Source organism: Podarcis vaucheri, assembly GCF_965113315.1.
Source record: "Podarcis vaucheri genome assembly, chromosome: 6".
Taxonomy (NCBI): Eukaryota; Metazoa; Chordata; class Lepidosauria; order Squamata; family Lacertidae; genus Podarcis; species Podarcis vaucheri.
The window spans coordinates 8203926-8276014 of NC_138764.1; the positions used below are offsets into that span (position 1 = coordinate 8203926).

Genomic DNA, 72089 nt, shown 5'->3' on the forward strand with positions numbered 1-72089 from the left:
AAGGTGCCACCACAGTATGCTGATCTCAGCGACGTGTTCAGCGAGAAGGAAGCTGACCAACTACCCCCGCATAGGCCCTTTGATTGCCAGATCAATTTACTCCCTGGAGCACAGCTTCCTGTAGGCAAGTTGTATGCCATGTCAGACAGGGAAATGCAGGAGTTGCGAGAGTTCATTGACAAGAACCTGAAGAGAGGCTTCATCAGAGAGTCCAAGGCAGCGGGGGGTAGCCCAGTGTTTTTTGTGGATAAAAAGCACACGGACAAGCCGAGACTTGTATGTGATTTCAGGCGGTTAAATGCAGTGACAGAGCCGGCGGCTTTTCCTATGCCCAGGATTGATGATATTTTGACCAGGGTGCGGAAGGGAAAGATTTTTACAAAGCTGGACCTAAGGGGGGCGTACAACCTGATACGTATAAGGAAAGGGGATGAATGGAAAACCACCATGTTCACCCCTTTGGGGGCATTTGAATACCTCGTGATGCCTTTTGGATTACAAACAGGCTCCGCGTGTTTTCAATCATTCATGAACCACGTACTGGGGCCTTTGCTCTACAAGAATTGCGTGGCCTTCCTAGATGATGTGTTGGTGTATTCGGAGAATGAGGAGCAACATGTGAGAGACGTCAGAGAAGTGTTGAGCAGGCTGCAAGCCAACAGGCTGTGGGTGAAACTGGAGAAGTGTCAGTTTCATACCAAGGAGGTGGAATTCCTGGGGTACCGCTTGTCAGACAAGGGGTTGGCCATGGACCCCGGCAAGGTTCAAGCAGTGCTGGAATGGAAAACACCCAAAACCAAGAAGGATGTGCAGAGGTTCCTAGGGTTTGGAAACTTTTATCGTAAGTTCATCCGAAACTTCGCCCACCTGACGGCGCCCATCACGGACTGTCTCAGCAGTAAAAAGAAGTTTGTTTGGACGGCGGAGGCGGAGCGAGCGTTTGAGGAACTGAAAAGGGCCTTCGCCTCTGATGAACAACTTCTGCATGTGGATTTACAAAAAAAGCTGAGGGTCGAAACAGACGCATCTGACAGAGCCATAGGGGCGGTGCTTCTTCTGCAGCCGGGGAAGGAGGAGTCAGAGTGGCGACCGTGTGCATTCTTTTCGCGAAAGCTGAACAAATCCGAGAGGAACTACACGGTGTACGACCGGGAACTTCTTGCGATTCATGAGGCTTTCCGGAGATGGAGGCACCTGCTAATTGGTGCACAACATAAGGTGCAAGTGTGCACGGACCATAAGAATCTAGAGTATTGGAGAACTGCGCGAGTGCTCAACCAACGGCAGTTGAGATGGGCCCAGGAGTTCTCCAAATTTAACTTTGAGATTTGTTACGTGCCAGGCCCAGAGAACGTTAGGGCGGACGCTCTCTCACGCAAACCTGAATATTTGGAGGGGGAGGGAGCACCCGAAGAGACCCATGTCATTCCAGAGGACCGCTGGGTGTGTGGGGCGGCATTGGTGGGGCAAAGGGAACTGGTAGAGGGAACGGTGCAGGATGAATACGCCCAGGACAAACTCAGGGGTCTCAGGAGGGAGGGAGACAAACCCGGGGGTTTTGAGGAGAGAAACGGGGTGTTGTACTACAAGGGAGCGTTATATATACCTGAAGGGGAATTGAGGGAAAAGGTACTCAAGCAACTGCACGATAGCCCCACAGCAGGGCATTTTGGGCAACACAAAACCATGTGGCTGGTTACCAGGGAATTCTGGTGGCCCAAGGTCAGGGAAGATGTGCGGGAGTATGTGAGAGGGTGTGACCAATGCCAACGAGCCAAGGGGGAGAGGCGGGCACCGGCAGGTTTATTAGAACCACTACCCACGCCGGAAAGACCATGGGAGGCAGTGGCAATAGATTTCATGACTGATCTGCCAAGGTCCAGAGGGAAAACAGCCATCATGGTTGTGGTAGACCTGTTAACCAAGATGGCCCACTTTATAGCCTGCTCACATGCGGTCACAGCGGAAGAAACCGCTAAATTGTTTGTGGAAAATGTGTTTAGACTGCATGGCGCCCCCTTGAGGGTGGTTTCTGACCGAGGGAAACAATTTACTTCCAGGTTCTGGAGGAAGCTCATGAGCTTATTGCATGTAGAGGTGAATTTCTCAACTGCCCGTCATCCAGAAACCAACGGGCAGGCGGAAAGAGCTAATGGTGTCCTCCAGCAATATTTGAGGTGTTATGTGAATGACAGAGAGAATGATTGGGTGGAGAAGCTGGCGTTGGCAGAATTTGCCTACAACAATGCAGAGAACGTGTCCACGGGGATGAGCCCCTTTTTGGCTAATCACGGGTGTCATCCCCGAGCCTTCCCAGGGGGGGAAGGGGAGAACTGGAGCGTTCCAGCTGCAGAACAGTTCGTTGAAGAAATGGAAGCGATCCATCGCCAGCTCCAACTTAACTTAAACAGGGCTAAGGAGGAATATAAGAGGCAGGCAGACAAAACCAGAAGGGAAGGGGAAAGCATTAGGGTGGGGGACCAGGTGTGGCTGTCCACTCAAGGGTTACCATTCAAAGGGGGTTGTAAGAAGTTAAGACCCAAAAGGCTGGGCCCATTTGAAGTCACGCAGCAGGTCAACCCAGTGGCTTTCAGACTCCGGTTACCGAACCACATGAAGCTGCACCCAGTGTTCCACAGGTCGTTGCTGTCACCGTATAAAGGGGACAGAGAAGGGAGGGTCAATAGGGGACCAGCTATGGAGGAAAAAGAACACAGCTACCATGTAGCGGAGATTCTCGATTCCAGGTGGAAGGGAGATTAAGTAGAGTATTTGGTAGTGTGGGAAGGGGAGCCGGAGTCGGAAAACACCTGGGTCATGGCAGAGGATGTAGATGACGAGGTTTTGATAGAAACTTTTCATCAGAGATTCCCTCGTAAACCTCAGCCAGTGGCGAGGTTCCGGAGGGAATACTTCGCCACCACCGACGAAGAAGAAGAGTTGGAGGGGTTCTCTGATTCCGAGGCGGAGGAGGATTCAGCGAGCCGGAACGAAGACCGATGGAGGGAAATGTTCGAGACGTCTGAAGATGAAGAGGATTCTTTTCGGGGTTTTAGCTCCTCACCGCCCAGAGGAGAGAGTAGGGGCGGGGGGGAAGGGGGCCCTGGAGGGGAGGTGGATGTCAGGGAACTGACATCAGAGGAAAGGGAGGTGGTAGGGCTCCCAGAGGCTGGGAGAGAGTCAGCAGCTAAAGCAGGGACCAGCAGGGGGAGCGAGGGGTCTCTGGAGGAGGATCTCAGTAATGCTGCGAGAGACGCAGCAGCCAAGGCAGGAACTAGCAGGGGAGAGGGAGGGGTGAGAGACACGTCCAGCGAAAACAGCGGGGAGGTGTCAGAAGCAACCATAGGGAGACCCATGCTTCGCCGGAAGCTGCCACGTCGTGAGTCCAGGAGACGCGTTTCCGTTAAGGAGCTTCTTTGCTGGAAACGCTTCCGCAGGCAGCCACTGTCAGACTCTACTAGTGACTAGAGCAGACATGTCTGAGGAGCTCTGTCACACACAGAGGTTTGTGGAGCCGCACAAACTCTGAGGGGGCACAATTTTAAGCACAAGCAGCTAATCATCCCCTCACAGTATTGTATTGTATGTTTTTTCTTTTTTGGTTTTTTGTAGTGTTGTGTTTAATTTGTTGGAAATCTAATAAATATTATTTAAAAACAAAACAGAATTGGCCTCCACAGTCACCTACGGACTCACTGTTAAGACCGTGTTCGCGGAAGACAGTATTACTCAGCTACAAATGATCACCAAAGAAGAACAGTATTTGAAAGAATGGATTCCATATACAGTGGTACCTCAGGTTAAGAACTTAATTCGTTCTGGAGGTCTGTTCTTAACCTGAAAGTGTTGCAAGAGACTTAGTAGCTTTTTCTTCTAGATTCAATCGAAATTGCACGCAGAATAAATACTGACCTCTAGGGCTATGAAGTGGTGTTTGGGTAAGTTTATGGTTCTTCTGCTCCTGGTCACTCACCTGTCTGTGGTCCTCAAAGATTTCTTGGTCCCACAGCAGGGAGTAATCCAGAGCATTTGGAATTTATTCCCTGTTATCTATGTTCCTCAGAGATAATATGATAGATGGTAGCTATCGTTAATCACCACTTAATTATCTCTGTTGACAGAGTCTCAACAGAAATGACTAACCAGCCACAATGCCTTCCTGGAACTCTCAGTAATAATGCAATTGTCCAAATACTGGAAATCCCTATTCAATAGGAATTGTTGGGTGTGTTGTTGATGAGATCACTGCAGAACACGTGAGTAACATTTTGCTCTGTGCTACTCAAACCTTGGCTGCAAACCATGATGAGGCAACAAAACACTACCCCACATTTTCCAGTGCATTTTCTTTAAACTTTTCTTTTCACAAGAAGTCCATTTGGGGGGAAATAGGGTTGTTCTGCAGGACTAGGTACAACCTGAATATGCTGGTATGTGATTGAACATTCCCCCACCCTCCACACACAAAAATAGTGGCAGTATGTGTAATGAATATGGGTTGCTCGTGCGTAAGTTGCCGCCTCTCCAGGCTTTGTTGCCTTGCTAAACCTTTCAGTCTGGGCAGCCCTTCACTTCGTGGCTGCCTCAGTCGCTAGCAGAATCCGTCAGTGGGCGTTTCTTAAATCTTTTCCAACCTAAAAGTTGTTTGACACCCAGTCTCCTCCTACTCTCTCTGCGCGGAAGTCTTCTGCGCAGGGCGGGCGTGGGTAGCGGACCCATGCTCTCCCTGCTGGTGTCCGGTGAAGAGTCTGGGAGCCCTCTCGCCGATTCCCCCATCTGCCCCCCTTTATTCCTGGTGTTGCGCTGAATTGTTTCCCCATCTGCGGAGCTGCCTCTCTCCCGGCTGGGCCCTTCTCCAGCATCATTTGAGAGCCTTCCCTCCGCCTCTAGCTCCGATGTCAGTTCCCTGACAGTATGGAAACACCCCTTAGTCCTGCTTGTCAGACTCTGCAATTTCCACCTTCAATTACCTGTCTTTTCAACGCATAACACATATGTTTACATGTGCAGTGAACTGCCTGCTCCTCCCCTGCCCTGGCTCACTCATTCCATTTGCTGTTTTCATTTGTGTTCTTGAGCAACTGAACAACTTTAGAAAATGGATAAAGAGTTGGCTGCTCTTTGTCCACCACCACCAGTCTAGCTTTCGTAAGTCATAGAAACATAGAACTGTAGAGCTGAAAAGGACCAAGATGGTCATATAGTCCAACCCCCAGCAATGCAGGAATATTCTGCTCAGTGTGATGCTGGAACTCACGACCCTGCGCTTAAGGGTCTCCTGCTCTACCGACTGAGCTGTACCAGCTCCACTAAGCAATATAACCCCACCTCATGATCAAGACTAGGAATCCCAAGCACCTCTCCTCTGCCTTTGATGTCCTCTGCCTCTTCACTCTCTAGTCAAGATTTTGCCTCATTCAGTATGTATTCCATCCACTCAGACCTCTCTAGCTTTGTCTTCTCCCTCTTCCTTCTCTGGTACCTCCTTCGATCCTTTATTTCTTCTGCTCTATACCATGGTGAGGGGTTGATAACCCAGGTATCCTTTGGTGCCTTCCCTTTAATTCAGACATGCCACTGTTTCTCTTGTATGTGTGTTTTTTAATACAAACCCAAACATCTTCTCCAACGACTGCGCAATTTCCCTTCTACTCTCCTGCAGCATGTTGGCTGCTTACTTCCATTGTCTCAACTTCTTCTCCGCCAACTTCTCGTTTGCCCTACTCCAATCTGGCTTTTATTCCTTGCACTCTACTGAAATTGCCTTCCTGAAAATCAGTGAGGACCTTTACGCTGCCAAATCTATATGCCTCTACTCATTCCTCATCACCCACAACTTTTCCATTACCTTTAATATTCATGCCTTTATTCCTGTTACGTTGCAGGTCTCCCTGATTCTGTCCTCTGCTGGTTCATGTCCAACCTGTCTGATCACACCAAAGGGGGAACTTCGTCCTCTGGATATTTCCCTCTCACCACTGGGGTTCCTTGGAACTCTGTGCTTGACCGCTACTATTGCCTGCACAATTCTGTAAAGCAGGTCAGTGATATCCTTAAGAGCCAGTGTGGTGTAGTGGTTAAGAGCGGTAGTCTCGTAATCTGGTGAACCGGGTTCGCTTCTCCGCTCCTCCACATGCAGCTGCTGGGTGACCTTGGGCCAGTCACACTTCTCTGAAGTCTCTCAGCCCCACTCACCTCACAGAGTGTTTGTTGTGGGGGAGGAAGGGAAAGGAGAATGTTAGCCGCTTTGAGACTCCTTAAAGGGAGTGAAAGGCGGGATATCAAATCCAAACTCTTCTTCTTCTTAAATTAGAGATCGGCAGATCTTGAGGCTTCAAGGCTATGCTTATTATGAGATAGAAGAGAAATAATTATGACAAATGTGCTTACAAATATATTGAGGGAGCTTATTGGCGATTTAATGTTGGATTTCTCAAAGAATGTCATTTGAGAAAGAAAAAGGAGAGAATGGTGCCTAGGACATGAGAATGTACAGGCATGTTTTGCTGCATGTCCCGTTTCTACACTAAATTCCCATTTTACAGACAAGGAACTGAGGTTTGAAAGGGTGGCTTTCTCAATTCCATTTTCCAGAATGACCCCAATTACCAAGGTAAAGTGGGATCAGAGGCCTGCTCTCCTAAATTCATCCCCAGACTTCAGTATATTTATGCCTGCTTCTCTCTAATCTAACTCGGAAAGTATGCAAACCTTATAACTCTTCTTAGTTACATGTTAAATTCCACAGTAAACTATCATGTATTATGTACCCTTTACATATATAAATATGAGGACATTCCTTGAAGCATCTTCCAAGGGACAAGAATTTTTTAAAAATAAATCTATTATTGGATTACGACGTAGAGGGATTTCATCCCAGGGTTGATGTCAGTGTATAGAAATGTCCTTTGCAGTGGATTCAGCTGCAAGTAGCCCTTCAAAACCTTTGCGTAAGGGTTTCTGGAGACCACAAGGTTCTGGTGGTTGGGAGGGGAGCTCTCATTAAAAAAATCATGTGGGATGGAGTTCCAAGAGGAAAATATGATGCTAAGGAACGTCCAGAATAAAGCACATATGTGGTTACTTTTCTCTGAAGTATGTCTGCCTATCCTGCAGTTCTATAATTACTACACATTTGGTTTCTCTATCACCCTTTTCCTTCTGACTTATTCTGTATGCCTATGAATCAGTTTACAGATATAACATTCCACAGCTTCTCAACTACTTCCTGATCATGATTAAGTGTGTGCCTCTTACCCGGTATTAAAAATTATAATGAGCCTTGCACCACGAGATCAATGGCTGGAAAATCTGTATGCATGATCTTGCATAACTGCAGTACGTTCTTTTATTGTTCTGCGTGGGATCCCAGCTGAGCTATTTTCACTCCAGGAATCAATAGCCCTGTAACCTCGTATCATATATTCTGCTGGTTAAGGTCAAGTTTGGTAAGTGCGGGCTATTGACATTAACTAGTAGAGTGTAACATATGTTTACACTCTACAGTTCATCTACTAAGAATGTGTGTGAGGCATCCTGTTGTATCCTTGCACAAGTCCTCTTGAAATATACTAGACTGAAAGAGAGTGACTGTTCAAAGCTCACTCATTGAGCTTCATGGCTGCAGAAGATTTGAACTCGGCTCTCCCCAGTTCATGCCCAACTCTTCGGGAACTACATTACGTAGGGTCTCCATTAAAAGTACGCAATTTCCACATATACAAAATATGCCATTTGTAAGAGTTAGTTTGGAAAGAGGCAACACCCCACTAGTTAATCCACAAACCATCAGTTCCCCCAAATCTGTAACTCATACATGGACAATTGCATCAATGATATATTTGCACCTTGGACCCTTCCAGACAGCTGCTGCTATCGCATACTGGCCGATTCAGGTTACACAATTAAAGCGGATTCAGTGATCTCGCACAACAAACCAGCTCCCCCATCCCCAAATGAGACTTTTTGAGATAAAGACTTTGTGATAGGAGAAAGTGTGGGATAGCAATTGCTTGGCAGGATGTCATCTAACTTTCCCCAAAACAAATAATAAAAAAGTTCAATAAAGAACCAATGTCATCTAATTTCCTTTACAAACCTTGTTCTAACAAATCAGTAAGGTAAAGGTAAAGGTACCCCTGACCGTTAGGTCCAGTCGTGGACAACCCTGGGGTTGTGGCGCTCATCTTGCTTTACTGGCCGTGGGAGCCGACCTACAGCTTCTGGGTCATGTGGCCAGCATGACTAAGCCGCTTCTGGCAAACCAGAGCAGCACACGGAAATGCTGTTTACACAGCTGTCAACTTACAGATTTGAAAATAATGGACCAGCAGCCAAAACAAGAGATTTTGCTTAGCTTATGAGTTCCATCGGCCCTTCCCCACCCGAGAGTGAGGGAGAGAGACTCTTGCCCATGCTGCCTGCGAGCCCGGCATGAGGTGGTTGCGGCGCCACGGCGGCCGCTGAAGCACCGCCCTTCTGCGTCCCTCCCCATCCCCTCCTCTTCCTCCTCCCTCAGGCCGCCTCCTCAGCTGCCGCTGCCGCCTCCGGCTTCCCCTGGCAGTGCGGTGGAAGTCTCGCAAGAGAGGGGCTGCCTGCCCGCCCATTGCCACCCATCTCCTCATGACGCGCCCCTGAGGGGGAAAAGGGAGAGATGGAGACGCGGCAGCTCATGCACACGTTCTCTCTCGCTCTCTCACGGCGGAGGACCCCGAGCTGCTGCTTCCCTCCCCAGCCGGGCGAGCATGAAACCCAGGAAATGTAAGGGACATCATCAATCCGGGACAGCAGCGGGACACGGCGCTGGGATAAGGGAGTTTCCCGCCAAATAAGGGATGGTTGACAGCTATGCGTTTACCTTCCCGCCAGAGCGGTACCTATTTATCTACTTGCACTTTGATGTACTTTCAAACTGCTAGGTTGGCAGGAGCTGCGACCAAGTAACAGGAGCTCTGTCATATCCATGTCTAATGGTTGGAAACTAGCAACTCATCTCTCAGACCCCACATTAACAAGAGCCTTGTTTCTTGTCTCTAAGACTAAGTGTGCTAGAGCAATAGGGGCACGTATCTGTCAAAGAGGTAAAAGGTAAAGGGACCCCTGACCATTAGGTCCAGTCGTGGCCGACTCTGGGGTTGCGGCACTCATCTCGCTTTATTGGCCAAGGGAGCCGGCGTACAGCTTCCAGGTCATGTGGCCAGCAGGACTTAAGCCACTTCTGGCGAACCAGAGCAGTGCACGGAAACACTGTTTACCTTACCGTCAGAGTGGTACCTATTTATCTACTTGCACTTTGACATGCTTTTGAACCGCTAGGTTGGCAGAAGCAGGGACCGAGCAACAGGAGCTCACCCTGTTGCGGGGATTTGAACTTCTGACCTTCTGACCTGCAAGTCCTAGGCTCTGTGGTTTAACCCACAGCGCCACCCGCGTCCCTTCCAATTTTAGTAGTAGCCAGAAGCAAATTCTTTGCTATAGTTGGGCAATAGGGGCAGTGCAGGATTCCTATTGATGTACTGACCACCCCACTGCGCCAAGGATCCCCTGCTCAAGCTGCTTCAGGTCGTGGTGGATGTTCTCCTGGAGATACCTAGTGATCCTAGCAAATACTTTCAAAAAATTAAATCTTTGTTTAGAAAATGCCTTTGGGGCTCTGAGAATACCCATGCAAAAAATGCAAATGCAAATAATTGTATAATTATTGTAGTTACATGATAGGATAGGAGACTCCCACAATTCCCAGCACCCTTAACAAACTGTAGCTGCTGATATTCTTTGCAGAAAACCACAATTGTGAAAGTGGTATAAAACTAATACAAATGTATAGTGTGAATGAGGCCTGAAATTTTATTCTGCTCACATTTAAAGGCGAACCTACAGTACCTATTTTGCACTTTCTGAAACAATGCACAAACTGAAAGACAGCCATCCTTTGAAATTTGTGTAACTCTGAATTTTGCACCACAGCAATATGTACAAAAATGCATATGCTAGCGCAAACTGTGCATTAAATGTGTATATAGCTGAACGTAATATACAAAAATGCATCATATTAGGGGAAATTGTTTTGCAAAAATGTGCCTAGTAGGCAAAATGGCATACAATAATGTTTATAGTAGGAAAAAAATCACACTACAATGCAGATGGATTTTCATGGAGACTTAACAACAACAACTCAGACTGATGTGGATATGTGAACTGAACTTAAGGCTGGAAAAATGAGAGACTAAAATAAACCAGAACTGACAGGTTTGTCCATCCCTAATTTTAAAATAATGCAAATTCAAGAGGATGTATTTTAATTGCATTGGATCTGACTTTTACCCAGTCCCTATCGAAAAGCCAAGTGTGCGTGTCTCTGTGCCCATGTGCCTCCCCCTTTTCTGCTTGTGTGTGGTGAGTACGTCAGGGTGGGAAGTAACCAAATATTGCATGGAACCCATGGACAGAGTGGCTGGATTTGACCCGTGGGAGACCTGATTCCAATCTCAGCTAAGTCAGGTGCCTTCTGAGAGGCACACAACTCAAACTCCACTTCGTAACGTGTAAATTTGAAAGCAAGCTCTTGCTTTTAGCTCCCCGTTTGAATCCACCTTTGCACGACAGAACTTGGTTTCTCCAGCTAGAGTCAGAGACACAGACATGCCTTTCTTTTTCCATCCCTCTAGCCACATCCATCCTTCTGAGGAGGGAGAGAGAAAAACCTCAGAAGGGAACCACCCAAACATATCCATTGGTCCTTCCATCAGGTCCCAAAGAAATTTAAACCCCAAGAGGAGAGGAAAGGCATTCCCAGGCAAGTAAGAATAAGTCCATGGCCCTGCCTTTGCTTTTCCTTTCACTAGGTGCCAACTGCATCAGATTCGACTGCTTGCCTGAGACCAGAAGTGCATCTCCAAGGTAAGGAAGCCTTTTCTTAGGAAAGCTTATTGCCTTTTCAGTGTTACGGGTGGTGGGATAAAGCAGATAACATTACGTGGTCTCAATTCAAAGAGTAAAAAGTATTTGACCCTGCATGTTACAAGTACATTTCTCAGGCTACTACTCTTTTCTAAGCAGATGTGTTGCCTCAAAATGATTTTGCCATTAGTAATTTGAATGTCCCCAAATAAAACATGTGGCATTGGGGTATATTTCTCCATAAACTCCTGTCATCTTAATTACAAGACAATTACTGTATTAGATTCTAATGAAGGATAGCATTTACTTGTGGTGAATTCTAGAAGGGTAGCCAGTCTCCCCTTGAAACCTTAAAGATAAATAAATATTACAGCATAAGTTTTCATGGGCCACAGTCCATTTTATCAGATACAAATAATTTATTTGGTGACTGGAAGTTCCAATCTGAAGTATTTTCACCAGTATATTAATATAGCATTGACCTAATGTAAGAATACATGTTTAGCATTGAAGTGTTTCATATACATGAACTAAGTCATATTTACAACAGCCTTGTAAGGTGATCAATAGTACTCACCCCATGCTGTGGACTGGGTACTTTGACTAAGAGAATAGTGGTTTCTTTAAGGCAGGAGGTCTCTGGTTCACATCTTGCCTTTTTCACGAACTCAGTAGGGTTTGGGTTGCTTTTTATGTTTTGTTTTGCACAATTTTATTCTATAATTTCCCCCTCCTTTAAATTCCAGCTTTGCCCCATTAATTTTCAAAATTGCTGAGCAGATTCTGACACAGTTCTGTGAAATGGGCAGTGCAGAACTAACTTACGCTATTATACCGGGGTTAGACATGTTCCTTTGCATGTTCATTAACAATTGGAAAAATTATAAAACAGTAATCCAGAATATTAGGATATGTTTCAAAGCAGCCTTGTCTTTTAGGTTCATTTTGCTTAGAGCAAGAATTCCCATTGATCCTTGGCAGCAAATGGGTCAGTCATATAACAACTGTGCCAGTGCATAGGGCAATCATCATCTCTGACTTTTTTAGAACCAGGAAGACCCACCCAGAAAACTTGCAACATGATGGGAGAGACCAACTTTTATTTTTATATTTATACCAGCAGGCCTCCATGAAGTCCTCAGGTCAGCAACAAACAAAACAATAAAAAAGTGGCAGTGATCCCTCTGGTGCAAGCTCTTTAGATCAGGGTGCAATCTATTTGTGGATTCCAACAATCCACTGAAGATCAGTGGTATAGGGGCTAAGGAAGCCACAAGTGTTAAAGCATATGCATCTACTCAGAAGTAAGGTAAAGGTAAAGGGACCCCTGACAGTAAAGTCCAGTTGTGAACGACTCTGGGGTTGCAGTGCTCATCTTGCTTTACAGGCTGAGGGAGCCGGCGTTTGTCCGCTCCGCAGACAGTTTTCCCTGGTCATGTGGCCAGCATAACTAAGCCACTTCTGGCGCAACAGAACACCAGAGCAGCACACGGAAATGCCGTTTACCTTCCCGCTGGAGCGGTAGCTATTAATCTACTTACACTTTTTGGGGTGCTTTCGAACTGCTAGGTTGTCAGGAGCTGGGACCCAGCAACGGGAGCTCACCCCGTGTGGTGGGGTGTGGGGTGTGGGGATTTGAACCGCCAACTTTTTGATCGGCAAGCCCTAGGCTCAGTGGTTTAGACCACAGCGCGACCTACGTCCCTCTACTCAGAAGTCCAAGTAATTTCATTGAGGCTCAGTCTGCAAGCCTAGCTCTACTTACGTGGGGCGTAAGCCCAACTGAATTTAATAGGACTTATTTCTGAGTGGAGAGGCTTAGGATGGGACTCCTACTCACTGAAGAGTGGGGTTTAGGATTTGGAGTGAACCAGCTTGTTTCTGGTTCAACCCCCCCCCCCTGCAAGTTTGCTCCTTTAAACCCCGTCTCTCTCATATTCAATAGAATTGTTTTCCAAAGTAGCCTAGCAGATTCTGAGAAAACATCTGTTAAAATAGGCTGCTTTTTAAATATCTCAAGTCAAGTCAAACCTTCTTTCTCTCTTTAATGGTTTTAGTAAATTATACATTTATCATCTAAATTAAGGGAATTATTCTTCAAATCACAGTGATTTGCAAGTGTGTGTCTACATTATCAGTCTACCTACATGCTTCCTCCACTTCACATTGATGGCAAGTTCCAGGGAGACAGAACTCACCCAGTGCTGGTTTCCTTTAGAAGGAGGTCCATGCCACTGACCGTGTTTTGTAGTATTTGAGCTTGTTCATGAATACACGTGTTGAGCATAGGTACAAGTGCAGCTAAATACTCCATCAACCAAAGACCACTGTTCCTACATTATCTTGACTATGCTACCACTCAGTGGATTTGTAACTGGCTGACTGACCAAACCCAAAGGGTGCTCATCAATGGTTCCTCTTCATCCTGGAGAAGAGTGAAGAGTGGGGTGCCACAGGGTTCTGTCTTGGGCCTGGTCTTATTCAACATCTTTATCAACGACTTGGATGATGGACTCAAGGGCATCCTGATCAAATTTGCAGATGACACCAAACTGGTAGGGGTGGCTAACACCCCAGAGGACAGGATCACACTTCAAAACGACCTTGACAGATTAGAGAACTGTGCCAAAACAAACAAGATGAATTTTAACAGGGAGAAATGTAAAGTATTGCACTTGGGCAAAAAAAAATGAGAGGCACAAATACAAGATGGGTGACACCTGGCTTGAGAGCAGTACATGTGAAAAGGATCTAGGAGTCTTGGTTGACCACAAACTTGACATGAGCCAACAGTGTGATGCGGCAGCCAAAAAAGCCAATGCAATTCTGGGCTGCATCAATAGGAGTATAGCATCTAGATCAAGGGAAGTAATAGTGCCACTGTATTCTGCTCTGGTCAGACCTCACCTGGAGTACTGTGTCCAGTTCTGGGCACCACAATTCAAGAAGGACACTGACAAACTGGAACGTGTCCAGAGGAGGGCAACCAAAATGGTCAAAGGCCTGGAAACGATGCCTTATGAGGAACGGCTAAGGGAGCTGGGCATGTTTAGCCTGGAGAAGAGGAGGTTAAGGGGTGATATGATAGCCATGTTCAAATATATAAAAGGATGTCACATAGAGGAGGGAGAAAGGTTGTTTTCTGCTGCTCCGGAGAAGCGGACATGGAGCAATGGATCCAAACTACAAGAAAGAAGATTCCACCTAAACATTAGGAAGAACTTCCTGACAGTAAGAGCTGTTTGACAGTGGAATTTGCTGCCAAGGAGTGTGGTGGAGTCTCCTACTTTGGAGGTCTTTAAGCAGAGGCTTGACAACCATATGTCAGGAGTGCTATGATGGTGTTTCCTGCTTGGCAGGGGGTTGGACTCGATGGCCCTTGTGGTCTCTTCCAACTCTATGATTCTATGATTCTATCTCCAGAGAGATAGCTAGCACTCTATAATGATTTAGAGCTCAAACTAATTTCTTTCTCTGTCTCTCTTATTTTCTGCACATTCTTTTTCTTGTGTCTAGACACCTAGATTACATCCATCTTAGCCCATGGGGAGCTGCTTTTTCTGCAATCTAGTCTAAACCCCTGCAATGCAGGAATCTCAACTGAAGCATCCATGACAGATGACCACCCAACCTTTGCTTAAAACCCCCCCAAGGAAGGTCCACCACTTTCTAAGAGAGTCTGTTCCACTGTCAAACAACTCTTACCATCAGAATGTTCTCCCGGAGATTTAGTCAGAATCTCCTTTCTTGTAGCTTGAAGCCAGTGGTTCAGGTCGTACCGTCTGCAGCAGGAGAAACAAGCTTGCTCCAACTTCCATGTGACAGCCCTTAAGATGTTTGAAGATGGCTATCATATCTCCTCTCCTCTTTACCAGGCTAAGCATATTCAGCTTCTTCAACTGTTCCTCATAAAGCTTGGTTTCCAGACCCTTGATCATCTTCGTCATCCACCTCTGTATGCATTCCAGTTTGTGAATATCTTTCTTAAATTGTGGTGCCCAGAACTGGACACAGAAAACTTGGTTCCCAAGGAAACACATCACCTATAGTTTCCCTAGCAAAAGATGTGTCTGGATATTTTGCCATGGACTGACAAAGACCATTTGCAATCATTCTGGACTCCTTAGCCTCTTCCTGTCCAGAACTCCAATCGTACAACAGTATGCTACACTGAACTCTTAATTTTGTTGAATTTGGTATTCACAATTCTACCTTAATGCTGTAAATGTTTAAAACTTTGGAGATAAACTGGAGCATCTTGAAGAGTGTCAGCCCCAGAAGTGAGAAGATGAGATATAATGGACATTCATGAAATTGATCTGGTGCTCCTCAGTGCTCACATGTGGCTGACAATATTCACTAAATGATGGATGTTTACTTTAAGACGCATATTTTGAAATAACCTCTGATAAATAAGAGCTTACATGGGCAAAAATGCAAAATTGCACACAAAGAGAGTACTAATGAGTTGATGAAAAGGGAGTTTAACACATTCAAAGCAAGGTTTATAAAGGAGATTTGTGTTCTGAAAGATCAGTGTCAGATTTAAGCATACATACCTTCAGCTCACATGAGTACTTACAGTGGCGTAGCGTGGGGGGTGCAGGGGGGCCGGCCGCACTGGGTGCAACATCTGGGGGTTAGGGTTAGGGGGCGCAAATCCACGGGTTAGGGGGCGCAAATTACTTGCCTTGCCCTGGGTGCTGACAACCCACGCTACGCCACTGAGTACTTATACTTGGTTGGATAAACTTTTCACAGGAAACAGTGCTGGAAAAGAACAGCTGAGGACCACGGCAGAGAGAAACAAAGGGTTTTCCTCCCTTACAGTCAATAAAAGAAATGTTTGGACCCCCCCCCCCATTGAAAGGCTTGTGTGCAGCCACTGAGAGGTTTCTTTTGGGGGGGGCAGGAAGTGTGGTAGAGGCATTAAATGGTTTTTCTTAAACAACGTACACAGCCATGATTGCAGACTGCTTTTTAAACTCTTCTCATCTTAAGAAAATGGGCTGCCTTGTGTTGCAGGGGGCTGCTGGTTGAGAAATAGATATCAAAAAGCCCCTTTAGTGCAGAGAGCCTGTCTTGGGATGCAGGATTCCTAGTGGTCAGTGGTGATTCCTTGCTTTCTTTAATTGCCCCCCCAATAAAATAATAATCAGGGAGACGCTTCTGGCAGGTTAGTCAACAGGGGTTTCTTTTCTCTCCTGTCTTCAAACCTGCTTGTTTTCTTGTTCCCTTCATAATCCCAAAACAGGAAGAGGAAACATACATATTTTCTGGCTGGGAGACAAGTGGCCCCTGTAACAAAATGTTGTATGGAGTGTTTCTCTTCAGTGCTTCATTCAGCCAGTCATGCCCTCCTGCAGGACACTCCATTCTACACCCCCCCCCCCGGTTTCCCACCCCCACTCTTTCCCAGCAGTCACGTACAGTAGCTTGGTGTGGCTGCTGACCATCCTTAACTAGGGTTGTCATATTTCAAAATCCAGGCAGAAAAGTTGTTGAGCATTTTAAAGTCTTGCCCAAAGTTGGCAAATTCGCAAAAAGAAGAATATGTTTTTGAGCTACAGTGGTACCTCTGCTTAAGAACTTAATTTGTTCCGGAGGTCTGTTCTTAACCTGAAACTGTTCTTAATCTGAAGCACCACTTTAGCTAATGTGGCCTCCTGCTGCCGCTGCGCTGCCACTGCATGATTTCTGTTCTCACCCTGAAGCAAAGTTCTTAACCCGAGGTACTATTTCTGGGTTAGTGGAGTCTGTAACCTGAAGCATATGTAACCCAAGTAACCACTGTACTTTTAAAGAAATTTACCAAAATCGACATTGCCGACATAGATTGCCATAAGTCTGGATTTTTTTTGGGGGGGGGGCATTCTCATCCAGGCACTGCTTTCAGCTGCAACCCTAGTTTAACCTTCCTTCCTCCAGTTCTGCTATCTCCCTCTTGTGGGTGGGTGGTGTCATTTTGACCCTAGAAGCAATTGGCATTTGCAGCCTGAACATCAGAAACAGAGGGGATGGGAATGGTTTACACTCAATAAACGTAGAAGAGCTCCATTGGGATCAAAACCAGTGAATTTGTAGTCCACCATCGTACTTTGATAGTGGACATCAAATATATGCCTCTGGAAAGCCCACAAGTAGGGCTTGATGTCAATTGCCTCTTCCCACTGTCCTTCCACCTCCTGCAAAAAACTTTCTGCAACATCTGATTATGGATGTTTCATGTGTTATGTACTGAAGTTCTCACTCTGGACCAGCAGGGGGATACTGTAGATAGTTATGCAAATAAGGGATTGAAAGTGATGTTCAGTGATTGGATAGTTTTAGAAAATAGTTACAGTTACATTGTATTGGAGCTCTATATAAGCAGGCTGAACCCTTCAGTTCAGTTCTGTCCTGGCCTGTGAATAAACAAGAGCTGTTTGAAGAATCGCTGTGTCATCTGATATGTTAACCCACAACTTAACATCATGTAGCTGTCATAGCTAACAGACAGCCTCTCATTAATATGTATAATTTCTCTTCAAAACGAGAGGCCATCACCACTTCCTGTGGTAGTGGATTCAAGAACTTATTTCTTTGGTGTATCAAAGACCCGCTACCAATTAATATATTTGGATGTGCCTAAGTTCTCCCTTAGTTCCTCATGCCCTTCCTTTAGTCATCCTTTTCCTTTCCCTAAATTAAAAGGCCTCTGACTATTTATTTAGATGTGTATACTGTCTTTCAAAATATACACATCTAAATAAATAAAATAAACAAAGCGTTTCCGTGTGCTGCTCTGGTTTGCCAGAAGTGGCTTAGTCATGCTGGCCACATGGCCCGGAAGCTGTATGCCGGCTCCCTCAGCCAGTAAAGCGAGATGAGCGCCGCAACCCCAGAGTCGGCCACAACTGGACCTAATGGTCAGGGGTCCCTTTACCTTACTGTCTTTCAAATGTCAGTTTCTAAGATAGTTTACACAGTGCATTGCATTAATGCACATTACAGTTATTTTCCTCTGTAACATCAGAATCAGGAGCGGGTGGTCAAGTCCTAGGCTGGTGCCTGGATGCCATGATGGGCTGGATGAGGGCCAACAAACAGTAATATCAACAGTAATACTATTTGTGTTGGCTAGTAATACACCACTGCCGAGCTGCTAACTTATTGCGGGGTCTGGAAGAACCTTAATAGATCTTCTTGTTAGGGGATTCTTTCCTGCTATAATTCAGCGCAATATTTTCCTTTGCTTTTACTTTCACCTCTGTTCCTCAAGCTATAGCCAGTGATTCATTGAGATCGTTATGCAATGGGCCATCCTTCTTCCTGTGCCTCTTAAAAATAGGAAATTATTGGATGCTCTGCCTCCAGGAATAACCAAAACTTCTTATTATGCTGTTTAAAAGAGCTGCGTCCTGGGGCTTTACTCTGAGAGACTGGCCAACTCAGCCAACCTGGAATCAATTTGTGGCCCCTGGATAGAGTTTAATTACAAGCAGAGTCACCTTTATGGCTGAGAACGGCATCCAGGAGGGAGCTGCAGAAATGTGTTGCGTCTTTTTTTAATGCCTCTTTTTGGTCTGGCAGTCTTTTAACACAAATACTGCAAAACAACATTTTGGACAATCCTTCCTGAGGTTTATGGTGACAGTTTGGGGGAACTTAAATGCTACTTTAGTCGAAAGCTTTGACGCAATCTTCATTTGATGATTTGCCTGAGAATGTCAAGGACTGGAGCACTTGCAGAGATAGCTAATTTCTGTGGCATTTCGGTAAGAGGGGGGAAAGTTTGGAAAATGAAATAGCAGAGATGTCCCTTGCATGACAGGTGGCCAGACTAACCGCAGGCTTTGGAGAATGGCTATTTCAGCAGAATAGTATGTTAAAATTGGTGCCGGGGGGGGGGAGGGAAGGAGATATTTAATCCTACTGTTCAACACTGGAACTCCTGTTCGGTTACGATTTTCATATTGAATCAATGACTTGCTTCCATAATAAGAAGTGCCAGAATGATTGTCAACAAGAATAAAATGCAGTAATAAAGATACACAAACATATTAAAAACATAAACATTCAGTCATTGCTGCTGCTCTGACACCCAGGAAAATGAAGTTGCTGATGAAAGGGTGGGAAGGCTGGCTCCAGGCAGTTCTCCCTGGGGAGCGAATTTCACAGGTGGGGAATGCCTACAGAAAAGAGTTGCCAGCCTCTCCACCTCCCTCGGTGGTGACACGCGGAAGGGCCACAGATGACAGGTTCATATGGGCGAAAGACAGTCCTTTAGCTATAGGGGTTCCAAGTCATAGAGTGCTTTAAAGGTCAGAGGACTTATAACTTTGAAAATAAGTGAGCATTAGAATATTGCCAGCATTTCATAATGCTATTTGTTTTGCAGTTATTTGGGGTGTGTTCTTATTTGTTTTGGATTTGTCTGCTTCAAAAAAATCTATTCCTAGATGGGACTACGTTCTGTTCATGCTTCCACAGTGGTAGCAGTGCATTAGAACAAGTTAATATTACATTCATTTTTCTAAGCAACTCTTAACTGGAAAGTGAGAATTTCCTGCAGCTGGGGGTTTGTTATTCATTCTTACAAGTGCACCTGCTTGTAGCGAAGCCAGGAAACAGACATCACTTTCCCCTCTGCTGGGCTTTGATACTAACAGTTGTCTGGTGGAGAGAAGGATGTGCGGAGGTAAGCAGGGTGGGGGAGGGTTTAGAAGCCCTTTTCTGTGCACTCTTATACTCTTAAATGTGGATCCCCTAGTCTGCATTTTATATGTGATTGGGAAGACTTGCATGGTAGGTCTAGTGTTCATCTAGTCATCTAGTCCAACCCTCTGAAATCATAGAATCATAGACTCATAGAATTGGAAGAGACCACAAGGGCCATCAAGTCCAACCCCCTGCCAAGCAGGAAACACCATCAGAGCACTCCTGACATATGGTTGTCAAGCCTCTGCTTAAAGACCTCCAAAGTAGGAGACTCCACCACACTCCTTGGCAGCAAATTCCACTGTCAAACAGCTCTTACTGTCAGGAAGTTCTTCCTAATGTTTAGGTGGAATCTTCTTTCTTGTAGTTTGGATCCATTGCTCCGTGTCCGCTTCCATGGAGCAGCAGAAAACAACCTTTCTCCCTCCTCTATGTGACATCCTTTTATATATTTGAACATGGCTATCATATCACCCCTTAACCTCCTCTTCTCCAGGCTAAACATGCCCAGCTCCCTTAGCCGTTCCTCATAAGGCATCGTTTCCAGGCCTTTGACCATTTTGGTTGCCCTCCTCTGGACACGTTCCAGTTTGTCAGTGTCCTTCTTGAACTGTGGTGCCCAGAACTGGGCACAATACTCCAGGTGAGGTCTGACCAGAGCAGAATACAGTGGCACTATTACTTCCCTTGATCTAGATGCTATACTCCTATTGATGCAGCCCAGAATTGCATTGGCTTTTTTAGCTGCCGCGTCACACTGTTGGCTCATGTCAAGTTTGTGGTCAACCAAGACTCCTAGATCCTTTTCACATGTACTGCTCTCAAGCCAGGTGTCACCCATCTTGTATTTGTGCCTCTCATTTTTTTTGCCCAAGTGCAATACTTTACATTTCTCCCTGTTAAAGTTCATCTTGTTTGTTTTGGCCCAGTTCTCTAATTTGTCAAGGTCCTTTTGATGCAGGAACATGCAACCTTCCCATGTGGGGATTGAAGCTGCAGCTTGGCCCCATGTCCTAAGCAACTGATCGGTCCAGGCCGTTGTCCAATGATGGTAGGCCCCATAAAACTACCTGAGACTTTGGAGGGCCACTGTAGTACTGAATGACAGCCCACTTAGAGGTAAAATGCACCCAGTGCATAAACTGACTTTTCATTTGGTACCTGTCTGCTCAAATGTCTGATTGCGTCTCTTTTATTTAGGCAAAGTTCACTTCTGTGCCTCAATAACGTTTAATTTCAGAGCTCATAAAACTAAAGCATGTCACAAAATTTAATTAGTAATTAAAATAATTAGCTAATTTAAAGCATGTCACAAATTTTAAATACCAATTAAATGAAATGAATTAGTTAATTTAACTAAATGTAAAAGGTGCCCCGTTGAAGGATGTGCCTGATGTTCTGTGCAAAACACTTCCAAATGAAGATGGTTGTTTTTTTTAGATAATTATGCATGTTACAATCCACCAAAACTGTGCTAGAATTCTTGCAATATTGTATATAGAATTCAAATGGCTTGCAATTTTACGCAAAGGCTGTGCACACACCACACATTTAAAGCACATCCCTGTGTCAAGAGTCCTGGGAACTGTAGTTTGCCTCTCACACAGCTACTGTTGCCAGCACCCTTAAAAACTACAGTTCTCATTCTTCTTTTTGGGGCAGTTGTTTTAAAGTTATGGTGTGTACACAAATAAAAGATAATGTCTGGTTTGAATGATTTTGATAAGAGGTAGAAACAATATTGTCACACAGGTTTTGTTTGTTTCTACCAGAGTTTACTTGCAAATTTTATTCAACCTTCTTCAGCTCACACAGTACATAACTTGTGTTTGTGTTTTAAATTGTTTTATTCATATTTTATAGGAAATAAAATAACACTCAACATAATCGCAAAAAGACAAAATAAAAGGTTAAATACATTTCAGACAACATTGAGGCCACCATTTCAGAAGTGAATTAGGACAGATATCAGGATAAGTTGATGAAAATATCACACAATATGGTTTGTCAAGGAAGGGGTTTAGTTAGGACAGCCTTCAGCCTATGTGCCAATGAGAGTTCAACTGTCTGCAGGGTTGGATTGCCCAGGAAAAGCTATGTTGCATGACTTTACTCCATGTGTAGATCAGCTGTCAGACCGTGAATTCCCAGAAAAGGGCTGTCTGGATGATACCTTTCCTGGAGTATTTGCTTTCATAATAACACTACTTTTGCTCTTTCCAAATTAGCCTTACTCTTTTCGTAGTATTAACAGAAACAAGATGATTTTTTGGAATTTCCTTCTGGGGGTTCTGCTGCACTGCCCTCTCCAGGGAGCTCTGGCACAGCTGCCGACTCAACTGGAAAACTGCTCTGGCAAAAGTCAGATCTCCTTCAGTCACTCATACAAGATTGACGTGCCCAAGTCCTCTCAGATCAAAGTGGATCCAGACCCACGTCCCCTCCAAGATGACAGTCACACACTGCTGTCGACTGGTGAAATGCAGGAGGGCGAGGAGCAAAATATTATATTCAGGCACAACATTCGTCTGCAGACTCCCAAAGGTGACTGTGAACTCCTAGGCCAGCTCAAGGCTTTGTTGGAAAGGCTGGAGAAGATAGAGTTGGAAGTGCGACATCTGAGGGGCATCTGTGCTCCTCAGAGGTGCTGTGGCAGAGCCCAAGGTAAGAACCATGTGTGATGAGCACAACTTGTGACTGGCTAAGTCAAATGCAGCCCACTAGTTATGTTTTATGGCCTTTTGGGTGGTTGACAATCTCCCCCCACTCCATGTTTTTGCAGCCTCAGGCAAGCAGTAAAGTCAAAAGACTTGTTGAACTCTCATATGTGTGTCGGATGGATTCAGCTTACTGCGGCACAGTTTTTGTACTGGAACAGGGGGCTTTAATGGTATAGCGTCTGCCATGCACTTTTAACTTCCCTCAAAGTGTACAAAATACACAGGATTTCTCTTTCAGGGTACTATACCCAATATAGGCCATGATATAAAGGGGGAAATCCTCACAAGTAAGGTAAAGGGACCCCTGACCATTAGGTCCAGTCGCGGACGACTCTGGGGTTGCAGCGCTCATCTCACTTTACTGGCCGAGGGAACCGGCGTTTGTCCGCACACAGCTTCTGGGTCATGTGGCCAGCATGACTAAGCCACTTCTGGTGAACCAGAGCAGCGCACGGAAATGCCATTTACCTTCCTGCTGGAGTGGTACCTATTTATCTACTTGCACTTTGACATGCTTTTGAACTGCTAGGTTGGCAGGAGAAAGGACCAAGCATCGGGAGCTCACCCCGTCGTGGGGATTCGAACCGCCGACCTTCTGATCGGCAAGTCCTAGGGTCTGTGGTTTAGACCACAGCGCCACCAGCATATAGCAATTGGTAACTCCATGGTTGTGCTCTTACTAGGATGCTTTTTGTGTTCGTTGTCTTTCTAGTTTTGGTCATTTGTCTCCCTTATTGCTTCTTGTGGTTCTATCTCTCATCTTGGGCAGAAGTTTCATCCTGCAGCGGCCACGGAGTTTTCATCCAAGAGGTTTGTGCCTGCAACTGTGATGAAGGCTGGGAAGGCCAGGACTGCTCCCGCCCTACCTGCCCAGGAAACTGCAATGGTAACGGGCGCTGTGTTGGTGGCCGGTGCATCTGCAATGCACGTTATGCTGGCGAGGATTGCAGCCGGCTCCTGTGTCCTGAGAATTGCAGTGGAAATGGGCTCTGTGTGAATGGCGTATGCCACTGCTACAAGGAGTTCATTGGTGAGGACTGCAGTGAGAAGAGGTGCCCCAACGACTGCAGTGGGAATGGATATTGTGACACTGGCGAGTGTTACTGTGAGGACGGCTTCATTGGGCTTGACTGCTCTAAAGGTAAGACACACACGCTTTTTTGGATGGAGGCACATAAGGAAGGAGAGGTAGAAGATCACTTTTAATCATATAATTTAGTGCAGGGGTTGGCAGCCTAAGGCCCATGGGCTGGAAGTGGCCCACGGATGCCATTTCACTGGCCCAGAAGCCGCCCCTGAACCAAGCCTCCCTCTTGGCGAGTCCCCACGCACTGCGCTAAACCGGCACAGTGCAGCATGGGGACTCTCTTCCGTGGCTCCGGAAAAGCTTCTGTGCATGCCCAGATGCCAGAAATCGCGTCTGTGCATGTTCGCAGCACCAGAAATCGCTTTTGCGCATGCCCAGACACAGAAAATTGCTTCCGCGCAGGCACAATTTTCGGTTTCTGGCGCCGTAGACATGTACAGACGTGATTCCCAGCATCATGCTGCGCCGGCCCGGCCCATGGAGTATCTCCATGGGAGTGATCCAGCCCATTCCCGGTAAGCCTTGTCTGCCCCTGATTTAGTGGGAGCCTTTAAGAATCGAGACACCCCATATCTGCAAAGCCCTGTTGCGTTGTGATGCCGTGATAGGAAGATGATTGGAAGTGCACCATCACAATCCATTAGGAACAGTGAATTCCATTCTCCAAGGGCTGGTTTTGATATAGCCATCCATGCATATGAAGCAGGCTTAACCACCCCAGCAAACACCCCCCCCCCAGGTAAGGGGAACCCTTTCCCCCAAACCAGGCATATGACTGGGCATGTTCAGTGGGATGATGGTTTACCATTGGAGGGGAAATGGAAAGGAGAGACTTGGATCCTGAACTGAAGCTCTGCACAGGGCAACGTTTTTGTTGTGGGTCCCACTCACCACTTCTTACAAAATGAGGCAAAACCCAGATTTGGCAATTCAGGATAAGCGATGGAAAATGTTCACAGCATACGTTGCACATTGATATGAAAAATTCATGCTGTGCACAGTGTGGAATTGGGTTTTGGTGCTGGATTAATTTGTTTTATGTTAATAAAGATTAACTTTAATGTACATATTATGAACAGCCTTGGTTAGGCACAACACTTTGTAGAGATCCTATTATGTTCTAGGCTGACTGCTTACCAGTTATGCATATTACTTTTCATTAATTCCATATTAATATGAGGAATATTTGTTGTAAGATTGGTGTGTGTGGAATAAAGAGAGAGATAAACCAGAAACACAGAAATCAAGACTCCACATTAAGAGCAGTAAATTAACAAAGCAACAAGGATCTCTTTGCCATAGCAATATTTTTGGATTGGGGTGGGCTGAGTGATGCAGAGGGCTGATTAGCCAGAGAACAGCAGATTGGCAGAAATGCCTCCAGGAGCCCCTCTAAATTCTTTTTTTTTATATAAATATTTTATTAAGTTTTCACAATAAAAGACAAAGAAAATACAAAATCACAAAAAACAATACAATACAAAAATACAAACATTAAACACATTAAAAAAAAGATAAAAACACATATGATAACAGAAAACAAAAATTCCCTCTTTCTTAATTTCTCAGCTTCAATTGACTTATTTTCCCGACATCCTCACGTCTCCCGTTCCTGTATCCCTTTTTAGAAATTAATTCAACAAATTCATATTCTATTAATTTATCTGTTGTTAATCCAATCTTATATTTTACTTTGTCGCTAAAGCCCCTGCGATTCATTTCAATGTCCTTAACATTCAAAAATTTTACAATATTTCTGCAAATAAATTTTGAATTTCTTCCAATCTTCCTCCACCGTCTCCTCTCCCTGGTCTCGGATTCTGCCAGTCATTTCCGAGGAGCCCCTCTAAATTCAAATGGAAGTATTGTATAAAATGTATGGGGGGCAGGAAAGAGTATGCAGCTTTGAGAGTTGGGGGATATATCTATCATCTATCTATCTATCTATCTATCTATCTATCTATCTATCTATCTATCTTTGCTTGCTATTCTCTTTGACAGAGGGATGCGGGTGGTGCTGTGGGTTAAACCACAGAGCCTAGGACTTGCCGATCAGAAGGTCGGCGGTTCGAATCCTCATGACGGGGTGACCTCCCGTTGCTCAGTGCCAGCTCCTGCCAACCTAGCAGTTCGAAAGCACGTCAGAGTGCAAGTAGATAAATAGGTACCACTCCGGCGGGACGGTAAACGGCGTTTCCCTGTGCTGCTCTGGTTCGCCAGAAGCGGCTTAGTCATGCTGGCCACATGACCCGGAAGCTGTACGCCGGCTCCCTCGGCCAATAAAGCGAGATGAGTGCCGCAACCCCAGAGTCGTCACGACTGGACCTAATGGTCAGGGGTCCCTTTACCTTTTACCTCTTTGACAGATATGTGCCCCTATTGCTCTAGCACAAGAGCCTCCATTTGGTCTTAGAGACAAGAAACAAGGCTCTTGTTAATGTGGGGTCTGAGAGAGGAGTTGCTTGTTTCCAACCATTAGACATGGATATGTCAGAGGACACAGGACATAACTGAAGTCCCATAGGTCCTTGGTGTTCTGAGAAGTAGGTGGAGACCAAATAATTGGAATTATGACTTGGATCATTTCTGGTTTAATCCTACTGGACACAGCTTGGAGCCCATGGGACGGTCTGCTATATTTGATATGTTGTTGGTGATGCCCAGGTTGTTGGTCCAGGCACTAATTGCCGAACTGGTAGAAGTGGCCTAAGTAGCAACCTAAGGTTGCAGTCTGTCCTGAGCAAACCCTGTCAGGAAAAAGCAGCAATGCGAGAGCGAGCTGCAGGTGGCTGGAAAGCTAAACAGGATGTGACTGTTGGTGACTGTACCGTGGGAACAAAGGGGCAGTCTATTCACTGTACTGAGCACCGGATGTTAGCTCAGAGTGTCAGCTGACCTGTACTGGAAGTACAGGGGTGGAGTTTTTTCTCTCTACTGTTGGAGTCTGATGAGTGCAGACACGTTTCTCTGTACTGCTGCAATGACAGAAATAAAGACATGTAAATAGATTTCTGTCTGTCTCTTTCCCCTCCCTGGGGAGGCAGGGAGGAGGGGAGAGTGGTGTGTTCTCCTTGCGCATGAGGAGGATCGCCGATAGTGACCTAGCCTATGTCCTGCCGGGAATGCAGACAGGGAGGTCAACAAGGATATCAAGCCGGGTGTCCCGAGAGTGGCCAGTTCCTCTGATAAGGCTGAGATATCCGACAAACCCACCCCCCCTCCCCGGAGGCAGACACACAATTGGAAGTTTATTTCTTTATTGGCAAAGCACTCAATTATAATCAGCTCCCAAGGTGCAAGAATCACATGCACTGCTCCTGCTAAAATAACTAACTGAGCACCTCCTTCTTTTCTGGTCCCAGGAGTTGGAGAAACTGTGTGCCATGCCTCCTCCTCCAGCCCACGTAAACCCCCACTTCTGACATGGTGCCCTCAAGCAACCAGGGACTTCTCCTGCACGGCATCATCTGCTGCTCCCTCCTTGTCCTTGGAGACAGTGGGTGAGGGGACAGAGGAGATTCTCTGGGACCATCTCTTTCACCTGTGTGCCCCCCTGCAGCTCCCCCCGTCTCCTTTCCTCCTGCCTTGGACTGCCCAACCTCTCCCCCACCTCACAGGTGACACAAGAACCATGCAAATCAGTGGCCCCTTTCTCTGGATCACCTGACCCTCCGCCCAACCTTTGGTGTTGTCCTCCCTGTCCTTAACTCAGTATTGCACCAGTTGGGTCAGCCAAGAACAACCTGCTCTGTGCTGGGCAACAAAGAGGGGAGGCTCAGACAGGAGACACGAGAGCACAACTAGATACCATGGCCATGGGGCTCAGTTGCAGAGATGTGAGGAAGGTGATTAAAAGTGCTGCATGGCTGCGCAGTAGCAGGGTGGGGGGTGGGGTGGGGCTGAACTCATGTGTTTGCTTTCCATACTGTATTTGGTTATTTTTCACTCAAATGTGGTTCCAGTCTGTCTCAGAGTGGCTATGATAAGCAGTTTTGGGGCAGAAGCAGTGTAGTTCAGCTACCCTGCCCTGCCTGCTGCCTTTGCCGCCTTGCAAATCCTCCTCGCCACCATTTTAAAAGGATTCAGTGACACAAATCCAAGTTTGGCCCCAAACTATTTTTCTTCTTTCCTCCTCCATCCTGTTCATCTATGAAAACAACTCTTTCTGCATTGTCTCCACTTCTTGCTTCACTACATTCAAAGCTTCTGCACGTTCCTTTAAAGGTTGGGAGCGATGCCTTGTCCAAACTTGTAAAACCTACCTGTAACATGAACTGAGGAATGGGCAAAGTCTCCTCTTTGCATGAACACTATAACTGCAAACAGTGACTGAGGAATTTGTAAGTTTAGGCAATGCTAACATTTAACGGGCAGTAATGAAAAGGGGAAATAAGAAACCCAATTTGTTTCAAGGGAAAATCTCACCCATGAATGCAAATTAAAATTATTTATCATTCTACTTGATGTCATGATCATTACCTAAGCAATTGTTTTTTGTGCCAAATGTGTTAAATGTATTGCCATTGTAGATAACATTTGAAATTCCCCATGCCACAGAATAACCATTAATTTATCACCAGGAATAAGGAAAATATATTACATTTTAGGCACTATTTTGTGTGTGCAAACTAGGAGCTGTAGCCAGACTGTAAAACGGTTAAAAGTAGCATCTTGATCATCTACCTGTTTTTGCAATGCCAGGCTTGGCTTGATGAGATGAGAGAATGGCAGAAAGCCAGGAACAGTAATGTGTTTACAATATACACATACTGTGTGTGTGATTTGTTGGTAATTGCTTCAGTATCAACCACCAAGAGATGTTTCGAGACTGATTTTTTTGCTGTTAGCTCAGATCTCAAATACTGGCATTGTCTTCAACTGTAGTCATAACAGCAGAACTTAAGTTGTGGTCACAGCTCTGCATTCATACTGCAAAAGCTTCAAAGCAATGACGTTGACTACTGCTTTATTGTGACTTTAAATTACGGTGCCATTTACAAAATTATGGAGTTGGTGGCCAAGACATTTAACCAAGTGGGCTGGCAATACAAAAGCATGTAAAGTTAAGGTTGTGTTGTCAACGCTCCAGCCTATAGCATCATGAACTAAACCACAGGGTTGTAGTAATGCACACGGATGATCACACACACATTACTAGCTTCTGGCTTACCTTGCATTTTCTTCTTCGTGTGTGTATGCATTTTGAAAAATCTATATAACCTCCGTAATTTGCTAATAGAAAATGAAAACACTGGGAGATCCAATGATTGATCTCCCACATTTTATCTATTTTTGCATGAGGATGTGGGAAAACTGAGAGTGCAGCTTAAGAGTTGCTAGATTTTACTAGACTGCAAACCCTCATTTCACCTTCTGACTCACAAAGCCAACTTGGCACACTGTTCCTATTAATGAATGTAATACAGTGACAGTCTACAGCACTGGGGAATATACTCTTGTTGAACTCACTATTTCATCCCTTTGATTGATGATGCCCTCGCCTCCCCCTCCAGTGCTAGCTCCCCAGAATGCACGGGTCCTCAAGACCACAGAAGATTCCGTGGCCATTGGCTGGGATCAGGTGGTGGATGTGGATGGTTATCTCATCAGCTACTTTCCTGTTGGGTATGAAGCCTCTGTGAAGCAAGTGCGAGTGTCCAAAGATCAAACCACCTATGAGATTCTGGGTCTTCTTCCTGGAACAAAGTATATTATTACTCTCCGCAATGTAAAGAAGGGGATTGCCAGTGACCCAGAACTCCTGCAAGCCAGCACAGGTAAGAACACTAAAACCAGTCCTAAATTATGTGGTGCTTGGTTCACACCAGCAGATTGCAAAGGGAAAACTTTGAAAAAGCGCTTCAATTCAGGCATGACTCCAACCTTGCTTAAAGATTGCTATGATTTTGATGCGGTGTTGAAATTTACACACTATGATTGGCGATTAGCTGACAAACTACAGCTGAAAACTATGGTTTGAAGTCAGTTTACCAACCATGATTTGTGCTCATTACTATTTGGTACGATGTCTAGATTGGAAAACCATCGCACCTTGAGTTGGAGTGCCACTCCCAACAAAAACTTAAAGCAGACCATAGCAACAAACAATGGCTTGCTTGTTATGCATGTTTAAACTCAAACCATAGTTTTGGTATAACGTCTGACCTGATACTATGACGGAAGTGCATAAAACCATGCACAACACAGTGAAAGTTGATAGTGAGAAGTTTTTCTTCCTCTTTCACAATACAAGAACCCAGGAGCATCCGATGCAGATGAATGTTGGAAGATTCACGACAGTCCAAAGAAAGTACATATTCACACAGTGCATAATGGTTAAATTATGGAATCTGCTACCACAAGACATAGCAGCAAATACCATAGATGGCTTTAAATAGAGTTTAGGGAAATTCATGGTGGATAAGGCTGGCAGACGCGGCTACAGTTTCACCTCACCGTTGAAGGCCATGCATCTCTCTGGATGCCAGCTGAGGGGAAGCCCAAGTGTGGAAGAGTTCTGCGGCACTCAAGTCCTGTTTGTGGACTTCCCAAAGGCATCCAGCTGGATCCAGCAGGGCTCTTGTGTTCTTAGGAGTTAATGGGGAAACTGCTGGCCCAAATTCCTCCCTTTCCCTATCTGCCTTTCATCTAAGCAAGTGCATTACATCCAAAGTTCTGTTATAATTATTCCTTAGAGAGCAAGGGGATTGATTGTAATAATGTGCTGTTTCAGCTTTGCTTTCGATTATTCTCTCTTTTCTAGAGGTCTCTGCCATTGGTGCTATATGGGTGACAGAAGAGACAGATAATTCCCTGGAAGTGGAGTGGGAGAATCCTTCAACAGAGGTGGATTATTACAAGCTGAGGATCAGCTCTTTGCTCCGGCCAGGGGAGGAGAAGGAGGTGCTGGTCCCTAAAAGCAGTGATGCCAAGAGCAGATATGTTATCACAGGTAAGTGGTGATGTGGTAAGTTTCTTACGATCAGGAATGAGCTCAGTGGAGAAGATCTGTTGATTTTTCTCACTGTTAACTGGAAAGAGAACTGACATTTGGTTGTTGATTTAGGCCCCATCTGCACTATACTTTGAAAGCACTACCATACCACCAACCAGTCACGGCTTCCCTGCAAGAATCAAGGGAATTGTAATTTTGTTAAGAGAGACCCCTATTCCCCTCAGAGAGCTACATTTCCCAGAGTTCCTTGGGAAGAGGGATTCGGTGTTAAACCACTTTGAGAAATGCAGCTCTATAAGGGGAATAGGGGTCTCTAGATGTTGCTGGACTCCAACTCTCACAAGATCCAGCCAGCCTGGCCAGAGGTCAGGGGTGATGGAAGCTGTAGCTCAGAGCCAGTGTGGTGTAGTGGTTAAGAGCAGTGGACTCGTAATCTGGGGAACCGGGTTCGATTCCCTGCTCCTTCACCTGCAGCTGCCGGGTGACCTTGGGCCAGTCACACTTCTCTGAAGTCTCTCAGCCCCACTCACCTCACAGAGTGTTTGTTGTGGGGGAGGAAGGGAAAGGAGAATGTTAGGGGAGTGATAAAGCGGGATATCAAATCCAAACTCTTCTTCTTCTTCTCAGCAACACACAAAGGGCCATAGGTTACCTGCCCCTGGCATAAAATAAAATAAAAATATGCTTATATAGGTCTAGGCATCTGTACTGAACATGCTCTCTAAGCAATTTTTACAGAGTTCTGATTTATGTGCATTTAATAATAATAATAATTTTTTATTTATACCCCGCCCTTCCTGGTTTAAAAACCGGGCTCAGGGCAGCTAACAGCAAATATAAAACACTGTTTAAAATATGACTTAAAACCAGCATAAATTACAACATAAATGCAGCATCTACGTCAATAAAATTCAAAAATTCAGGGGTCATTTTAAGGGAAAAAACCCCAGTTAGTACACATCAAATGATCACCAGGGCTAACTGGCCAAGTTGGTCCTACTAGGGCCAGAAGGAGACCAGGGAAGAGTTTAAGTGTGGGGTCCCAGAAGGGTTTCTTCATAAAAAAGGAAAGGGAAAAGGGAACAGAGGATCAGGCTAATTCAAATTGAAGGCCAGGCGGAATAGCTCTGTCTTACAGGCCCTGTGGAAGGAAATCAAGTCCTGCAGGGCCCTAGTCTCGTGGGACAGAGCATTCCAAACATTAACTTTTTTGTTTTGTTTCATTTATGAGCTACAAAAGTGTTATGCAACATTTTAAAAATAAAAACCCAGCCCAGTGTCATCTGTATCCAGCATTAGCCATGATCAGAGCAGACCCACTGAAATTAATGGGCATGACTTATTTAGGTCCACTTATTTCAATGGATCTGTCTGAATAGTAGGTACTTAAGATGGATAAAACCAACTGAAAACAGGACAATGCAGAGCCAACAAGCTGCAGGCCTCCAGCAAATAAATGCCTTTTGAAACAAATACGTTTCCCCTCCAGCGGGTGACATAAGTGTAACAAAGAACAACAGTTAGGTGACTTCAGAGGGGAAGCCCTGCAACTGAGTCTCAGGGCTGATCTTCCCACTTGCGGACCAAGGCCTCCTTCCTCTGGGATGGGTCTCACTGTGAACAGGAGAGATGCAGTTTCCCCCTTCCTCTCAGATCAGGCTAGACAAATCCTACATGCAACAAAGGAAGGGCTTTGAAACAAATCTAGTATGGAATACGGAGAGAAATCAAAGATACTGCTGTGTCTCAGAAGAATTTACCCCCTTCTCTTCTCTTTATAGGCCTGAAGCCAGGAACCCAGTATGTGATCACCGTCATATCTATGAAGGATGAGATGGAAGGGAAGCCATCCTCTGTGAACGGCTGGACAGGTATAAATCTAGGGCTTTGGCGACATCATTCCACTAGCACAGCTGCTACTGGTTGTCACAATTGCCGTAGCAATCGCTCATACAGTGTGATCCTTTGAGCCTTCCAGAGTGTCCCAATTACTCTCTCCAGATGTCTCTCTTCACAGTTAACTAAAATCTGTGTACAATCAGGACATGAGTGGGCAGGGAGAGTGGGATCTCACCCCCTGGCACCACTTTAAGCCCCTCCGTGTTGTTTGGCTATTCTGCACAAAGCTTCTGTGCATAGTCTCTTCCACTGCCAAGGACAGTGTACACACAGAGGTTCTGTGTTCAAGACAATAGGCCAATGTATGGTGGCTGGGGCTGGTGCCTGCCGCTGCAATCCCAGTTCTCCTCTCTGTGTTAATTGTAGACAGAGTTTAGTCATTTGCCCAGAGCTTGGGTTCAGAAGGGTTTGCAACATCTCAGCATGGGCTCATCCACGCTTCCCCTTGTCCCACTGCTTTCCCCCAGGGAAAACCACTTTTAAGCTCTCAACTGGAGCAAACAACAATTCTCCAGATTGATGTTTGCTCTGATTTGTGAAGAGGCCATGAATTAACAGCCCTCCCTCTGCTACTGGAAATGTAAGGATTCATCAATGGAATTACCAGACCACTGTTTTTTCTCAAAGGAGGGCAGACCCGGAGGCACCAGATGCCTATAGTTGGCAGCCTTGGGTTTGACTTTGGATCAGTGTTTTTGTTTACTCCTGCTGTCTTCAGAATTTTCTTGCCAGTGGGAGGAAGTCAGACTAGAGCACTGAAATTCTGCTTCCTCTTGGGCAGTAAATCATTGCTGTGGAATGTCCTGATTTTGCAGATGATGTGTCCATTTTAACAGTTTTGATTTGAACATGTTGTGCTCTGGGCTGGACATGAGAAGCACCATTTCTTCCTTTGTAGCTACAGCAAAGTAGTTCCTAGAAACTGGGAAGGGAATCTGAAAGGCAAAATATATCAGGCCAACTGTTTGGTCTATATTGCCAAAAATACAAACTGTCCAGTGGTTTGGTTGTAAAAGCAAGAGCAGTTTGGATCCATGTGGGCTGCTCTTCAAGCTCCAGAAAGAGTGCACATTTTCTGTTACAAACTGTTCTGCTACACCGAAGCTACGCACCCTATATAGCAATGAGTGGTGTCAGGAAAAAGCTGCCACACACAATTAAAGTTCCAGAACTTGCTTTGCAAGAATTGCACAGAATTACCCATGTGCACAACACAACCACGTGGACAGGCACAGATTGCACAGATCATAACAAGAGAATTGGCAGCCTGCTGGGAGGATTTTGGGCGCCCATTTTTGGGAAAGATTTCATCCCATCATTCCCTGCCCATCATTCCCTGCCCAGAGTTTGCAGGGCATCAGTTGAAGAAGGAGCAAAAAGGGTTTTCTTGTGTGTGTGTGTTTCTTTGTGGCTGATTAGCTGTTTTCCCTGTGTAAAGGTCAGAGGGGGCAGGGTTTCTGTTGAGGCAGGGGATTAGCTGTTGGAGGAGCTTATCAGAGTTTGCAGGGCAGCGGCGCGCGCCTTGTGGCGCGCGCAGTTAGATCCATCTTTTAGATTTAGGGGAGCTAGTCTCAAACGTTTGTTGGGGGAGATCTAGGTGTTTTTTTGTGTGGGGGAAGTTATTTGTCCTGTCTTCAAGCTTTTTATGATGGAGGACCTCTGTAGCCAACCCCAACGACACGATCTCAAGATGGAAGGGGAGGGAACAGCTGCAGTCGCCTGCGATTCCTGCGCAATGTTTGCCATCTTGCCAAAGGTTGCAGGCAGCTTTACCTGCAGCAATTGCATGTTGATTGCCCTCTTAAAAGACAAAGTCCAGCAACTGGAGGAACGTGTAGCTACGCTCCAAAGAATTAGAGAGCTGGAGCTCTTCTTGGAAGCAACAGAGCACACCGTCTCCACCAAGGAGGAGACAGGGGACTCCCCTGAGAAGGAGGCTAGTTCACCAACACAGGAGCCAGATATATGGAGAAACGTGACTCAAAGAAGTAGGAGGCCCAGGGTTCACTCTGATTGCTTAGAAATACACAATCGCTTTGAGGTCCTCTCCCCTAGCATGGAAGACGAAGAGCAGACTCCATTTGAGGATCTCTCCCTCATTACAGTCGATCAGGTATATGAAGACGAGCAGCAAAGTCAGTCCTCGGGGAATGTGCAGGCGACCTTGGAACGGACAGCTCACGGAAGAACCCCGACCAAACCCAAGAGGAGGCGTGTAGTGGTGATAGGGGATTCCCTACTGAGGGGAACAGAAGCAGTGATCTGTGGGCCTGACAAGATGTCTCGGGAAGTGTGCTGTCTCCCCGGGGCTAAGATCCAAGATGTAACTGAACGACTGCAAGGAATCATAAAACCCACTGACAAATACCCCTTCCTCTTGGTTCATGTGGGAACCAATGACACTGCAAGCAATAGCCTCCAGAAGATCAAAAGAGACTACGAGGCTCTCGGCAGGAAATTGAAGCAACTAAATGCACAAATTGTCATCTCATCTGTCCTCCCAGTTGAACGGCGTGGCCCAGGGAGAGAGGGGAAAATAGTGGAAGTGAACAGCTGGCTTCACAAATGGTGTAAACAGGAACGGTTTGGATTCTTAGATCACGGACTGCAGTTTCTTGAAGATGGACTTCTGGCAAGTGATGGGCTGCACCTCACAACGGTTGGGAGAAATGTTTTTGCCAAAAATCTCAGAAACCTCATCAGGAGGGCTTTAAACTGACTAATGTGGGGGAGGGAGACAGTGCTCCTGAAGGTAGGAGTCTATCAATTAATGAAGATGATCATCCAAATGTCATAGACCAAATGGAGCAAACAGCACGCGGACCTAGTGGTGGGAGGAAAAAATCCTTAAATAAGAGACACGGGGGAATGATTAATGGACTTCAATGTCTGTACACTAATGCGCAAAGCATGGGAAATAAACAAGATGAGCTTGAGCTCTTGGTACAGCAAACTAAATATGACATAATAGGCATCACTGAAACCTGGTGGGATAAGTCCCACGATTGGAATGTAATAATGGGGGGATACAATCTATTTCAGAGAAACAGACCAGACAAGAAAGGAGGAGGAGTAGCGTTATATGTCAGGGATGTGTATACCTGTGAAGAGATCCAAGATTTAGATCCTCAAAGCCAAAGTGAGAGCATTTGGGTCAAAATTAAGGGAGAGAAGAATAACAGAGACCTCATTGTGGGAGTTTACTATAGATCCCCAAGCCAAACGGAGGACATAGATGATGCCTTCCTGGAACAGATGGCCAAGCATGCAAAAGGAAGGGAGATAGTAGTAATGGGGGACTTCAATTACCCGGATATTTGTTGGACGTCAAACTCAGCCAAGAGCATAAGGTCAAACAGATTCCTCACTGGCCTTGCAGACAACTTCATTGTCCAGAAAGTGGGAGAAGCAACAAGAGGAACAGCCATTTTAGATCTGGTCCTAACCAATGTTGATGACCTGGTTAGTGGGGTAGAAGTGGAAGGATCATTAGGCGCGAGTGATCATGCTCTTCTGAAGTTTACTATACAGCGGAAAGGAGCAGCCAAGCATACTAGGACTCAATTTCTTGACTTTAAGAAAGCCGACTTCATAAAACTTAGGGAAGTGCTGGGTGAGATCCCATGGACAACAATACTAAAAGGAAAGGGAGTTCATGATGGCTGGGAGTTTGTTAAGAGGGAGATACTAAAAGCACAACGTCAGGCAATACCAATGAGACGGAAACATGGAAGGTGCCTAAAGAAGCCAGGGTGGCTATCTAAAGAACTTTTAACTGAATTAAGATTAAAAAAGGATGTGTACAAAAAATGGAAAAGGGGGGAAACCACCAAAGAGGAATTCAAACAAATAGCCAGCACGTGTAGACACAAAGTCAGAAAAGCTAAAGCACAGAATGAACTCAGAAGAAGAAGAAGAGTTTGGATTTGATATCCCGCCTTTCACTCCCTTTAAGGAGTCTCAAAGCGGCTCACATTCTCCTTTCCCTTCCTCCCCCACAACAAACACTCTGTCAGGCTTGCTAGAGAGGTTAAAAGCAACAAAAAAGGCTTTTATGGGTATGTTCGTAGCAAAAGGAAGAACAAAGAAACAGTGGGGTCACTCAGAGGAGAAGATGGTGAAATGCAAACAGGGGACACAGAAAGGGCTGAACTCCTCAATGCCTTCTTTGCCTCAGTCTTCTCCGATAAAGAAAACAATGCCCGACCTGAAGAATTTGGAGCAAATGATTCAGCAAAGGAAACACAGCCCAGAATAACTAAGGAGATAGTACAAGAATATTTGGCTAGTTTAGATGTATTCAAGTCTCCAGGGCCAGATGAACTGCATCCAAGAGTATTAAAAGAACTGGCAGATGTGATCTCAGAACCACTGGCAGTCATCTTTGAGAACAGGCGAAGTCCCGGCAGACTGGAGGAGGGCAAATGTTGTCCCTATTTTCAAAAAGGGGGAAAGAGAGGACCCAAATAATTACCGCCCAGTCAGTCTGACATCAATAGCAGGGAAGATTCTGGAGCAGATCATTAAGCAAACAGTCTGTGAGCACCTAGAAAGGAATGCTGTGATCACCAATAGTCAGCATGGATTTCTGAAAAATAAGTCATGTCAGACTAACCTGATCTCGTTTTTTGACAGAATTACAAGCCTGGTAGATGAAGGGAACGCAGTGGATGTAGCCTACCTTGATTTCAGCAAGGCATTTGACAAGGTGCCCCATGATATTCTTGTAAAGAAGCTGGTAAAATGCGGTCTTGACTATGCTACCACTCAGTGGATTTGTAACTGGCTGACTGACCGAACCCAAAGGGTGCTCATCAATGGTTCCTCTTCATCCTGGAGAAGAGTGACTAGTGGGGTGCCACAAGGTTCTGTCTTGGGCCCGGTCTTATTCAACATCTTTATCAACGACTTGGATGATGGACTCAAGGGCATCCTGATCAAATTTGCAGATGACACCAAACTGGGAGGGGTGGCTAACACCCCAGAGGACAGGATCACACTTCAAAACGACCTTGACAGATTAGAGAACTGGGCAAAAATAAACAAGATGAATTTTAACAGGGAGAAATGTAAAGTATTGCACTTGGGCAAAAAAAATGAGCGGCACAAATACAAGATGGGTGACACCTGGCTTGAGAGCAGTACATGTGAAAAGGATCTAGGAGTCTTGGTTGACCACAAACTTGACATGAGCCAACAGTGTGACGCGGCAGCTAAAAAAGCCAATGCAATTCTGGGCTGCATCAATAGGAGTATAGCATCTAGATCAAGGGAAGTAATAGTGCCACTGTATTCTGCTCTGGTCAGACCACACCTGGAGTACTGTGTCCAGTTCTGGGCACCACAATTCAAGAAGGACACTGACAAACTGGAACGTGTCCAGCGGAGGGCAACCAAAATGGTCAAAGGCCTGGAAACGATGCCTTATGAGGAACGGCTAAGGGAGCTGGGCATGTTTAGCCTGGAGAAGAGGAGGTTAAGGGGTGATATGATAGCCATGTTCAAATATATAAAAGGATGTCACATAGAGGAGGGAGAAAGGTTGTTTTCTGCTGCTCCGGAGAAGCGGACACGGAGCAATGGATCCAAACGACGGGGGAGTCAGGCCAGGCCTCTTTTCCTTCCCCTCTCACTCGTTTCAGGAGATTACTCAGCTCCACAGCACCAAAGTACGGCGGGGGGTGCGACAAGGCAGCAAGGCTAAAGCTCGAGTCCGGTGATAAAACAATAAAACAATAAAACGCTAATGCTAAGAAAAGCGGAGGCAGTGTTGAGGAGATAGTGCAGCCACTAAATCATTAGAATTAAAAGATAAACCCCCAAAGGGTTTGAAAAACTACTTAAAACTACTTAAAACTTTATCTAAAGGCAGACGAGGTTAACTAGGCTGCTACCTTCGTCGCCATTTTGGACGCCATTTTGGAAACCGGCAGCAAAGATTCCACCTAAACATTAGGAAGAACTTCCTGACAGTAAGAGCTGTTTGACAGTGGAATTTGCTGCCAAGGAGTGTGGTGGAGTCTCCTACTTTGGAGGTCTTTAAGCAGAGGCTTGACAACCATATGTCAGGAGTGCTATGATGGTGTTTCCTGCTTGGCAGGGGGTTGGACTCGATGGCCCTTGTGGTCTCTTCCAACTCTATGATTCTATGATTCTATGATTCTATGATTAGATCATTTTCTCCCAGCCACATGGGAGCCACTCACAGAAAAGAGACTCCCATGCTGTTTGGATAACAAGGCCCTGCGTTAACCCACTCTTTGGCGCTTAATTGGAGCAAACATCAATTTGGAGTTTTAAAGGATTGGATTTAGAGTAGGTTTTCGTGGGTAAGATCATAGCTTTAAATCTCAAACCATGCCTGGAAAGAGTGGAGAAAAGGTAAGTGCGGCTGAACCCAGAGTGATGGCTTAGACAGTAGTGAAGTTGCCCCCCACAATGTGTTTTCCCACCTGCTCTTTCCCCACCTAGCTGTTCACATCAGCACGGCTTCATTAGTGTCAGATCCATCTCTGTTAGTGTTTAAACCAGGGTGCATTGAGGGGACTGAGATGTCTTTACCCTATGCAAAGGTGTTCACACCTTGGCTAGAGATGAATCACGAATGGCTTAAGGACTCTAGTTGGTATGAAGTTGGTTTGAGAAATGACAAAAGATACACACACATTTTGATAAAGCCATGTGAGCACGGATTAGAAACCCAGCTCAGGAAATGCAGTGAGAGCACAGCAAGCAGCAGTGTGAATGCAAGCCAGAGTCATTTTGCTGCCTCCTGGAATAGAATCTGAGCATTATGAAATGGCTCTAGGATCATCACAGTCCTTCAAACGGATGGGAATGTGGGAAGTCTTACTCTAGCACCACTGTGCAACTCTTTGGTTTAACATCTTTATTTTTAAAAGTGTGAAGTGTTTCATTCTTAAAGGTTGCTTGGGTGGTTGACCATGGTGTAAGGTCTCTGTGAGTCATATTAGCCCCGTTTGGACATTCTGCCTGCATGTAAAAGCAAGATGAGATCAGGAATGAGTGCATTAACCTTCAAACACGCCCACCTGCTGTCCTCTTTGGCCTCTGCAGCGTGGAAGGGAGCCTCCTGTACGTATGGCGGCTCCCTGCACAATTTAGACCCTTGACCTTCCCTTACACCAAACCACCCAGAGAATCTCCCCAGTACGGGAGCTCCCCACTTCAGAACTTTGCTCTCCAACCTGTGGAGTGTGATAGTCGTGACGCCAGCGGAGTGGTGGAGGAGCTTCCTAAACTTGTCTCACCTCTCCTTGCTCACATGTTGCTTCAGCATGCAAGTAGAATGCCTGAAGGGGGCTACTGTCAAACTCTGAAAGGGTTCATAATATAGACAGGTGCTGGCAAGTGTTTGAAATCAAATGCAGAAGATGCTTCTGCTATGAAATAATGTGAAGGAGCAACCTTTGGTGGTAAATTGTTGAATAATAATAATAATAATAATAATATATTATTTATACCCCACCCATCTGACTGGGCTTCCCCAGCCACTCTGGGCGGCTTCCAACAAAACATTAAAATACAGTAATCCACCAAACATTAAAAGCTTCCCTATTAAATGATTGACTGGTGGATTGACTGAGCTGGAGACAGACAGAACTGATCCCTGGAAAGGTCTCCTAATCAAGCTCCAGGAGGTGCTTTGACACGACTACCATTGATTTCCCTTGTGCATCAAAATGCTTTGAGTTGGTTTGCCTCGAAAAAATGGCTCCTAGAGATTTACAGAAATCTTGTGAGGATCACTGCCATGACTAAAAGTCCTTATTCCTTTCACAGATATTGATGGCCCAACTGATCTGGTAGCCAACCAAGTAACAGAAGACACAGCTACCATTTCTTGGAATGGGGCCCAGGCTCCAATAGATAGATATGTGGTGAGCTACACCTCAGCTGATGGTGACACCAAAGAGATCTCTGTGGGGAAGGACAAGAAAACCACTACCCTGGTGGGTTTACATCCAGGCATGGAGTATACCATCTATATCTGGGCTGTGAAGGGAACCCAACAGAGCAGGAAGGCAAGCATAACAGCTGAAACAGGTAACCCAGAGATGTGAAATTATGAAGTTTTGTGCTGTGTTCCTTTCTGCCTGTATTTTGTTTCTTATTTTCATACAGTATGCAGCCCTTGTTAAATGTTATAAAATTTTAGAATCAGTTCATGGGGGAGGATGAGCACTTACATTGTAAGTCATTGATGGAAGGAGTTGAGAGTTTTCTCATTGTGAAGACAAGCTTCTGAACTTAGGTCTAGAAGCGTTCCAGATGGAGATTCATTGCCAAGCTCAGGCCAACAGAAGGAACTACTGCCAGACCAGTGAGGAATTTCTTGACTACTCTAGGCCAGAAAGGGTCAAATATGATACCACCTGATCTCTGTGAATGCTTCCAGTTCAGCTGTGCTAACTGATCTGAGCTAGCAGGAGAGTGTTCCTGCCTTTTCCTTGATGGACAAGCATTCTGTTAAGTAATTTAGTTGCATTAGTAAAGGTAAAGGGACCCCTGACCATTAGGTCCAGTGGTGGCTGACTCTGGGGTTGCGGTGCTCTATTGGCCGAGGGAACGAGTGTACAGCTTCCAGGTCATGTGGCCAGCATGACTAAGCCGCTTCTGGCAAACCAGAGCAGTGCACGGAAATGCCGTTTACTTTCCCACCAGAGCGGTACCTATTGATCTACTTGCACTTTGACGTGCTTTCAAACCGCTAGGTTGGCAGGAGCAGGGACCAAGCAACGGGAGCTCACCCTGTCGCGGGGATTCAAACCGCCGACCTTCTGATCGGCAAGTTCTAGGCTCTGTGGTTTAACCCACAGCGCCACCCGCGTCCCAAGCACCACCCGCGTTGCATTATCAATGGCTAATTCCACCTTCCCAGATTCTGCCCCGCTCCCTCACATTAATTAAAATTCTTACGCATCAAGATGCACGTATGCATGACATTTTACTTCTGAGTAAAAAATCTACTTGCCACTCTAGCCATGGCAAAGTAAAGTCCCACAGATCAATATAACGAATGACTTACAGTTGCAAAACAAAGTCTCAAGAAGGTTATGACTGATAAAGAAAACAATAATAATGCCTCCATTTTGGTTCATAGAGATAGACGGCCCTACAAACCTGAAAACAGACCAAGGAACAGAGAACACAGCCACTATCTCTTGGAATAAGGCATTGGCTTCTATAGACCGGTACATACTTAGCTACACCTCTGCTGATGGAGACACCAGAGAGATCACAGTTGGGAAGGATAAGACCAGCACCACCTTGACTGGCCTGAAGCCAGGCATGGAGTATGTCATCTACATCTGGGCTATGAAGGGGAGCCAGCAGAGCAAGAGGACAATCACAAAGACACTGACAGGTAACTTAAGTTAGGAGCAGTGGAGAGAGGGGATGGGATTGTTGGTTGTTAATGATGTGGTTAAAGAACTGAAAGGCGAATTCCCTGGATGCCTAGATCCAGGTTTGGGGCAAGCACTCTTTGGTGAGAGAGGCTTGGCAGAGATTTAAGATAGCAAAACATGCAGCAAAGTATAGTATGGAAATGTTGTGTTAGACCTTTAAGATCTCCCCTTCTAAACCCCTTCCAAAGTCGCCCCCTTCCCTTAGCAAAGAGACCACACATTTGGCAATTTAAAAATAATTTACTTACAAACTCTTCAAAGATTAGATTCATGTGCTTTTCCATAAAGCAGCAAGAAAAGATGGGCAGTAGAACTTAGTTTCAAAAATGGTAAGAGTTTCTAAATTATCTGTATAGAAACACAAATGTGGCTTGCTAAAGCCATCCAGCTTAGACATCCTTACTGGTCAGGTTCACATGGTGGAGGGTGAGAGAACAGAGTTTGGTAACCCTTATTCCCAAGGTGAGGGGATGTGATCCAGCTAAGCCTGGTAGGGCAGCTTACTCCATGGTCTTAACCCCTCCGTGCATTAACTAGAGTTAAGCATTAACAAGGCTGTCAAATCTCTATTGGCTCCATAGCTTCTTTGGGTGATGCTGACAATAATACTTATTTCAGTAATCTGTTCCTCAGTCCTATAATGCAACACCCAGGAGTATTATCCTCTCTTAATTAAATAATAATAATGCAGGGCTGTTTCTAAAAGAGGTTTTTGAAATTACAGCTGGTCTAGAATGTAGTGGTCAGTTTCTTAAGTGGACTTGCCACTCTGGGCATTGTGCAGCTGTGTTCGGATATCTGCACTGGTTTCTGTGTTGGTTTCAGCGCCCCACTCATTTTTAAAGCCATAAAACAGAATCATAGAGGGTTTTTTATTTTTAAAAAAGCAACAGTGATTCAAGCGAGATTAAACCACATTTCTAACACCATGTATGCTTTGACCCTTAGCATTGCTAAGGCTTAGCAGTTAGGCAGCACTGAAAAAATTCTGCTCTCAGTGATGCTTTTGGCTCTGTGCTACATCAGCCCAAAAGGCAATATGGGTATCTGCTCTGTGGACTTCTCCCAACACTATAATGGAATACTAATGGAGCTTCCTTCACTATACAAATAGCAGTATTATGGACATAGTGAGATACTATAAAATTTGCAGAAGCAGTACTGCCCAATACTAATGGCAAGCCTACGGACATACCTTGTCCTAGGAAGGTGAATTTGAGGCCCTGCAGCTCCCTCTGTTGTCCACATGTGAAGAAGCTTGCACTGGACATTTTTTCAGCCTGTTCCTCTGCCAGTTTCCCTCTCCTGCAGCCAATATTGCCTGCTCAGAGTCTTCATATTACAGCATAATTTATTTTTTAAACTGCCAAATTCATGCATAGCTAGCTGGACTCTCTTATTAGACAACACTAACTTTTCTGGGATGTGTGTATGTGCACGACTGGGAACTTGACTTCTCTAAGGGACAGTAAGGTAAAGGTAAAGGACCGCTGGAGGGTTAAGTCCAGTCAAAGGCAATTATGGGGTGCTGTGCTGATCTCGCTTTTCAGGCCAAGGGAGCCGGTGTTTGTCCAGAGACAACTTTCCAGGTCATGTGGCCAGCAGGACTAAACCGCTTCTTAAGCTGGAACATCCCCTATATCAGATTTGGCTAATGTGTGACCTGGCCAGGTGATCCCTGCTGGTTGGGACTGATGGGAGTTGGAGTCCAACCCATCTGCAGGGCACCATGTTGGCTAGACCCACAGTCAGCTTACAAACAAGCTTAATCATGTATAGAGTGGTACATCGGGTTACATACGCTTCAGGTTACATATGCTTCAGGTTACAGTCTCTGCTAACCCAGAAATATTACCCCGGGTTAAGAACTTTGCTTCAGGATGAGAACAGAAATCGTGTGGCAGCGGTGTGGCAGTGGCGGGAGGCCCCATTAGCTAAAGTGGTGCTTCAGGTTAAGAACAGTTTCAGGTTAAGAACGGACCTCCAAAACCAATTAAGTATGTAACCAGAGGTACCACTGTACTCAGATCTGAGCCCCATTGAGTTCAGTGTGATTTACCTCCAGGTAAGTGTTCATGGGAGAATGAACTGAATGTATTCTCGCCCTGCTCCTGGCTGATGTGTTCATTTATCCCACATCACCTCTGGTAAACAGGTTTTGTGGATTCTTATATTGTTTCAAAAAACCGCAAAACTTGTTTGACCAAATGCAACTGTGGGATGAAAGATACGTGTGAACCCACGGTGGGAATCAAAGTCTCTATTAAACTACTCTTAAAAACTAAGAGGAGCTTCATTATGCTCATGAAAATAAGTTTTGTTTTAGTGGGATTGAATTTGGATGGTGATGTTTACAGATACTCTGTAATTTTTTGTAGCTGTATGGCTATCTGATAGTTGTGACAACGCTATGTTGTCACTATCAACTCTGTGTTGTATGTTTGCCTTGAAATAGCACGGCCTGCTCTTACAGCTGCAGTTCAAGAGTCAACTAAACAGGAGGTTGGCAAAGCATTGATTTATGTGTCCTGGCATTTTTAAATTTTATTTTATAGTAGCCTATGGGCTGAGCTTGCTCAGCTACCAGCCAGAAACAAGGATTGGTCTGGCATGTGTGCTGCTGTTTGTCTGCCAGTTTGCCAGTCATGATGAGAGTTCCAGACATGTGGAAGGGCAGCCAGAGAACACAGAACCACAGGCGGCTTTGTGCGCAGAGCTAACTTCATAATATTGCCGTTTCAGCACAAGATAAGAGGCTGCCTGCCCTCATGGAAGGCCTTCCGGCCTCTTCAACTGCCGCAAATCTTTTCTGAAACTGATTTATGTAAGCAAGTTCTTAGATAACGAGTCTGACAAAAATAAAACCTACCCATTCTTTCTCACACAGATCTGAAGTACTCATTACTATATTTTTCCATGTATAAGTCGCCCCCATATATGACTCCCCCTAATTGTTGGGACTCAAAATTAAGAAAATGCAGTATGCACTATCCATGTATAAGACGACTCCTTATTTTAAACTTCAGAAATTTAGAAAAAATATATAGTCTTAAACATGGAAAAATATGGTATACTATCTGTTTTTTAAATGCACTTGTGAGATTTTTTTCACCCACTTTGTCTTTCGCCTAGAAATTGACCCTCCCAGGAATGTCCGTGTGTCAGATGTAACACAGTCCAGTGGACTGGTCACTTGGACACCACCTGATGCTCAGATCAGTGGCTATCTTATCACCTATCGGGAACCAGATGGTACTATCAAGGTAAGTCTGTAAATTGCTATGTGAGCAAATGTATGATTAGCTAAGCCAACAGTTCAAAAACACACAAGCTTTTCACCCATGAACCCAGATTTGATACAGAGATTCACTACATATGCTTTGCATTTAATGTTTTTAAGTTATATGAAAAGTTGGTACAGGTGGCATAACTGTAAAGCAACACTGAATCGTCATGAAGATTTGGCATGTAGCCAGTACATAGTCAGGGGCCCCCTTTTGCCTCATTTTAGTTTTGAAAATGCCCAGCCCACACGCAAGATGGTTTATGATATACAATTATAATAAGGCATTAAAACCACATAAAAGCAAATTATAGAAACAGCAGTTATAAAAGCAATCTTGAAATGCAGCCTAGAGATAAAGCAGTATTTTTAACATCCTTTTAAAAAACAGAAAAAAACCAGTTGATTTCAGAGATTAAAAGTGAAGCTTTTAATTTGACTTGCCCCATCCTTGTGTTTTGGGAATATAAATACAGCCTATTCCCTTCAAATACTGGATCTTATTCTATTAATGCTATGAACTACAAACCTCAACTATTATTCAGTGAGTACTGTGTGCATCTGACTTGCTCCTCTAGGAAGGGCAGTCTGTGGTTCTTTGGATCCTGTGGGATGAATTCCAATCAGCCCCAGCCAGCATGCCTGATGGTCAGGGATGATGGAAGCTGCAATCCAGCAACACGTTCCACTATCTTCCTCTAGAGAAACTGCATTTTTCACTTCCCCATGGATCACAACCATCCTTGGGTAGCCAATCATCTCTCTCCCTGCCTCTTACAGGGATTGGAGGCGAAGGTCAAGAAGGGCTGGAGCCAAATCGTCAATGGAATGTAATTTTTGCCTCTCTTTTCTTTTGTGTGTCAGGAAGTGCGGTTAGGTCCTAATGAGGAAAGGTTTGTCCTAGAAGGCCTTACTCGCGGAACCAAATACACCATACATATCATGGCCTTTAAGGGAGACCGCTGGAGTCGAAAAACAACCACCACCTTTTCTACAGGTAGGTTTTGGGAACTGCAGTAAAACTTCCTCGACCTGTTGTTCAAGATGGTGCTTGCCCTCAAAATGGGTCCCGTGGCACTGCCAGCTGAATCTGTGTTGATCTTCTGAGGATTTTTTGTATTATGAAGGCTTGGAAAGAGGCCAGGAGTTCAAGGAGTAGGTCAGTCTGGTCTCAGGGTTTGGATCTGAAATTTCAGGATTTTAGCCGCCTTCTTGGGGTCTCCAGGGGAAGAAGTAATTTGCACCACACCGAATCTTAGTAGGAAAATATGTGACTGAAAACCATAATCACAAATCATACACATTCATTTTTATAACCAAGTATTTGATGATGTCATCAGGAGCAGAATGGAACGCAAATTGAGCTCAGATTAAACTTAATATAGTTTTGTTTGCCAAACCCAGTACTGAATTGAGCTGAGGGAATGTGCCCATCACCATTTAACATGTATTTTTGCTTTGAGAGGTTGAACTCCTGTTTCTGGTGATCTGAGAAACATTATGGGTGTATTTAAAAGAATCCTAAGATCAATGTCTTCATAGCCTATTCTGAAGACATTCTAAATCTGATGATTTTGCACGTCAGATTTGAATAGTAATAGTGGAATAACTTTTAACAGGTCAAGAACTGGTGGCACTTTCAGATCTAATTTCAAAGTACCACATACATGTTGTCCAGTTTTTAATTTTCCATAATGTAGATGTGACTGCTGAGCCTCTTAACTGGAAAGTAAACTCAGTTATGAGATTGATCATCAAGACACCAGTTAGGAAGAGCTCATCTGTGGTGAGCAAGAAGGACTTTTGTTTTAGCTTATACCTGAGACATTTTTTGGCAAAACGAATTCAAGGATGCTAACCATCTGTGAAGCCTCAACAGAGAACGAGATGGGAGAATCTTATCATCAGCTCAGAGATGACCAGAAAGTAGGGACCCTGTTTTAATTCAGATGTTTACATCATTATTAAATAAGTTTAAAAGGTGAGGCTTCAGTATAAAACCTTGTTTGATGCTACTAGATTTGGGAATACAGTGGAAGAAGAGTTCAGTGTGATGAAATCTTACATTCAGACTGGTGTTTGAATATAACATCCTTACACAAAATGGCGAGAGGTTTGGGCATTTGATAATTTGTTGAACAACCAATGTGTGCTGATGGAGCCAAAGGTAACCTTAAAGTTGACAAAAGCTACAAACAAATCCATTTTTTAAAATGTTGGCATACTTAAGAATTAAGTGGGCAAGCACAAAACAGTTGTCTAATAACAAGTAGATAGCTTTAAAGCTGGATTGTTCAGAAAATCCCTTCTTTGAACTTAAACAGGAGTATTTTCCATTTAGATTTATGAAATATACTCGGAGTCCTGCAATGATTTCATGCTCTTTATTGCAACTTGTAAAACCGTGATTGAATTTCCCCCTAAACCTCAGGCTTTTATATATATTATTTACACAATGAGTCCGGGCTGATTGGCTGATTCTGTTTTCCTCCTGGAGCCTGATTGGTCTTCTCCTGCAAGCCAATCAGTTGTTGCATTCTACGATCCTACCAACCCAATAGGCTGATTAACTTCCTCCTGGAGCTTGATTGGTCTTCTCCTGCAAGCCAATCAGTTGTTGCATTCTAGGATCCTACTTGCCTATTGCTCTAGGATCCAAGCTTAGTACATAACAATTTACTATAATATCTATCCATTTATTTGGTCTTTGTGAGTTCATGACTCAAGTGAGATTTGAAGTGGGAGCTCACAAGTCATGCTGGGTTATCTGCTACACTGCCTCAACTCAGAAAGATATATGGACAAAGCCATCAGGGTCACAGACCTACTGTTCATTTGATTGGATTCTCCATCCTTCATTTGCTCCCTGAGAAGCATATAATCTGAAAACTGACAGTGGGAAAAACAGTAAGAGAGAAGGAAAGACAAGGGTTTGGAGAGATGGCTATAAGCAAACACAGCTAGACATAAATGCTGTGCAATCCTATGCATGTCTTCTCAGAAGTAAATCTTATTGCACTCCATGGGACTAGCTCCCAGGTAAGTGCTGGAAGTGACAAGAGTGCTGATCAATTTGCGCTGCAGGCTGATGTAACTGCAGGAGAAAGAGCAGACAGAGAGAGGAAACTCCAGACTTCATAGGCTGTCCTCCTTTTGTTGACCTTCCTTCAGACAGATCTTAGGGTTGGTGGTTTCCCTTCCTACTCACCTTCCTTCTCCTTCATGCCTCCCTGATGACTTTGAGCTCTCCCTCTTGAGGTGCAAAAGCAAGCATCGCTTCTTGCATCTCCATTGTAGGTAGATAGAATTAGAGATATTTCCTGTCGAGCATGCATTTCTGGTAGCAAATATTAGCTTGCTTCTTTTCCTAAACTCAGTGTGTCTCAGGGTGATTGTATGCAGGGTAAAGTGTGCTCCTCCAGCAGGGATTCTATATCCAGTTCAGTTTCTGCTGGGTGTTCCAAACAAATGCTAACAGTAAGTATGTACAGGCTGGCAGCCTTAGCCTTGGTTTATGGAACTGCATTTGATCATGTTCATGCCTCCCTTCAGGTCTCCCTGCTCTCTGCCATTTGTGGTCTGTGTGGGACAGGGGATAGATTTATTTGGCCTATTCTTGCTCTTTCCGACACAAACTGAAATGCAGCTATCAATTGAAATTTGCAGTTCTCCAAATTTTGCAAAGCAGTTGTCAAAACAAAAAACCTTATATAAAAAAAGCAGGGAGAGTGCACAAAAATGCCCACATTAGTGAAAATAATGCATAAAATGCATTTGATTAAGCTGTGTGCAAAAATGTGTATTAGGAGGAAGGCACAGAAAATGCATGTGAACTTGCATACAAATTCCCCCTCCCCAACATTTTTGCAAACTGAACTTAAGAATGGAAAACTGGAAAATTTAGGGAAACGCTTGCCCTGGCCTCCTTTATATTGCTGTGCTGTACAAATATTATTTGTTTTTCATCTTTCTTTTTGAACTTGCTCACTTGGCTTTCCCCCTCCTTTGCTCCTGCAGTCAGTTTGCGCTATCCCTTCCCTGCGGACTGCAGCCAGACCCAGGAAAATGGACACTCTGCCAGCGGCATGTACACCATCTACCTGAACGGTGACGTCAACAGACCCCTGCAGGTGTACTGTGACATGGCCACTGATGGAGGCGGATGGATAGTGAGTTCTGAGCCAGTGTGGTGTAGTGATTAAGAGCGGTAGTCTCGTAATCTGGGGAACCGGGTTCGCATCCCCGCTCCTCCACATGCAGCTGCTGGGTGACCTTGGGCCAGTCATACTTCTTTGAAGTCTCTCAGCCCCACTCACCTCACAGAGTGTTTGTTGTGGGGGAGGAAGGGAAAGGAGAATGTTAGCCGCTTTGAGACTCCTTAAAGGGAGTGAAAGGCGGGATATCAAATCCAAACTCTTCTTCTTCTTCTGTTTTCAATCCTTTCACAAAGCACTCATGCGACAGATTTGGCCCTTTTCACCAAGGGGGATGACGCAGCATACTATCACTTGGTGGTCATATTGCAACCAACCACACCAAAAGCATACTTGCCTCTGCAGGACCTGCACCAAAATTCAGACAGTATTGTGGGGGATGAGGTGAGTAGCAGCACGCAGGTCAAAGCACAAACCCCACAGGTTAGGGGTGCCCTGGAAAGTTAGCAGTGGTAGTCAGAAATGCAACAGTACAAGGCAGGGTCTTCATATGCTTCAAAAAGCCTACCTTGAAGTTTCCTTGTTAGGGGTGAGTGGATGTCCTGCATGGCATTCCTGTTCTTGCTTGTGGGCTGGTTCTGCCCCTTGGTTTCCTCTTTTCTGCATTATCATTTAAACAGGGGAATTTATAATTTGGGAACTGGTTTCTCCACGCTGTTTACCTCGTCTCTCTCCCTTCCCTGTCTTTACAGCTTACTGACATGCACACAATGGTAAAAACTCTGCACAAAAAGGAATATTGGTGAGAGAAGGAGTTCCTTTTCCTCCTGTGATTTAATCAATAACTACATGTGCTTGAGCTCATTGATAACCCGTTGAAGTGGGGGGGGGAGAGGAGAACCAAAAGCTGCATAGAACTGCAAAGAAAGAAAGAAAGAAAGAAAGAAAGAAAGAAAGAAAGAAAGAGTGGATTGTTTGTGTTACTCCACAAACAAAATAGAGATATTCAGATGGGGAGAATTCTATAATTCATGGTCAAATTAAGTTGGCCTCATCAGGTTAGGTATTTCTTACTGTGCCTGTTGTTTGAGCCTTCTTATCTTCAGTTTCTATCATCCTATCATTGGTGTTCAAAGGACCAGACCTATCACTTGGCTTTTGTTTGCTTTCGCAGGTGTTTCAGAGACGGAACACAGGGCAGCTGGATTTCTTTAAGCGCTGGAGGAACTACGTTGAAGGCTTTGGAGACCCTGCTGGGGAATTTTGGCTTGGTACTGTATCTGCATTCTGTATGCGACCAGGGAAGGGTGCCACAGGTTTTGTAAAAAGTGCCGCTGCTCGTGCATATATAGTTATCTGGTCTTTCTGGCCAGTGCTATGGATAGGTGAGCTCAGTGGCTTAGGGTGGGCAGGGCGAGAGGGGCTGTGGCCCCGGGTGCAAGATTTGTAGTGGCGCAACTGCCAGTATTGCCAACTAGTTGCACTGGAGAAGATGGGAAGGAAAGGAACCACAAAAAGGAGGGGGAGTCTCTTAGTGCTTTTTTTCTTTGGTTTCAATTGGTGGATGTTGCTGCTGCTGCCGACACCCCCAAAAGTCCTTCTCCCCTGGACGCTTGCGTGTGTGTGTCTTCAGCTCTGGGTGTGTGTGTGTGCTGGAAGCCTGTCTGTGCTGGAGGACTTTTCAAGCTGCTCCCTTTGCATTCAAATCAGTTGCCAGGAGCTGAGCAGGTAGAGGAGAGGAAGGGCAAACAGAGGCGGAGTGGAGAGGAGCGAGGGCTCCAAGCAGGGAAAAGCAAATCACTCAAAGCAAATCCCTGGGTCTCACCTAGGTGTGCCTGGGGGGTGGTTTTCAAAGCCCCCCCCCCCCGGCCAGCCCTGTCTCTTCCCCAAGGAGAGCACACACATCTGGTGAGTCCCTTGCAAGAGCTGCAGCTGAGCTGCCATTGCCACCTCTACCTTTATCCCCACTGCCTCTGAGCTACCCTGCCTCACCGCTCAAGTCAAGCTGGCCAACAGACTGCCCCTGCCAGCCGGCTTGCGCTTGGCACAGGCTGGCGGAGCAGGCGCAGGGAGCAGGAGAGGTGAAGGCACATTGCCTCCGAAGAGCTCTCGGTATGCATTTATGTCGCAAAAACAATGGGTGGCGTTCAGCTAAGTTTCCTCTGGACATACTGAAATTTATAGCTTTGTCATGAAAACTTTCTGGCTTTGTTGCCTGTGGAAATATTTCTTACTGGCCACGGACAATTGGAACTGTGGTTGTCCGCAAACTTACTCTGGACTGTTTCTTTCAGGCCTTGAAAAGCTGCACCAGCTCACCAGTAGCGCCCCCATTCCCTATGAACTGAGGGTGGATTTACGAACGCACAATGAGTCTGCCTACGCCGTCTATGACCTCTTCCAGGTGGGCTCCAGCAGGGAGCGATACAAGCTCTCCGTGGGGAAGTACAGAGGCACCGCTGGTAAGGAGAACATTATTTGGCTGGCAGTATCATGTGTAGACACTGGACACAGAAGCAGTGAGACACCCTTCACTGGGTGGAGCTAACTAGCTTGTCAGGTGTTAAAATGGCCAGAATATAAATAGTTTACGTACTGACCTGGTGCTCTGCTGCTCTTCTGGGCCACAGCCAGCACATGGTGCTGTAGTCCAAAACAGCTGGAGGGCCCCAGGTTGGAGAAGGCTGGTTTAACAGTATAGTCTTATAGAAAGCAAAAAGCTTTCTTTGCAATTCTTCCCCATGAAATCACTTTATGACCTGCGTACAAAGAGAGAGATGTACATGTGTGGTTTTATAGATGGAGCAAAACCACACCTGTGTGCTATATACATAAGTGGGAATATGTGTAAAGAGACAACACTAGCACAGACAACATAAATTTTATGCCTAAATTGAGTATGACCCTGGTACTTAAGGGGCCAGTAATATTTTTGCCTTACCCTTCCAACAAAAATCATTATTCCCTTTAGTAGGTGATATAGCATATTGACAGAAAAACATCTTTAACACCTTTCTCATACTCCAGTCGTGTCTGTTGACTTCATCAGTGTAACGATTTCTCAACTTCCCAAAAGCCACTCCTCTGCCAGGAGGGATACTTTTTGGTGCCTCAGTGGTAGGTGCTATGAAGAGATTTATTACTAGCTATTTACTCGCTTCATTGTTAGTTACTCCTTTAACTGTGCAGTCTTAGGTCTGTCTACTCAGAAGTATGTCCAGCTCAGAAGAACAAAAAGGGGCCATTACAGAATCCTGCAGTAGCAAATTCCCCATAATACTTTTAATAATTTACTTCCAGTATATCTGTAAAATCATGCAGGTTTACTAGCAGTGAATAAAGTCCACTGTGAGCTGACTACAATTCCAACATCCATCTGAGCTGCACATTTATGCAGGAGAAGCCGATGCTGATACAAATCTTGTATAGTTGGCCATTTGTGTTCTCTCCTTTTAGCAGTAGTTGTGTAGTTGAGAAGTTACCTTGCATTTCTGATTCCTCTAGGCAGGCTTTCGCAGCTCTTATTTCAGGTACCCAGGTGTACTCGGGTTTTAATGAAGCCAGGATCCCCGTAGTCCTAATGCTGCCTTCCTCCCCCCAATTCAGGGGATGCCATGACTTACCACAATGGTTGGAGATTTACCACCTGGGACAGGGACAGCGACATCGCTCTCAGCAACTGCGCAATCACACATCACGGTGGCTGGTGGTATAAGAACTGCCACTTGGCCAATCTGAATGGCAAATATGGTGAAGACAAGCACAGTGAGGTGAGTACTGGGCACTCTGGCCAGCAGATGTGGGGAACCTTTGGCCCCCCAAAAGCTGCTGAACCACGACTCCCATCATCCCTGGCCATTGGCTATGCTGGCTGGCGCTGATGGTAGTTGTAGTCAGCAACACCTGGAAGGCCACAGGTTCCCCCCACCTTATATATCAGGTATGCAATTTTTCCCCAAGTGCCTACTAAAATGCTGGCAACATGAGGCACTTCCCTGCGGTTGTCATTAAAAGTTTGGAACTGCCTTACCTGTCTCACAATGGAATGGAAACCCTTTCTATTCTGCCATTTCTTAACTCTGAATTTATATCAGGAGTTGTTATTCCTTGGGCTGCAATGTTTGATTTGTTTTTTCATTGGATCCATCCATTAAAACATTTTTACACATGTCTACTCAAATGTAAGCCCCACGGACACTTATTCCCAGGTACGGGTGTATATAGGATTGCAGTATTAGGCTTTCTCATACAGTTGTTAGGAAAATCTGAAAACTGAAATTCTCAAAACTTAATCACGAGCACAGACTCCCCCCCCCCCCGAATATGTCAGAAAATGGCTGCCGAGGTCTGGAACAAAGAGCCTGAAAGATGGGAAGATGAGCCCTTGTGCCTTCTTGCTGCATTTCTGCTGAAAAGCACATTGCAGCAGATTTATGGAGAAAGAGGCGCCACAGAGCAGTGCCTTAGTGGTTTAGAGACAACTATGACTCAGGAAATGCTTTTCCTCCCCAGGTTGAATCTCACAGCCAGGTGGTAGCCTTTGGCAAGCTCTTCCTGCCCAAAGAATCAGAGGCTAATAATATTGACCTATGGGACGTGGGTGGCGCTGTGGGTAAAAGCCTCAGCGCCTAGGACTTGCCGATCGAAAGGTCGGCGGTTCGAATCCCTGCTGCGGGGTGCACTCCAGTCGTTCGGTCCCAGCGCCTGCCAACCTAGCAGTTCGAAAGCACCCCCGGGTGCAAGTAGATAAATAGGGACCGCTTACCAGCGGGAAGGTAAATGGCGTTTCCATGTGCTGCGCTGGCTCGCCAGATGCAGCTTGCCACGCTGGCCACGTGACCCGGAAGTGTCTGCAGACAGCGCTGGCTCCCGGCCTATAGAGTGAGATGAGCGCACAACCCTAGAGTCTGGCAAGACTGGCCCGTACGGGCAGGGGTACCTTTACCTTTACCTTGCTAGATTACAAGACAGTGTATGTGAAATGCTTTGATCACTCAGAATTACTATGCTCAAAAGTATTGCACACTTTCCTTCCTCCTCCTCCTCTTTCCACCCTTCCTCATACAGAGACCAGAATAGCGAACAACATTCATAAAATGCAGCATAAAAGTGAAATTAAAACCACAATTCACAGTAATACATGATAACAATAGGATATGACATCAATGTTCAAGCCAGTGGAGCAGGAAACATTTTAGACAGTTAGACAAACAGAGTTTCTCCATCTGTGCTCTGAAGACCTGCAAAAATAAGTTGGTGGGGGCACTCTGATCTGGAGAGACTTTCATAGATGCATGGCATAGGTGCATGGCAGTTTATCAACACCTATTGAAAGGTTTTGGGGACTGAATCTAATCCATGGAGCTGTTGTGGCAGCTAGACTGGTGACAGGGAGTGGCCACCGAGACCATATAACACTGGTCCTGAAAGACCTACATTGGCTCCCAGTTCCAGAAAGACATCTACTTCTGCTTCATTGACTATGCAAAAGCCTTTGACTGTGTTGACCACAGCAAACTATGGCAAGTTCTTAAAGAAATGGGAGTGCCTGATCACCTCATCTGTCTCCTGCGAAATCTCTATGTGGGACAAGAAGCTACAGTTAGAACTGGATATGGAACAACTGATTGGTTCCAAATTGGGAAAGGAGTACGGCAAGGCTGTATATTGTCTCCCTGCTTATTTAACTTATATGCAGAATTCATCATGCGAAAGGCTGGGCTGGATGAATCCCAAGCCGGAATTAAGATTGCCGGAAGAAATATCAACAACCTCAGATATGCAGATGACACAACCTTGATGGCAGAAAGTGAAGAGGAATTAAAGAACCTTTTAATGAGGGTGAAAGAGGAGAGCGCAAAATATGGTCTGAAGCTCAACATCAAAAAAACGAAGATCATGGCCACTGGGCCCATCACCTCCTGGCAAATAGATGGGGAAGAAATGGAGGCAGTGAGAGATTTTACTTTCTTGGGCTCCATGATCACTGCAGATGGTGACAGCAGTTACGAAATTAAAAGACGCCTGCTCCTTGGGAGAAAGGCGATGGCAAACCTAGACAACATCTTAAAAAGCAGAGACATCACCTTGCCAACAAAGGTCCGTATAGTAAAAGCCATGGTTTTCCCAGTAGTGATGTATGGAAGTGAGAGCTGGACCATAAAGAAGGCTGATCGCCGAAGAATTGATGCTTTTGAATTATGGTGCTGGAGGAGACTCTTGAGAGTCCCATGGACTGCAAGAAGATCAAACCTCTCCATTCTGAAGGAAATCAGCCCTGAGTGCTCACTGGAAGGACAGATCGTGAAGCTGAGGCTCCAATACTTTGGCCACCTCATGAGAAGAGAGGACTCCCTGGAAAAGACCCTGATGTTGGGAAAGATGGAGGGCACAAGGAGAAGGGGACGACAGAGAATGAGATGGTTGGATGGTGTTCTTGAAGCTACTAGCATGAGTTTGATCAAACTGCGGGAGGCAGTGGAGGACAGAAGTGCCTGGCGTGCTCTGGTCCATGGGGTCACGAAGAGTCGGACACGACTAAACGACTAAACAACAACAACAACCTTTCCGAGCACAATTCAAAGTGTTGGTGCTGAGCTTGAAAGCCCTAAACGGCCTCGGTCCAGTATACCCAAAGGAGCATCTCCACCACCATTGTTCTGCCCGGACACTGAGGTCCAGCGCCGAGGGCCTTCTGGCGGTTCCTTCACTGCGAGAAGCCAAGTTACAGGGAACCAGGCAGAGGGCCTTCTCGGAGGTGGCACCCGCCCTGTGGAACACCCTCCCATCAGATGTCAAAGAGAAAAACAACTACCTGACATTGAGAAGACATCTGAAGGCAGTCCTGTTTAGGGAATGTGTGGCATTTCAATGTATTTTTAATCTTTGTTGGAAGCCACCCTGAGTGGCTGGGGAAACCCAGCCAGATGGGCGGGGTACAAATAAATAATAATAATAATAATAATAATTATTATTATTATTATTATTATTATTATTATTATTATTATTATTATTATTTAATTATTATTAATTGGCCATAACAGCAAGTGAAAAATAATATGGTTGAAATGGTATTATTTCTACTATAAACATGGGCAGGAGTTTTAATTTTTGCCCACAGATTCAAGCAGTTTCGTTGGCATGCAAAAGATCCCAGGTTTAATCCCTGGTGTTTCCAGTTAAGAGCTGGAAAAAACTCTTGCCTGAAGCCCCAGAGAAGCAGTCGACAAGGACAAGCCAGTGGTCTGACTTGGTATAGCTCAGGGCAGTGTCCTTTGTTCCGGTGTGATGCTTGATTACCTGTTTTTCTCTTTCCAGGGAATTAACTGGGAGCCATGGAAAGGCCACTTGTTCTCCATCCCTTACACCGAGATGAAGTTCCGTCCACGCTCACACCCAATCTTGGGTAGAAAAAGGAGATCTCTAGAAGGGAAGGAACCCAGGGTTTAAAATGGATGAAATGTGGTGCTTGTCAAGTGAAACATGGCGATGTATTATCATGTAAACCATGTGACCTTGGGTTGCTTATTTTAGTACATTTATAATCGCATACAACTGGCTTCCTCAGAAGAATTATCTGGTTTAATTGGTTGGGATCAGCACAGAACCTGCACTGAGTGAGTGCAATTTGAAAAGAATAAGGTAGGGGACTAAGGGCTGGATCAGAATTCTTCTTCTTGTGGAGGGCCATGTCTATTGACGCTCCCTCTGCTTGTAGTGGCCTCTGGTTCTGACAGCTACCATGGATCAAGAGGGCGCATTCCAGCCCTCCAATTGTTCCATGGTCTTGACAAGAACTTCCCCCACAGCAGGGTCTTGCTTTTCCTTGCCAGAGAAAACAAAGAAGTCACCACACCACATCTCTTTTCCTCCTTTGCTCTGTCTCTCGGGTGCTTTGCTTACTTTGCTCAACAAGGACCCGATTGGTCTGCTGTGCTCTGATTTCTGAGATGTAGCTTTGCAAAACCCAAGGTGCTAATTTAACATATTTTTCTATCCACGGTGTTCCCTGCAAGACTCCAAAAGCCAACAGTATCAAACTCTCAAGCGCTGCTGAGAATGATGCGGTTGTATCTCAAAGATGCCTCTCCTAAATAAAGCACGATCTTTCTAGCTTTCCATTTGCTCTTTTTCAGGGCCGACCCTGTCCATGAGGCAAGGTGAGGCAAGTGCCTCAGGCGGCAGAAGCCCATGAGATGGGGCCCCACCCTGCAGGCAGAGAAGTAGCAGCAGCACTGGTTTCTGGCTAGATCTCACCGAATCTCACTGAAATATTGCAAGCTCTCACAGAGCATGTGAGATCTCGCTGGAAGCCAGCACTGCTGTGCAACGCAGACGAGGCAGGCTGCAGCAGGGACCGGGGGGGGGGGGACTGGGGACGGACTTGTTCTTTGGCTCCATTCCCATGTGAGAAATTGTTTCATCCCCTTTTCTCCCACGCTCTTTTCCCTTGAGAAATTGTTTCTGTACTAAGTCACAAAACTGTACCATTTCATACTAGAAGTGTTCCTCCATATCCTCCTGCCCCAAACGCCTTGCTAAGGGGAACACTCCTCTCAGACATGTAGTTTTCTACGCGCAGAGATATTGTGCTATGGAGAAGCGTGCAGTCCTTTTAAGCCTCTGTTCTGCAGCCACAAGTGACTCAGCCCTGACAGAAGTTTGCCAAGGCATGTGTAAAACTTTAGTTATAACACCACCTAATGTTGATTTCAAGTATGACTAAAAGGGGGCTTATAACAAGTCAGTATTTCTAATGTGGTATATATGCTTTACTAGGGGGTGTGCTCCTCCTTGTTCTTCTCACCAACACGTTCACCCCCTCCAGCTTCCCCTTTCCACCCTCTTCAACTGCTAAGCTCATTTTTCACCTTCTCAACACCATTTCTGAAGCCACTTCTGTTCTTCAGTCCTGCTTTGCACACCTGTTTTCACCTTCGCTTTCCTGTCTATACTTCCTCTGCACTCTTTTTCTGCAACCTCCTTGTCCACAAACCATGCCCAGAGTAATCTTGTGTATCATCCCTGAGGGAATTTAATATATGATTCCCTGAGGACCTACGTGTGTGGATAAACAAAAGAATCGGCTGGGTGCCCAGATTCAAAATTTGGGGCTAGCATACTGAGAGCCCCAGTAGCAGAGATTAAACTCACAAAAGTTAAGCTGCAGTACAACATTAGGACTATAGATTGTTCATCTGCACACAGCAGCTGACCTCTTTCTACCCCTCTTGCAATGAGCAGACCACACACCTTTAAGTTTTAAATGCTTTACTTAAGCAGATTCAAGGTCTAATCATGCAATGTTCCATGCAGCAGCAAGGATAATACAGGCAAGATACCCCTCCATAGAAAATACAGAATATAGTTCCAAACGTGTGCTGTGAGCTATGGAGCAAGCTCACACATCTCCGTCTTGTTACATTATGTGCGCGCGAACACACACACACACACACACACACACACACAGTACAAAGGCTTTACTTCCTCCATTTCCGGGTGTGACCTAGCTGAGTCTATCTAGCAATACAACTCTGTAGTCCTTTTCCCCTCCATGCACTAACTAGCAGTTGTGCATAGTTATGTCTGACTGCAGTGTCCCACAACTTTCTTCTTCCGTACAGGCAACCCCCAACTTGTGCAGGGTTGTGTTCCGGGTCATTGTGTGCTTGCGTGAAATCGCATGCAATTGAAACGCCCCACTCCGCCCCCATTCTGTCCTTTTAGTGATGTCTTTTATTACCTTTCTGAGTCATTTCCGGGTTTGGTGCTATGTGTGCGATTGCACACATATCGGTCACACCTAAAATGGGGGTTGCCTGTATATTGCAACTATTAAGCATCCTTTTCACCTTCTCTTATGAAGCCACCATCCCCTCTTATGCTTCAGAACCATTCATGCCCCTGCTTTCATCTCCAGTGCCATTCCATCCCTCATACTCCCTCCTTTTTCGTAATCTCTTTTGCATTTCCCCATTTCCCCTCATGTTCCCCTTCCCCTTCCCACATCATGATAACCTTCGTACCTTTATTCTACCTAATTATTTAGTTAGAGAAGCTTAACTTCAGTTGATGGATGTGGCACATGTCTGGGTGTTTGCTTGTTAATAATGTTAATGTTCAGATTTGCTTCATATGTGAGGGCTCCACATCCTTTATCTTTCTCACATGAGGCAGCTGAGGAATGGAAGAGGGAAAATAGCCATTTTTTTCTGGCAGTGTCCTTCTCATTGTACTCAGACAATAACAGAAGTTTGAATAAGGCAGAGATGGAAAGAGATTGCGATGAAAATTGTGGCTTTAAACAACAGCAGAGGTTTGTGTAAGCAGGGATAGATGTACACTGAGGGCTTGCTCTTTAAATAATAAACAAACTAGGTTTAACAAGGAGAAATAGCAGAGATGGGTTCAACCCAGAAGCTAACACAGCAGAGCCTTTCCCAACTCCCTTTTCATCGTTCTCAAATTTTGTTTTAAATGCCATTTTCCCTCCTCACTGGTACTCCTTCCTCACTCTGCTCAAACTCCTGCCATTGTTTAAAACTGCCACATTTTCCCGCTCAGTTTTTCTCCATCCCTGCTTTATTCATACCTCTGCTGTTGTTTTAAACCACCATTTCCCTCTCATTGTCTTTCTACCACTGCTTTACTCAAACTTATGCTGTTTTGAACCACCACTTTCCCCCTCTTAGTGGCTCTTCCTTCTCAGTCCCATTCCGTGGGCACTGCTATTGTGCAACTTGCCTTCCGTTTAAGCCCCTTCCCAGCCCTGACTTCATGCAAATCCGGGATTGTGATGATTCCCTACATATCCTCCAATGGCTAAGCTGATTTTACGCAATTCCGGTATTGTGGTGCAGCACGACAAATCCTCCAATGGGGGCTGTGTGATGACAGCCTTATAATTTTATGTATATATGGAGAGAGGAAGATGAGCGTTATGTCCCTCTCCTCCCACTACCAGAATTTTCCCAACAGGATACTCTTAATTTTGTGGAGAGTAGGGAAAGATTCTTTTTCTTTAGTAAAAACATAACTTCTCCCTATCACATTTGTGAAACAAAGTTTGTAATCTCTAGTGGTTCTCTCGGTTCCAAGTCACAGTGAAAGCAAATGTGGGTCAGTGATTAGATTTCTATCTAGTGGCCTGGTTTTAAATCCCAGCTGAGTCAGGAACACAGAGGAGAGTCTTGGACAAGTGTTTCTTAACTTCCAGTTTAAAAATGGTTATCAGATTTTGGGAGAATGAATAACTACAAAAACTGTTATAAAAACACTTTAAATAACAAATACCGAGAAGTCCAGGAGACACAAATTTCACCAAAACTATACAGGGCCCCAAGTATCTAACTTGTTGGTTTTTTTGTTTTTAAGTAACTCTTTATAGACAGAAACATAATAGTTTAGTTTAAAGAAAGCTTTAAATTCTGCCGTAATCAAGTTAGTACCTGTCTTGTTTGCTTCTGCATTCTGCTTAAATTTTATTTTTGACCAGTATGGTTAATTACTTATGCTTGTTAGAAAAAATGCATTTCTATACGATTGCCAATTTTGATACTTACTGTGGATCTTGAAACATTTCAGAAATATTTCACATTGTTTAGCAAAGTTTATACTTTAGCCACAGAATGTAATGGGGAGATCCTTATTACTTATAAATAAAGATATTTTAAAGTTATATTCTTAGAATTCTTTATGCAATCCAACCTACACAGAACATAAAATGGCAGTTTTAGTCTAGAGTTCTTCATGTGTTGTGCAAAGGAGCACACATCTAGTTGAAGCCAATGTACCTGCTGAACTTACATGGTTTCTCAAATCTGAAAAGCGGCCAACTCAGTTGGCCAGTGTCCGCACACATGCTCTGTTTTGACAAAACATTTTACACTTTAGAGTAATATCTGTAAGCTAAGCTAAGCAAAGATGATCTGCAACAACAAGTAGACCAGTTTGACTCAGGCACAGGAGTTGCTGCAGCACATCAAGAATCGCACGTTGTGGTTGTGATGTTGCACTGATGTCATGATTTGTGAATATGCCAGTATGCTAGGCATGGCCACAGCTGAGCATCTGCCCTGGGAGGAGGAGGAGGAGGAGGAGGAGGAGGAGAGGGAGGCAGGCACAGACAACATCAAGGCTTGCTCTAGTCAGACTGTCCCATCCCTGGCCCAACAACCTTAAAAGTTGTACCATTTGCTTTAGTCCTTTAAAACTGTGAAGCACAGGAATTGATCGCATGACAGGGATGAGCTAGGAAGATTAGTGGTTGCAGTCTTCCACCCACCAATATATTGGTAATAAACCACTGGAATGATTGCTGCCACAATGGAAAGAATTCTCTTGTTTGCTAAATTAATTGACTCCCTGCTTACATTTATGTAACTGTACATATCCAAAATATCTGTATCTTTGCCTTTTTTGTGAGGTAACACAATGGAAGTAAGCATGGAAAACCACTCTTAATTAGAAGCGAGGCCACCTGTAGTATTTTTTCATTTACTGTGACAGAAACGGCACCACAGCAATCTCAAAAAGTAAACAGCTATGTCCTTAACTCCATCACTCAATTTAAGTTGACCCCCACTTAACTAAGATTCAGCTGCAAGGGCCTTCTGGCAATTCCCTCACTGCAAGAAGGGGAGTTACAGGGAACCAAGCAAAGGGCCTTCTCGGTAGTGGCGCCCTCCCTGTGGAACGCCCACCCTTCAGACATCAAATAGATAAACAATTATACGACCTTCCATTGGCACCTGAAGGCAGCCCTGTGTCAGGAAGCTTTTAATGTCTGGTGTACTGTGTATTGTTTTATATTCTGTTGGAAGCCACCCAGAGTACTGGGGCAACTAGATGGGGGGTGGGTACAAGTAATGAATAATAATATGGCTATAAACTTAAACACACAAGGGAATGTCTCATTGAATTCAGTTGGAATTACAGTGGTACCTTGGGTTACATATGCTTCAGGTCACATATGCTTCAGGTTACAGACTCCGCTTACCCAGAAATAGTACCTCGGGTTAAGAACGTTGCTTCAGGATGAGAACAGAAATCGTGCTCCAGCAGTGTGGCAGCAGCAGGAGGCCCCATTAGCCAAAGTGGTGCTTCAGGTTAAGAACAGACCTCCGGAACAAATTAAGTACTTAACCCGAGGTACCACTGTACTCTTGGGTAACTGTTTAGGCTTCTGCTTCATTGTTTGCTTAGCCTAGCACAGTGTTTCCCAACCAGTGTTCCGTGGCACACTAGTGTGCCGCAAGACGTTGCCTGGTGTGCCGCGGGAAAAATTAAAAAATTCGAAAGATAGCTTCATATCCGGAGAGGCGGCCTTCAGGCGAGTTTTAATTTTAATTTTCCTTCTCCCACTTAATGCCCCATGCTCGCCCGAGCAGCTTGCAGTCCTCGGTAACCACGGCGACCCGAGGGAGGGGAGGGAACAGGGAAGTTGAGGGCGGCGGCGAGCCGCGATGACGTCAGTGGGCCGCGCCGCCTCGCCCTGGCACGGTGTGAGAGCCCCGGCTAGTGGCGCGAGCTTCGGAATAAGTGGGATCCGCGTGCGCGAGACCGAGATCGCGGGTAAGGAGCTCAGCCCTGGGCAGGAGGAAGCGGGGCCGCGCGTGCGGGCCACATCCCCACAGAGAGCGAGCCTCCCCCGGCCCACCACTCCGGGCAGGCCCACTCGCATGAGGGGGCGGCGATGGCGACGGCCGGCAGCTTGCCTGCAATGCCATCCCTCGAGCAGGCGAGGAGCCCGGAGGCTACCAGATGCGAGTCCTCTTTCCCACCCTGCTCGGGAGTCCAGAGCACTTGGTCGCATTCAGGATCTAGAGTGGGGAAGCGGGGCTTGTGTCTGGGCTGGACACATTGGGCTGCCTGTGCCGCTCGACCTGCGGGGAGAAATCAGGCTGGGAGTCACGACCGTGAGGCAGGGCTGCCAAGTGTGGCAGAAGAGGACACGGCCGTCGCACCTGTCCTTAGGTAGGAGCTTCTTCCGTGTCGACCTGCTGCCCTAAAGTCTTGGCTTTTTTCTTGGCTTTTTGGCGGTTGGCACAGAAGGAAGGCAAGGGGGAGGGGGAAAAATTGAAACTTACACTTTCGTGCGTCCCTCCCGGCGTGACGCTGCGCGCTGACGTCACGGGGCTGTAATGGTGGTGTGCCTCGAGATTTTTTTCATGAAACAAGTGTGCCTTTGCCCAAAAAAGGTTGGGAAACCTAGGCCCTAGCAGTCCTACTTATAGGCACAACAGCTGACTAACAAGAACCAGACAGGCTTGTACCACTTGCCTTACCAAAAAAGCTACAAATTCCCTATGTGTCAAGCACCCAGCACACCACACACAACTGGGTGTTATGCTTGGTAGGTTACAATTTGCGCAGGCCTGAATCTGTGGATGACAGCTTTTGTGATTGTCATCAGATTTCAGCTAAGAAAAGATAAGCATTTCAGCTCCCTTTTCATCTCTGTGCAAACCGCTTCCCTGCGGCCAGTAAAATAATAAAACTGTTTTCTTTTCTCTCCCACCCAGTAAATGAGAAGTAGAGGCTGAGACACGATAAATAATCAGGTTAGTTTCATTTAAATAAATTTATTTTTTAAATAAAAGGCTTGTTGGGTTGGGTGCTTTTTTGTTTTGCATGTGTGCATAAACTGTGCAATATAAGGGCAATCTCGGAATGCATATACAAAAACAAGGCACAGGACAAGTATTGATGAAAGAAAGGCAGTTAGTTGCACCACTGCCTAAGACTAGGGCAGATCATCAGGTGGACTTCCTAGGAGTATCTAAAAATATACCAGCAATTGCCTTGTCAGGGAATTCATTAGCATTCCATCTACAGACGACCTGAAATGTTGGCCCAAGTTAAAATTTCTCCCAAATTCCTAGATATGCTGATGGGTATGAGGCACTCAAAGAAACGAGTTTCATAGCTCTACCCCATTCACGTTTACACAGAAGCAAGTCCCACTGTATCAAAGGGGCTTGCTCCTAGGTAAGTACACACAGGGTGACAGTCAGTAACTTCAGGGAGTTAGCTATGGGCTTGAGGGAGGCTTTGATCTGCTGTGTGGAACCTGGGAAGAAACTCTGTCCAGGATCAGAGAGGAAAGGAAGCTTTGGGATGAAGACGGAAATGGAGACACCACTTCTACAACCGAGAAAGAAAAAAAGGGAGGGACGGAGGCACTGAACCTCACTGCCTAGAAATCCTGCTCAAGGCCCCCTCCCCAAGCTTTAACCAGACTCGTGAGACTGTGGGCTAGAAACCTAGAACCCACTGAAGAGTTGAGATTCTTGGTTATATGGAATTCTGTGGCAACAATAGGGAGTACACAATAGCCTTTTGGGCAGATATTGAGGTGGATTTGTGAAATCTGGCATCAGGGTTAGGGGACTCTTGTCATTTGTCAGGGCGAAGGTGCATGCAATTCCACATCCGTTTCCAACAGTGAGGAAGCAAGGTGCTTCCAGGAAGCCCACAGGTAGGGTGTTAAGGTCGCTGCCTTCTCTCATTATTTGTCTCCCGGCGTGTGGTACAAAGACTTACACTCCCTTGAAACCTAGAGGATCCCCTTAGGCCACTGTTTCTCAAACCTGGGTGCCCAGTGATGGCCTTGTCCCGCTCCACTAATCCCCTCTTAAAGCCATCTAGGCCAGTGCCCATATAAAACCTTTCGAAGAAGTCCTCTGTCCCTGTGGGTATGCATATGGTGACAGCGCTGGTACATGTGGTAGTTTGTCAGGGCATAGTTTGCTAGTGCCAGTCCAAGGCTTGTTTAAGAGTCACAGATACCTGTTCCTTAACTGCTAAAAGGGCTGGCAAGTCTGTTCAAGCAAGTCGTTATGTACACGTTGGACTAGTATGTCTGCTGGCATGGCTGTTAGCTCACGCCACCTGTTTGTGATCATCAGTGTGCATGTAAATGTGTGCCCAACTGAAGACTCCCCAGATCATCCCGGTGATGGGCCAAGATAGCTTCTTCAATCCAAACACCTTTATAAAAAGGAAAAGGGAGGAAACAGCTGAAGGTCAGTGCTTAAAGGGGAGAGACCCAGCTTGATTTGTCCTCAGTCTTAGGCTATGTGGCCCAAAGTGCAATGTGAGACATTTAACAGAAGGCATGTGTGTGTGTGTGTGTGTGTGTGTGTGTGTGAACACACACACAAGCTCCTGTCCATCCCTCCCTTTCTCTAGGCCAGCAGCGATGGCCTCTTTTCCAGCATGAGCGCTTTGGGCTGTGCAGAAATCCACAGGTCCTCTTCCTTCTTCCTCCTCCTCATCTTCTTTCTTCTCTTCTCACTCGTGCTGTAGCTACCGCTGTCCTTCCTCCGACCGCCACAGAAACAGCAGTGGCAACAGACAAAGATGCCGACCAGGAGCACGAGGGTGGGGAGCCCCAGAAGCACTGCCAGGCAGACGGTGTTGTAGACCCCCTCCTGGTGTTTGGAGAGGATGAAAGTCCAGATCGAGTGGAAAAACTGGCTGATCTGCTCCATGGCTGGAGGAAGGGCGGGTGGGATGTTAGACCACTCCTCTCGCCTGCTGGGTCTCCGTCTGCTGCCCAGAGCACATGGGTCTCGTGTGCAGATTCCTCTCACCAGCCCCTGCGCAGGTGGGAGATGAAAGATAAAGCAAGGCTGCCATTGGGTATCCCCTTCAGATATTAGCCAAAGACCTCTGCTGGTAAGGCTATTATGACACTCCACAGCATAAAGTCAAGGTGACATACAGTGGTGCCTCGCAAGACGAAATTAATTCGTTCCGCAAGTTTTTTCTTGCGAGTTTTTCGTCTTGCGAAGCACGGTTTCCCATAGGAATGCATTGAAAATCAATCAATGCATTCCTATGGAGACCGTCCGGGGACAGAGGGGAAGCGCCACGCGCCTTCCCCTCTGTCCCCGGACCTGTTTAAAGCAAGGGGCGGCGGGGAGAAGATCGCTTCTCCCCATTGCCACCCCTTGGTTCAAAAGGGGTCCGGGGAGAGAGGGGAAGGTGCGTGCGCCTTCCCCTCTGTCCCCGGAGATTGCGGGGCTGGCAACGGGGAGAAGCAATCTTCTCCCCGCCGCCCCTTGCTTCAAAAGAGGTCCGGGGACAGCGGGGAAGACGCACTGCGCTTCCCCCTATCCCCGGAGCTTGCGGGGCAAGCTTCGTTTTGCGAAGCAAGCCCATAGGGAAATGCGTCTTGCGAAGCGGCTAAGAAAACGAAAAACTCCTTTGTCTAGCGAGTTTTTCGTCTTCCGAGGCATTCGTCTTGCGGGGCACCACTGTTGTCAGGGAACTGACATCAGAGGCCCGGGAGAAGGAGAGGGTCTCTGATTCTGCAGGAGAAGGTCCTAGCGCTAGGGGGAGACTCAGCTGGGCAAGAGGGGAAGAGAATGAGTGTAACACCAGGGATCCAGGAGAGCAACGGGACCAGGAGGTGCAGGGGCTCCAGGACTCTTTGCTGGAAGTTAGCGAGGAGAGCCCAAGCACCCCGCTGCCCATGCCCACCCTGCGCAGGAGACTCCCGCGCAGTGAGAGGAGGAGACGATTGGGCGTCAAACAACTCTTATGTTGGCAGCACTTTAAGAAACGCCCACAGACAGATTCTACGAGTGACTAAGGGCAGCCACGCTAATATGGGCTGCGTAGTCCGGAGGGTTTAACCAGGCAATCTGATGCTCAAACGGGGCAGGATTACGCACGAGTAACTCCCAACCACTACAACTGTATATGGCTCTCCTGCTTCCATTTTATTCTCACAACAGCCCTGTGAGGTTGGTTGGCTGGGAGACAGTGACTGACTCAAGATCACCCAGTGGAGCCTTCAGATATTGGACTCCCATTAACCCTTGACCCATAACTAGGGAGGGCGGGAGCTGTAGCTGAATGACAGACATCTGGGTGGGGGGAAGGTTTAAAGCAGGCATTTCATGCAGCCCAGTAACTCAAGATTTGTCTAAGCTAGTGCTGGGGCTGAACTTTGGAACTGGCAGAAGCCTGGCCTAAACAGGAGGGGTGACACTCCCTCCCCCTTTCCTTTTGCTTTTCAAAAGTAGGAGCCAAATTCCAGGAGGTGGGGGGAGGTGAGGGGAGTCCCCCCCCAATTAATCTGGAATGGCACTATGCTATTGTCCAAGCAATAGCTGGGGTGGGAAAATGGCAACTGCCATTGGAGACAGCAATGCCCCACTGTCAATGTCCAAACAATATTACAACAGCTCTTGTGATGTGACATTTTAAAAAAGGCATTTGGAAGTAGCAGGAGTGCTGGCAGGTTTCACCTCCTCTCACAAAAGGTGAAATGCCACCTGCTTTTCATTATTATTTTATTGTTCATTCCAGTTCTATACAGCTTTATATTTTTTTTGGGGGGGGGAATAACAAAGCCGTTTAGAGCTTACAGTAAAATGTTAAATAAAACATTGCAGAAGAAAATAAAATGTAAAATATAAAAATAATAGTCTGTGAATGATGCCACAAAATGGGGTGGTGATTTACCACATGTAGGTGTAACTGTAGTCAACCCCGCCACCCATTTTGAAACTAGCTTCTCACACCCTTCAAATTTACCATGAATCAAACTGATGGATCAAATCCTGATTCAGGCAGGCAGTGTGACTTGTTTTGTTTTCAAAGGGCTGAATGGACTTGTGTATTGGGGCCTCCCTCTTTTTCTCTTTCCCTTTCCCTTTAAAAGGCAGTTTAAAATCCAAAATACCTTGAGAAATTGCTTCAGGGAGGAGTGGAGGTGTGAAGGAGGGGTGCCAGCAGAGGCTTCCAAGCCAATCAGCGCAGTGCACAGGTGTCTTCTGCAGTAAACATACAGAACCAAGTTTGATCTAGGAGAGAAGATTGTACATTTAAGCAAAATCCGCAATGGGTCAAAAAGTTCTGTGTTCCTATTATATACATCTGCACCCCCACCTTCCCAGACTGATTCTGACTTGCTGTTGAAGGCTATCATGGGCTACATAGAGCCTGACAATGCTGTGAGGAACAGCCCTAGGGGAAAACAGCAGCAGGAGCACCAATAGATGTCACCAGAGGATGTCAAGGGGGCAAATCTCTTTGGTATTTTATTTGCACTTCCTGTGACCCTTGGCTCAGGCTTAGTCACTTTCTCTTGGGCTTCCAGGACAACTGTTGCCCCAGCTCTTATCATCAAAGCTTGTGAAGTTTTGCAACTTTTCATATGGCTCCTGTTTCTCAACACATGTCTGCTTTTTGCTATAGCCACAGCATATCAATGAATTTCTACAATGGAACAGGCCGTGAATAGATAGGTCTGATTCTCATCTCCAGTACAAACGCTAGGCATGTGGGTGCTTTGGGTGTGGGGTGTGTGTGTGTCATGGCTTTCTGTCTCCTCCCCCACTTCCTACCACAGATCACACTGCCAACATGTCGGGTTCTCTGAAAGGACTGTTAGCGGAGTTCATTCTGCAACTGCAAATGCAGCTCACTTTCCTACTAACTTCTGTTCAGCACAAGTATTAGCTGGGGCTGCAGGAGCAAAGAGGGAGGGAGGAATTAGGCTAAGGTTACCAGACGTCCCCGTTTCCCCGGGACAGTCCCCGGATTTACAAATCAGTCCCCATAGAAAATCCATTGAAGTTGAAAAGTGTCCCTGGATTCATTGAAAAAAATCTGGTAACCTTAAATTAGGCAGCTAGGTGCTTAGCATCCTCCTATTGAACAATCTTTTTTAATATAATCCTTTATTAGGCATAGCAAACCACACATTATCTAACAGACACCATATACAAATTGTGCAAAATACGAGCTCAACATAAATAATACAATACAATTGAACAAGTATCTAACACCCAATGAACTAGCTTTGCTCATTTTCAAGAGTGATTTCACTTCATGAAAGCTCTCCTTCCTAAAGCTTCCCAGTGGCAAAGTTTCTATGTTGCACTGGGGTTATATGACTGACCAGTTTTCTCTAGCTCCAACCTGGAGACATATGAAACACTTGTCTTGTTCAGTCTTTTGGGGTGTCCACTGTGGTGGGTATGCATTTGGTAGTCCTGAGCTCATAGACCCACCTCTTTTCCTATCTGATTCCAGCAGTAGGTATGTAAATACATGGACATTTGCACTACGGCAAGACTGCCTACACAACAATACCCTCATGGAAGGCTAGTCTAAGATAGATAAGGTGGTAAAAGGATGAACAGAGACAAAATTTCAATGCAAATGTTTCTTGTGCCAAACAATTCAGAAACAACACCTGAGCAATATATCTAAGGTAAGTGTCGAACTTCTCAAAATGAAGCATCCACACACCAGGATGCACCACACCATACAAGGCACATGAGCATCATGTCCAGCCCAATGCTTTGCTTTGGTGTAAAGCAGTCAAGCACAGCCAATACACAAATGGGTAAATAAACCGAGTTTCCACTATTTTTGTTTTAAGCAGTCACTGTTTTGGAGAGAGATGACCCTCTTGACTCTCCACTTCCTTTTTAAACTTTCGCCTAATTTTTAGATGTTTTCTTTAGAAGTCAAATGTGACCACGTGGGACTTCCTTGGCAGCTTAGCTTGGTGAAATTAGCACATTGCTGAAGCTACTGTCTGGTTTTATACTGAACTTAAAATAGAACTTTAAAGAAACAGAAGCCTTAGCCAGTAAAGTTAATTCACACAAGACGTACTGAAGGTACACTCTTCTAGATGTCTACTTAGAACTAAGCCACACAGAGTTCAGTGAAACTTACTCCCAGGTAAGTATGCATAGGATTGCACCCTAAAGTAACTTTTCCTGTTGCTAAGTTTGCTTGGGGCTCTTCTCAATTTAAAGGTTCCTTTGGCCCTTTTAAAATTAGCTTTAATTTGGGTTTCTCATTTAAGATTGAACTGCAGTCAATCAAACCTTAATTGTTATGGCAGAGATAAACCACCACAAGATAAGTTACTACAGAATTACCTCTATAGGATTCAGCTTCTGACTTTTGTTTGTGTCAGCTAAATAAAAACCTTCTCCTTGCAGAGATGATTAACTTGCCTGTCTGTTTTATTCCTCTATGCTTTCATTGCCTTCGGCTTGCTTGCTTTTATTATCTTAAAGATGTGCTACAATGCAGAAGGCACATTCCAGGCTTGGAGTAGTAAGAGAAAAAGAGGAGACGCAACCCTGCAACAGTCCACACATAGTTGCATAAAACATGCATATGCTGATCTATCTGTATAGATGCAAATTTAAGAAATTGGTTACTATCATTTCAGCCAAAATATTGTTGCATGCCACCCTACCCTCCAGGCAGTAAGAGATTCCAGTGGTTCCAGGCACTTACCCAGGCTTTGGTTTTCTCAGAATGAGAAACAATAGAGACTGTGGTGTTTAGGTTTATTTACACATCATATATGCAACCCAAGCCTACAATGGAGGGTCTCACAGTGTTGACACCCCAAGAGGGTCTTGGGCTCAAGCCCTCTGGTTTTCATCTGCTCCAGAGGTGAGGCTTAATTGCTCAGCTGCCGTCACCTGGCCTGGGAGAGAGAGAGAGAGTGTCCCATGATCTAAGTCTGCAAAACAATCCACAGCTGAGCCATTTCCAAGAATAGGAGCAGGAGTCAGCTTTGGAAGGCTTAATTGCACAAGACCATCTACAGCTCCTCAATTACAATTCTTCTGCATTTCCACTGCAACAGTGTTTTAAGAACTTTGTTGAGGGGGAAACGAATACCCATTAAGCCTGTCTGTTGGGTTAAGAAATGCTGGTCATTTCTGAAGTTACGTGATCTGTGTGGCTTCTTTGTTGATGGAAAACAGGAAATATGCACACCAACAAACCATGCTTGTATGACTAATCTTCTATGAAGCTCTGTTAAGAAATTATATTATGTTGTATGACTGGTCTAGACTGTTGAGCAACTTAATTATATCTTTATATTGAATTGTACTGACTTTCATTTTAATGATTATAGTAATTTAGTTCTGATACTACTTTTCTCCGGTATCATTTTTCTACTATTTTCTCCTATACCCCTTAATCTCCAGGACTAATCTCAAGGCTCAGTGGTTCTGGCCATTGGTTCCCTTAGGCCCTGCTGACACCAATGGGACTCAAGTTAGTCATGGGCCAGACCAAGATATTTTGGCACCTGAGGCAAATGACAAAATGGTGTCGGATAGAAGAGCTCAATTTTCCCCCCACATCTGGCAACCAATGCACCCCTTGGGTTTCCAATAGTACATGGATAAAGATAAAGGTAAAGGGACCCCTGACCATTAGGTCCAGTCGTGACCAACTCTGGGGTTGCGGCGCTCATCTCGCTTTATTGGCCGAGGGAGCCAGCGTACAGCTTCCGGGTCATGTGGCCAGCATGACTAAGCCGCTTCTGGCGAACCAGAGCAGCGCACGGAAACGCTGTTTACCTTCCCACCGGAGCGGTACCTATTTATCTACTTGTACTTTGATGTGCTTTCAAACTGCTAGGTTGGCAGGAGCAGGGACCGAGCAACCGCCAACCTTCTGATCAGCAAGTCCTAGGCTCTGTGGTTTAACCTACAGTGCCACGCGCATCCCTAGTACATGGGTAGATGAGTTTAAAAAGCCCGGGACAAAAAAATTCACGCCCTATATTTAGCATAAACTCTGCAAGTGTATACTCCATTATGATAATATATATATATATATATATATATATATATATATATATATATATATAGGTTTTGGTGTCTTCGGGTGTCTTCCCGTGTAAGAGTCGGGGTGTCTGTGCGACGTTTCGACGAGGTCTCACTCGTCATCTTCAGGCTGGTGCTTTCGGCTTCTTGTTACTGGAACAGAGCAGAGTCTGGTGTTTGAGTTCCTATAAATACTGTTGAGGGGTGTGGTGTATAGCCTCCAACGTTCTGGGCAGAGAGGAAGTTCCTAGATTAGTGTGCCTTTTCTTCTTTTGTTCCTTAATTACTTGAGGGATATCTTGGGTGATTTCATGAGTGATATTCTGAATACCACTGGGTGGGTCA

At 45.4% G+C, this 72089-nt stretch overlaps 2 protein-coding genes across 5 annotated transcripts in view; one reads left to right on the plus strand and one right to left on the minus strand.

Annotated features, from left to right (window-relative positions):
- Positions 1-21860: 21860 nt before the first annotated feature.
- On the plus strand, positions 21861-57463 carry TNN (tenascin N; the record flags this gene model as incomplete). Its single annotated transcript, XM_082227016.1, has 14 exons — positions 21861-22263; positions 23089-23460; positions 28920-29183; positions 30170-30358; positions 32143-32232; positions 40064-40327; positions 41385-41648; positions 44824-44954; positions 45839-45971; positions 48992-49143; positions 50303-50399; positions 51423-51590; positions 52735-52898; positions 56446-57463. 14 exons carry the CDS (start codon positions 21861-21863, stop codon positions 56575-56577), a joined length of 2823 nt encoding a protein of 940 aa, XP_082083142.1. The 3' UTR covers positions 56578-57463.
- A 6280-nt stretch (positions 57464-63743) lies between these two features.
- The window catches only part of KIAA0040, a 25577-nt gene continuing 17231 nt past the window's right edge, over positions 63744-72089 (minus strand). For 2 of the 4 annotated variants that reach the window (XM_082229133.1, XM_082229134.1), the window contains exons 2-4: positions 70411-70606; positions 67826-67946; positions 63744-65729 (exon numbers count right to left, since the gene is read on the minus strand). In XM_082229133.1, coding sequence (XP_082085259.1) covers positions 65316-65621 — 306 coding nt within the window. In that variant the 5' untranslated portion in view covers positions 65622-65729; positions 67826-67946; positions 70411-70606 and the 3' untranslated portion in view covers positions 63744-65315. The remainder of the gene's footprint in view (positions 65730-67825; positions 67947-70410; positions 70607-72089) is intronic. The other 2 variants (XM_082229135.1, XM_082229136.1) reach the window with 1 other exon arrangement.